General features: G+C 33.7%; 4 protein-coding genes across 4 annotated transcripts in view; 2 read left to right on the forward strand and 2 right to left on the reverse strand.

The window, feature by feature from the left end:
* The window catches only part of LOC114272687 (uncharacterized), an 8,744-nt gene extending 6,652 nt beyond the window's left edge, over positions 1-2,092 (reverse strand). The window contains exons 1-3 of the mRNA XM_082877754.1: positions 1,601-2,092; positions 1,025-1,060; positions 810-874 (exon numbers count right to left, since the gene is read on the reverse strand). Of these exons, the coding sequence (XP_082733880.1) occupies positions 810-874; positions 1,025-1,060; positions 1,601-1,859 (360 nt within the window). The 5' untranslated portion in view covers positions 1,860-2,092. The remainder of the gene's footprint in view (positions 1-809; positions 875-1,024; positions 1,061-1,600) is intronic.
* A 5,600-nt stretch (positions 2,093-7,692) lies between these two features.
* LOC114284201 (uncharacterized) lies at positions 7,693-19,384 on the forward strand. Its single transcript, XM_082880608.1, has 6 exons — positions 7,693-7,803; positions 13,181-13,323; positions 13,454-13,517; positions 15,551-15,680; positions 16,676-17,529; positions 19,044-19,384. The coding sequence occupies exons 1-5, from the start codon at positions 7,693-7,695 to the stop codon at positions 16,708-16,710; spliced, it is 483 nt and encodes a 160-aa protein (XP_082736734.1). The 3' UTR covers positions 16,711-17,529; positions 19,044-19,384.
* A 10,131-nt stretch (positions 19,385-29,515) lies between these two features.
* Positions 29,516-31,485, forward strand: LOC114261253 (uncharacterized). The gene has a single exon (XM_028201493.2). The coding sequence runs from the start codon at positions 29,516-29,518 to the stop codon at positions 31,028-31,030; it is 1,515 nt and encodes a 504-aa protein (XP_028057294.2). The 3' UTR covers positions 31,031-31,485.
* Positions 31,486-35,161: 3,676 nt separating this feature from the next.
* On the reverse strand, positions 35,162-49,351 carry LOC114261229 (3-isopropylmalate dehydratase large subunit, chloroplastic). The gene is made up of 15 exons (XM_028201470.2): positions 49,113-49,351; positions 48,883-49,017; positions 48,615-48,785; positions 46,016-46,168; positions 45,835-45,903; positions 45,616-45,732; positions 43,881-43,955; positions 43,622-43,699; positions 43,409-43,504; positions 42,882-42,931; positions 37,784-37,838; positions 37,435-37,566; positions 36,999-37,049; positions 36,745-36,903; positions 35,162-35,592 (listed from the first exon to the last, which is right to left on the reverse strand). The coding sequence occupies exons 1-15, from the start codon at positions 49,155-49,157 to the stop codon at positions 35,452-35,454; spliced, it is 1,527 nt and encodes a 508-aa protein (XP_028057271.1). The 5' UTR covers positions 49,158-49,351; the 3' UTR covers positions 35,162-35,451.
* Between the last annotated feature and the right edge of the window lie 22,738 nt (positions 49,352-72,089).

Raw genomic sequence — 72,089 nt, forward strand, 5'->3', positions numbered from 1 at the left:
TGATACATTTGGACCAACTATCAAACTATCAAACTTGTGAAGCATGCTATGTGCAATTGATGTATGCTGATTAAAATGAAGGAGACAGATTTAAGATTGCATATGCGAGGAAACATGTTTTTACTCTTCAAACAATGAATATCCAAGAAATATCATTTGTATGAAACGAGCACTATTAAGTTGATAATTTCACAACAGATAAGTGGCAGGAAAAGTCAAAATACATTGGAATATAGATGCTTTATCTCAATATGCTAATCATGACTATCCACCTAGGAGATGATACACCTAGGAGCTTTATTTTCAAACACATTGGAATATAGATGCTTTATTTTCAAACAATGAGCTAATCATGACTATCCACCTAGGAGATGATACAAAACAGCGACAAAAAATTCATACACAAAATCCATCCATGTATGCGTCCAGAAGTCTCCAAATCAAACTGTCACATTTGTAGCAATAATTTTGATGTAAAGAGACCACCATAATATCCCATGGAGTGAAAGTGTTTCTTAAATGGTTGCTTTTGTTCATTGGTTCCCCTCTCAGACATTTCCAAGGCATGAAATTCTAAATTGAATCTAATGTTTAGAGTACACTATTTGGTGTCCACTCCCTCACTATTAAATATTTCTATTTTCTTAACATAAAAATTAGTGGTTTTCCTAAAATAGCTTTTTTTTTTTCTGGGGCTAAGGTTAATGGTGATAGTTCCATCTATACACTACAGTCGCAATTATATAACAGCAAAATAGAACATATCATTTCCTTCAGGAATTCAATTATAATGTCAATGCCTAGCTTACCTCCACTGTCTCAATTTTGGCAAATATCTGAGTTTCATGAAGATTATGAGCTTGAAAGCTCTGAGCTGTTGAAAATAGAAAATGTGAAATTAGCTCTAGATATACATCTAATTAACAGAACAACATTGGAGTGGTTTGAAAACTCAAAAACATGGCAGTTTCTATGAATATTGCTAGCTCCAACAGAAATGAACACATCCTGTTAGTTCCTATACCAATTTTCAACCAAATCTGGAGCCCTTTAGTTGATCCTGTTAAAAAAAAAAAACATAAAGTAAAACTTTGTGGCTGGCAAGTTCATACTGCAAAGTTAGAAAAATAGATGGAGTGATAGAGAAGTGATTTAGAACAAGAGTACAGAGGAGAGTGGGATAGAGAATCTGGTTCCCTATCTTATTACTTCTTAGATGCAAAACATACATTTATTAGAAAGCCATCACCTTAATTTTAAGGCTGGTAAAAACTTTATGGAGAAATAAACTTTAAATCTCTCTGAGATATCGTGAGGTGTATTGTATGTTTTATTGTGCACTCAGATTTAAGCTTTTAACAGAAAGTGGCATAATAAGAAAATACAGACAGTGATTTAATCAAATTTTACTGAACAAGTTCCATTATAAATATGTGCAAGACCAAAAATATTAGCAAATTAACAACATGAATTTCTAAAAACAATCTGTAAAAAGGAAAATTTCAAGAAAATTAAAGACTTTAAGAAAGAAAACTTCTATGAAAAAGCTTGTTGAAGGCGAATTATGGTCCCAAAAAAGAACCAATAAAATTGCACATACCATTCTGAGTTGCAGAGCATGAGGATGCATAAGCTTTATCTGTGCAAAAGCAAGTAAATGAGCTTGAACCCGATTCATACCCACATTGCCCACCCGATGTGACACATTGACTGCACAGATCACTATTTGCAGACCACTGCAACCCAAAACCACTATCAAGAGCTGCCTTTAGACTTGTTGAAGAAGATGAATTACCCTCCAGAGCCTGAGCTGCAAATTGAAAGACTGGAACTATGACACTTGAAAAACAACTTATCATACTTTTGGAGAATAGTGTGCTTCTAGTCAGATAAAAATTTCTGTCATCAATCCCATTAACACTGCAGTTGAACTGCCTAGAACTGCCCAGTTGTAGAACTGGAATTTGGCTGCAGCCGAAAAACAGAGTCAGATTCTGCGCGTTGGAAGCCCGGATGACCACAGTAGTCAGGTCTGTTGCCTCCCCAGAAAGGATAATCAATGTTCTGCATGTTTGCACACTGGAAGGTTTTGCTGCAGTTTAGACATTGTTCGTCAGTGGCATGCACGGATAATGGAATATGGATTAAGATGAAGATCAATGTGATCATGAAGAACAGAGAGGAGGATGGAGATGGATGGAGATGGATGGAGATGCATTTTGACTTCAGAGAGAGAGAGAGAGAGAGAGAGAGAGATGCTTATCTAACAGAGAGAGAGAGAGATGAAGACTAATGAGTATTATAACAAAGTGAAATGGGACTGAAGTTTTTTTAAAGAAGGGAAAGAAAGTAGAAGTTTCACCATAAATAATCTAATATTATTAGCTATGACTTTAATTGCACTCAAATAAGAAAAATAAAATAAGATTGAAAATTTTGACAACAAAAGATTCTTAGCCAATTGATATGATTAGCTTTGCAACTGTTAAAGTGCTAGGTAAATTGTAGATGCATTTAACTGACACTTGAACATGTAGATATATTATAAAATTAAATAAACCAATGGTCGTCGCAACAAACTCCATCTTTTATGAATCTGATGAAACACCAATATTGTTGACTAGAGTTTATAAACCTGGTGATTATTTCAGTATTTGCATACTGCTGCTAGAAAAGAATAAAATTCCATGCCATTTCTAAAAGCAAATATATTTAATAATAAAATAAAATAAAATAAACCTATGTTTGTGGTCAGATGATGATGTTTTAGAAACTTCTGACACAATAATTAGCAGCACATCAATTCAAAGATGTAGCGGTATGGTATCCCACCAGAGAATGAGCTCCCAGAACCATAGAAGTAACCGATTCAATATACACACATCAACAATTCTGCTTTAACCATACATTTATGGAAAAACATCATCACTGAAAAGAAAATTTTCATATTCAGATGAGGATGTTGATATAACAAGGAGTGAAGAAGAGAAACCAAAAAAAAAAAGAAAAAAAAAAGGAATATTCCCTTATTTTCCCAATTTACCTTCTGAACACACAAGTAACATCAATGATCTGTTCTATGAAACAAACTCAACCATAGAAGGAATATTCTCTTACCTGCATTTTACTAGTGTAAATCTTTACAACTTTTCTATTTGTTTTAATAGGTGAGAATACCATTTTCATCCTTTCGACCAGTGAAACCAGATGATCCTTCATTAGATCCATTCCTTGTACACACCCTGACCATACATTTTGAGCCAAGAAGACAGGTCTTTCTTCTACATAAAACATTTTCCATTTCCTCTTGTTTTTGTATTTGTTTCAAATGAATTTCCTATTGCTGGAGAGTTTTGGGTCTTCATACATGTTCCCTAGCTCTCTCATTTTTTTTCTTGGTTTTACCATTGCTTCTTGAAAATCAAAATAATATATTTACCTTAAATTTTTCTTTCTTACTAGCTGCCCAGCTGGTGATATTAGTGGTAAAGTCCAAAGCTGGACTTAATAAACATGAACCCTAAGTTGGTTCAAACATATAACGTAATGATAACGTTATTGGATGTTAGTTTTTATGTGGTAGTGCAGATGTATGACATGCTGAGAGGATGCTAACAGGGAGCAGAACCCCAATTACATCCAAATACATGAAACAAACTCAATACACAACTTTTCTGACAACAAATACATGTTTTTGAATTCAAATGCATAGAAAAGCATTACCTCAATTCCACTCTGTAATCGATTTACTTGACTGAAGACACAATCGATTTACCTCAATCAGTCTTTACCATTACCTCAATTCCACCAACAAATATCGATTTACTTAAAGCATAGAGAAGCATAGAGAGAAAGAGAGAGAGAGAGGGAGAGAGGTACCGGAGAGCTCCCATGGGGGTTCGAAGCAGAGAGAGAAAGAGAAGACAGCAGCGTCAATGTAGAATTTGAGGAAGCACAATGTCGCGATTCACAATCGGAAACCCTACCTTGCGAGTGGGAGGATTGCGACTTGAAGACACTGAGAGAGAATGGGGGAGAGGCAGAAATCGAGGCCAGCGTCGGGAGCGAGCGCAAGAGGGAGGGTAGGAAAGAAGAACAGAGAGGGAGAGAGAGACAGAGAGGGAATGGGAGGAGACGAGTTAAACCAAATTACCCCAATCTGGGTTTGATTGATGCATCACCAGCGTGTGAAGTAGAAAATTACCCCAATCTGCAATTTCTTTTCTCAATTTCAATTCCCGCCCCACGTTTCAAATTTCCCCCCAAACTTTTGGCGACCAAACTCTCAAATTAGTCGCAAAAATAGGTTCTTTCGCCGACAAATTTTTTTAGTCGCCAAATCTCAATCAACAGCGACTAAAATATTAGTCGCTAAAAGTACTAATTTGGCGACTAATTCTTTTTGGTTGCTGAAAATAAGTTTTTCGCGACCAAATTTTTGGTCGCCAAAAAATATGTGATCTTCCGCGACCAAATTTGTAGTTGGTCGGCAAAAGTATACCACTTTCTGCGACCAACATATTTTTTGGTCGCCAAAATATAACCTTCTGCGACCAATAAAATTTGGTCGCCAAAATTAATGATCATTCGCGACTAATTAATATTTGGTCGCCAAATGTCATTTTTTTGCGACCAAAATTTTTTTGGTCGGCAAAAATGGTCGCCAAATGTGTAAATCCTTGTAGTGCTCGTGGCAATGACATTCTTAAATTATTATCAACAATAACGAACGTTTTACGATTTAGAACTTAGGATCATGAAATTATTAACTACAATGACTGTATTAGTTTGAGATAAATATATGAAAATAAACAAAACAAAACAAAACATGCATATAATTTTCTATTTGAATTCTGTACACAAATTTTGTTTGTATATGGCTTAAGAAATTATTAATGAGAAAGGAGTATGGAATAATCAGTTTGTTAGTTTATTAAATTTTAAGTTCTAACATTTCAAAATTTTAGTTTGAGTAAAGCTATATACCAATTTTTTTCACTGTTTTCAATTCACATCTTACATGATAAGATATTATTATTTTTTAGGGTAAATTACACTAACAGAGTTTGTGTCACTTTGGTCATTGACTTTTTAATTGTGATACATTTGACTCTAAATTTTAAATCTTAATCCAAATAAGAATAATTAAAAATATCATTGCTCAATTTTAAGAGCAAAGTCATCAATTTGATAAAATATAAACTAATTTGACAAAAATAAATGTCAAAATAATATTTTTTAATTTTTAAAAATTATTTCTACTCACCAAAGATAAAATTATATAAAATTGATAAATCTTTTACACATTTATTTATTTATTTTACCAAATTAATTTTATTACGTGTTTGGATGATGATCATGTAATGGGCGGTTATTTTTATTTTCATTAAATTAGTTTCTATTTTTCCAAAGGTCAAATATGGAGACAACTTCGATATCATTATTAAACCAATCCATTAAATCAAAAAATACAAAACTAAAAATATTTCATATATCATATCGATTACACGTTAAAAGCCTAACAACCATCTATTACATGGTTATCATCCAAATACATAATAAAAATTAATTTAGTAAAAATAAATAAATAAATAAATGCGTAAAAAATTTATCAATTTTACATAATTTTATTTTTGGTGGGTAGAAATAATTTTTAAAAATTAAAAAATATTTTTTTGACATTTATTTTTGTCAAATTAGTTTATGTTTTTATCAAATTCACGATTTTTCCTAGGAAATTGAGCAATGGTATATTCAATTGTCCTTATTTAAAACAAGATTCAAAATTCAGAATCAAATGTGTCACAATTAAAAGTTAGGGATCAAAATGACACAAGTCTCAAACTATAGGGAGTGTTAATGTAATTCGCCCTAATTTTTTTTTTATTTTTACATAATAATAATTTTCATTCAAGGAACTAACATCAAACATTGAAATAAGAGACAAAAAATAGATAACAAAATAGACAATATATTTTTTGTTGTAGTTCTATTTGAATAAAAGATTATGTAAAAGTAATGTTACATGTAAATGTATTAATGCTAAGTTTCAAGTCTTATAATTATCTATTATGTGACTAGTATTAGTAATTAATTATTTCAAATTACATAGTCTCGCCCTCCTTATGATTTCAAAGAACTCCTTTACTATATAATGTTAACTATTAATTATCTCTAAATTATACAAACTCATCTCTTCCATTTTAAAAAATAAAATAAAGTAGTAATCTCCTCTAAGTTATTAAAAAAATTATGTTGTACACCCTCTATGTCTATGAACATAAATATTTGGACAAAAGGTAAACAAAGAAACTAATTACTAGTGTCAATTTAAATTTCTAACCTACATAATAGAGATTGATCTTATAGTCCATATTTTTATAATTATTATTTTTTTTTCTATTAATATATACGTTCATTGGATCCGTCCCGTAAGGAGGTAATGGCCCATGCAAAAGTATGGGGGTGAATTTAAGGTGTGTGTCTAAGTCATCAATTCATCACAAGATGCATCTTAATACTCACATGAGAACTTGTGAGGTCAAAGCAACAAGATCCATGTGACCTCCTTTGTTAGGTAAACCCCAAAACCATTTATTTCTGTATTTTTTTTGGTTGTTTGCATCACAAGATACGTAAGCCCCCCAACCCCCCCCCCCCCCCCCCCCCCCCCAGCTCACCAACATATAAAGGTACCATTAACAACTTAACAAGACCAATAATAGAAATCTCTCTCTCTCTCACTCTCTCTCTCCATCTAAAAAGAGTTCACCAACGTATAAAGGTACCATTAACAACTTAACAAGACCAATACTAGAAATCTTGGCTTCGCTCATGTTGGGTTATAGTTAAGAGTGCATATGTGTGGCTGAATCTCAAACTTTGTTTGTTATGCCCCGAAGACTTGTCATGATCTTGTTGATTGGACTGTTTTAAATTTAAAATTTTTGAGATATTAATTTGTGATTATTAATTAATTTTAATCAGTAAATAGCAATCTTAATTAAACAATTAAAGACATATCGATACAATAATTTTAACGTAGAAAAATCACAATTGGAGTGCTTCCAATTGTGATAAAAAAATTACGGACCAAAGTTATAAAACAATCTATTAAAAAGACAAAAAAGAATTACACAAGTGTACTCTCAATTACCTAGCGAATCCACGCCTAAATTGAACCAACCCCAATGTGTCTATTCCACCACCGTTTTCACCTTGGAATTGTTTTGTCCAATGTTGAATCTATAACACCGATGTCGAATCCATGACTTTGAGCCATTCCAGAATCCACCAAAACTTCAGGCCCAAATTCTACAGAATTTACCGAAGAACAACTCTCTCTTTTTTGAATAAAACAAAATAAACAAACCCCTTTGATATAACCAACGCAATTCATGATATAAACTCTTACAAATATTAAAGGAAACAAGTAAAGAAGCTCCAGATGAAAAACCTTAATACCCAAGAAGAAGATCTGGAAGTCGTGCCCTAAATTCTGAATAAGGACCTACGCTTGAGCGCAAGAAAGTTCACTCGAGCGTAAAATCTCAACTCCCAATACTTTTGCAGGCGAGTGAAACTACTGAGAGGATTGCATCTTCGCTCGAGCGGTCACACAACTTTGACTGTATTTTTGCTTTTTGCTTTGAGGGTGCAACCCCTCGACTCCGCCGCTGCCCCGTGCTTGCCATGGAACGTTGCCCTCTGGATCCCCGCGAGCTGACTGGGCAGCTTGATTCTCGACATAGTCAGCAAAGTGACAAACGTGAAATAATTAACAACACAAATTCCTTTGCAAAGGTATAATTCAGGTTGGATTCGTATCTAAATATTTATAATCTCACTGAAATAAAAGATCGAATAAAATTATAACTGAAAAGAATTTTGTCAAACAGGTTTGCTAATAACAAAAACCTAACACTCTTAATGTTTCTATTATAGATCTTGTTAAGTTGTTAATGGTACCTTTATGACACTCATTAACTTCTAAAAAAATTGGATGGTTCATTAATGTTTGATTATTTAATTTAAAAATTACTCCTCATATAGGAAATTTATTTGAGGCTTACAAATATTTTATTTCTTTTAAGCAATTTTTGTCTGTATAATAATCTGAGTCACAGATCTTAAATCTCAACCGAAACAAGATTGGTTCAAGACAATTTGAGATTTAAAATAATAATTTTAAATAAGACTTACTATATTTTAAATATTATAGTATTTTTGTATTTAAATATTATTTTATCTTTCTGAGATGGAAAAATTTCTAATAGTTAAAATCTTATATTAAACTTTTGTTAATACATATTTTTTACTCACTACAAGAAAAAGCATTTTTGCCGACCACTTTTAGCTACTAAAACTAATTTAGTCGCCAAAAGTCACGGAATTGGCTACCAAAAATAATATTAGTCGGCAAAAGTCAACTTTTTAGCTACTAATTTTTTTTAGTAGGGGAATGTTGATTATTGGCTACTAAAAAAAATTTAGTAGCTAAAGATATTACAATTGGCGACTAAAACAATTTTTAGTAGCTAAACATATGACAATTGGCGACTAAATAAAAATTTAGTAGCCGTTGAGGTACCTTTCGGCTACTAAATTGTTTGGTAGCCGAATGAAAATAAAAAAATTAATTTTTAATCTTTCCCGACCAAACTTTTGGTCGCCAAATGTCAAGTTTCGGCGACAAAATGAGTTTTAGTCGCCAAAGACCTAGTTTTGGCTACTAAATATTTTGGTAGCCGAATGAAAATAAAAAAATTAATTTTTAATCTTTCCCGACCAAAATTTTGGTCGCCAAATGTTAAGTTTCGGCGACAAAATTTTTTTTAGTCGCCAAAGGCCTACTTTTTGCTACCAAATTTTTTGGTAGCCGAATGAAAATAAAAAAATTAATTTTTAATCTTTGCCGACCAAAATTTTGGTCGCCAAATGTTAAGTTTTGGCGACAAAATGAGTTTTAGTCGCCAAAGACCTACTTTTGGCTACTACATTTTTTGGTAGCCGAATGAAAATAAAAAAATTAACAAAATAGTTATTTTATTTTATTAATAACAATACCATTAGTCTCCACTTGAAAATTTGACTAAACAAAATAGTTATTTTATTTTATTTTTATTTTTATTTTTAGGTTGTACACCCACCATCCAAAATTATTAATATCTTATTTTATTTTTATTATCTAAAAATATTAATTTTTTAAAAAAATTAATTATTAAAATAATAAAAATTTCTTATTTTGTCCTTTTTTTAAATCCATTAATAATACAAACAGAACAATTATGACAATTGATATTTCTAAAAAAATATACTATCAAACAGGGCCGGCCCTGAGTTCGTCGGGGCCTAAGGCGAATTTCGGAAATTGGGGCCCTTTTATATTGAAAAAAAATTAATGAATAAAAACGATAAGTTACAATTTTTTTATTTGTTTGTAACCATAAAAAAATTTACTTACACATATAATCATTAAAATTATAAATAAAACAATTTAATAAAACAAAATTAGAACAAAAAAATTACGAAAAAATTATTCAATTAAAATTGATAAAGACCTAGGTAAAAAAATTTGAGCAAAATTATTTATTCCACTAAAATCTAATAGATAAATAAGGTAAAAATAAAAAATAAAAAAATAGGGCCATATATTGTATGTATTATTTTTCTTGAGCCCAAATACTTTTTTTTGTAATATATATTTTCATTTTAATAAATATGGACCAAACTACACTTATAAATAAATATGGAGTAAATCATACATGGACCCAAAAAAATATTTTGGGGCCCTTTAAATTGATCCTAAAACCAAAAAAAAAAAAATTGAGCCTATAATATTTTACCAAATTTAGGGGCCCTATTTTTGGGCCAAATTTAGGGGCCCTATGTTATATATGTTTATATGTTTTACCAAATTTAGGGGCCCAATTAAACTATTTATACTTTTTACATCATCATATTTCATTAACACTAATAAATTAAGAATAAATCAAAATTCACAAATAAAAGACAAAATATCCCAATTATTTATCATTTTAATAAATTTTTCAATATTATTACCAGTACTAATGAAATAATCATTTTACAGACACAAAACATATATTTAAAAAGTTTTTAAAAAATTTCATTATCAAAACGAGGGCTAAGTGTGTAAAAAAAATTCACAATTGACTTATGAGTAAATAAATCTGATTTGTAAAACTTATTTTTAAATTTATACTTTCTAAATATTTCTAAATTTTGTAATTTTTTTTTTCACAAACTGAGTCATAAAACTCCAATAAAGTAAAAAGTATAAACAATAAATAAAATTAAAAAATATTAATTTAACAAGCCTGATCTATTTTTCACATCTCTAAAAAAATTAGCAGCAAATATTTTCACAAAATTTTTATCTTAATTTGAAATTCCCTCTCAAATTGGGATTCCCCCCAAAATTTTGCCCTAACCCTTCTCCGTTTCTCATCTCACTCTCACACACAACTCCTTCTCATTCCTCACTACAAGAAAAGTGGGTATATGAGACGGAACTATTTGCGACGGCACACTTGCTCGCTCATCACTCTGTCTCTTTGTCGCTCATCACTTTGTCTCTTTCTCTATCTCTTTTCTCTATTCGTCTCTCACTCATATCTCTCTCTCACCACCCATCTTCTCTCCTACATTTGCCACTACTGCAAATGCCATTCAACTACTACCACTCTTATCTTTCTCTCTTTTACTCATCACTCTTCTTTCTCTGTCTATTTGTCTATCTGTCTACGTGTCTTTCGTTCATCTTTCTTCTCTCTATCTCTCTCATTTGTCTTCTTTCTATGTCTCTCTCGCTCATCTCTCTTCTCTCTATCTCGCTCATCTCTTTTCTCTCTCTGTTTCTCTCGTTCATCTCTCTTTTCTCTCTCTCTCTGTCTCTCTCACTCATCTCTCTTCTCTCTATCTCTCTATTTTTCTATTCTCTCTTTCGTTCATCTCTTTTCGCTATCTTTCTATATATCTCTCTCATCTCTTGTTTCTCTCTATTTTTCTATATGTCTCTCTCTATCTCTTTCTCTCTCTGTCTCTCTGTCTCTCTCTCTCTATATATATATATCTCTTTCTCTCTTTATCTCTCTCTCACTTATCACTCTTCTCTCTTTCTTTCTCTCTCTGTGTCTGTTTGTTTCTCTCACTCTTCTCTCTCTCTCTCACTTATCACTCTTCTATCTTTCTTTCTCTCTCTGTGTCTATTTTTTATTTTTCATTGACTACAGAAAATTAATTTTTATGTTAGTGGAAAATATTTTTCATTAAAATATATATTACCCCTATTTCTACAAAATAAAAAATAATAATATTATTTTTCACTAAAATAAAAATAAAACAAATAAATTTTCAATTTTAATAACTAAAAAAAAAAATTTAAAAAATTCATTAACCACAAAAAATATATATTTTAACAAAAAATAAATTTATTTAATTATTGTTTTTTATTTTTTTATTTTTCAGTCCCGCCCTTTTATTTTTTTCCATTCCCGCTCCCCCATTTATTTTTTTCCCATTCCCCCCGCCCCCCCCCGGCAAAAAAAAAAAAACCCTAATCTCACACAGTCTGTCTCTCACTCTCTCTCTAGTCTGAGCTCGTGAAACCCTCTCACCGATCTCTTCCTCGCCCTCTCACATGCATATACTTTTAAAAAGTACAATTAAACTATTTATACTTTTTACATCATCATATTTCAATAACACTAATAAATTAAGAATAAATCAAAATTCACAAATAAAAGACAAAATATCCCAATTATTTATCATTTTAATAAATTTTTCAATATTATTACTAGTACTAATGAAATAATCATTTTACAGACACAAAACATATATTTAAAAAGTTTTAAAAAAATTTCATTATCAAAACGAGGGCTAAGTGTGTAAAACAAATTCACTCATGACTTATGAGTAAATAAATCTGATTTGTAAGACTTATTTTTAAATTTATACTTTCTAAATATTTCTAAATTTTGTAATTTTTTTTTCACAAACTGAGTCATAAAACTCCAATAAAGTAAAAAGTATAAACAATAAATAAAATTAAAAAATATTAATTTAACAAGCCTGATATATTTTTCATTGACTCGAAAAAAATTAGCAGCAAATATTCGCTCTATTTCTCTCTCTTTTTGTCTATCTCTTGCTCATCTTTTGTTTCTCTCTCTTTTTCTATCTCTTCATCTCTCTCTCTCTCTCTCTTTCTCTCTCTATCTCTTTTTCTGTCTATCTTTATGTGTCTATCTGTCTGTTTATCTCTCTCTCCCATTGTGTTCACATTGCTCACTCTCTCCCTCATCTCTGTGTCTCTCTGTGTCTCTCACTCATCTATCTCTTCTTTCATCTCTTTTCTCATCTCTTTTCTCTCTCTGTCTCTTTCACTCATCTCTCTTCTCTTTATCTCTCTCGCTCATCTCTCTTCTCTTTATCTTTGTGTCTCTCTGTCTATCACTCTCTCCCTCATCTCTGTGTCTCTATGTCTATCACTCTCTGTCACCACCCATCTCTGCTATCACCTTCACCACTACTGCAAACACCATTCCACCACCACTATTACTTCTACTGTCGCTACTTCACCTCTACGACTACCATTACTACTACTATCGCCACTACTCTACTACCACCACTACTACTACTGCCACTACTACTACCATTACCTCTCTTCCACCATCGCCACTCCATCTCCTCTACCACTACCACAACTTCACCTCTTATCTACCACCTTCACTGTTGCAAATTAGTTTCTGGTTTTTAGTAACAAAAAAAAAAAAAAAATGAGCCGTAGAAAAATATTTTTTATTAAAATATTACCCTTGCTTCCTCAAAATAAAAAAAAAAATTCATTAAAATAAAAATGAAACAAATAAATTTTCAACCTTAGTAATTTAAAAAAATGAAAAATAAATTTATTTTAACCAAAAAAAATTTATTTTCCCGCTCTTTAATTCCCCCATTTCTTTTTATTTTTCGTTTTCCCGCTTTTTTAATTCCCTCCTTTCTTTCCCCCCTTTTGTTCCCCAACCCCTTTAACAAAAATATCCCCAATTTCAAAAATTCCCAAAATACTATCTCTCTCTCTATCGACTGCAAGCAGCGGCAAGGGGGGACGACGGCGACCAACGAGCGACGACGGTGAGCAGCGATTGACGACGGCTAGCAGCTGCAGCAGCAGTGGCGGTGCGGCATCTCAGATACCTTTGCCGATACCTTCGTCGTTGGGTCGTTCGCCGTGGGCGACATTGGGTGTCTTTCTCGCTACTTTGCGAGTGTTTTTTTTTTTTGTGCTTGTTCTTCTCTTTGGTAAGCCTTCTTCTCTTTTGTTGATTTTGTTGATTTTCGAAACCCGCATCAAAATTTGTTGATTTTCGTGTATATTTTGCAATTTTGATATCTGGGTCGTTCTTCGATTTGTGATGGGTTGGAGATACAGGTCTCGTTTGTTCCTGATTGCTGCTGTTGTAATCATTTGGGTCACCTCTACAGAAGTCACCCAGGTGGTCATACTTCTTTCTCTAATTTCATTTCTAGTTTAAGGTTTTAAAATTCTGTATTTGCAATGTATGTTCTGCATGTTTGTATGCATAGCTCATGTACCTTCATTTATATGGTGAAGTTTATACATTTGCCTAAGTTGATGAATTCTTGATTGTTTTTGAGGAATTGCCAATGAGATTTGGATTAAAAGCCTGAAATGTCAATTGGGATTCAAATAAAAAGTAAAAGATTCAATAACACTAGTTTGATTGTTAAAAAGCTTATTGCAACTATTCATTTTCGTGTGTACCCCCAGAAAAACTGGAGGAAAATAAAGCAAAATAGAAGTGAAAACTTAAATACTTTGGACTGTCTTGGTTTTTGGAAAAAAGTTGAAAATTAGGTCTCGGGCTATCATTTGCTTGCAAATTATTTACCTCCGTTTAGGTTTCTTGGCAACCAAACAGAGGATTAGTGTAAACTCAGAGGTTCTTGCTAACAGAAGTTTCACCCTTAAAAACATGTTTGCTTGGATCTAACTAGTGGAGGATGCTGATTTGTTCTGAAATTAAATTGTTAAAAATGTTGTTTGCTTGCATTTTCAACTTCCGTCATGTTGTAAGGTAATGAGATTTCCTTATTTTAGTTGCAAAAAAAGAAAGTCTTTTTTCAGTCAAATGGAGAAGGGAAAGATTTTATTCCATGTGGAAAAAATTGAATTATCTGGAACTAACATGAAAATAAGATGGAAAATCATTGGAAGTTGGAACTAAGAAAGAAATATGCATTGGAGGTTGGAGGCCTGAACAGAGTTTTGAATTTTTTTATTTTCCCAAGGCCCCTCAATAACCCTTCTCTAATTAGCCTATTGATATATGCCCAAGGCATGCACTTTAAGTACTGAAAAATCCTTCACTTTTCTTTTTTTTCCCTGATGAACTGTTGTTTTGTGGCATAAATATGCAAGAACTCATTAATTTAAAGTGGTGTTTCATGTGTCCTCAATTGACTGTAAAAGTATGCTTTATTTTTTTTCTCCATTTTTATTCATATGACTAATGAATTACTAATAAAAAAGGGCTTAACTGTTAAGGGAGTCTAATGCAATTATGTCAAAAGTGTACGGCTAATTGTATTTTCCCTAACTTAAGGGAGGTGAGGTGAGTGTAATTTGCCCTTAAATATTTGATCCATCAATGTTTTTATATTTTGTTCCTCGTAATTAATGTTTTATATTTGATCCATCAATTATGTAAAGAAGAAGAAAAAGAAGAATGGTCATGTTTTAATGTTTTATTTATAATGTTTTAATGGTCATTTTTTTCTTTTGGGAGCCATAAAATCAACTAGGATTTACACGTAGTTATGGGTCAGAATCCCTCAGAACTATCACATCTCATAGCCAATTCTGCTGCACAAATAGCACAAATCTGATAGCCTTGCCATAGGTTGTCAAGGGTTTTTCTTATAAGTGAGAGCCCTTTAGGTAGGGTTCATTTAAATTTATCATCAGTCTGACTCAGTGAGAGAGAGAGAGAGAGAGAGAGAGAGAGAGAGAGAGAGTGAGTTTCTATCAATAACATCCCTAGTGCTAGGAGTTTCGTGCTATTTGTTTTGACTTTTATCTTTTCGTGCTATTTGTTTATAAGTGGTGTCTTCACAAAATATTTACAAATTCATCAAAAAGTTTATAACTTTAATTATTGAAGTTGATAAAGTTACCACCGATTTGTATTTTTTTTAGAACATGCGCTGAAGTGCAATTTTCCCATTTTTTTCATCAAAAACAAGACTTAATTTTATGCTAAATATGTGTGAATATGTGAATTGTTGCTGAATGAAAGTCATTCCCCATCATTTGTGAAAACCATGAATTGACACTCAAATGCTTTCATGTTGGAGCTCTTTCATTTGGTCAAATAAAAGAAAACTACAAAAGCCCTTTGGCTTATATATTGCTATTGTTTCTAAATTAAATTGAATTTTGATTGTTTTCTAAAGAGTTGTATAATCTTTTATAACAATATTTGCATCTGTTTTTGTTTTCATTCAGGTCATTGAAAGGTCATTTGGCTTTGATACTGCTGTTGAGGAAGCTCAGCGAGCCATCAATGCTGCGCATGTTGAAGCTGAAAGTGTTGAGAATGGTGTTGGTGTAGTGAAGCTAATGGGCCGCTACAGTGGTAAGGTTGACTCCCATATGTTTCAGTGGTCATAACTGCATGGCTAAATTACATAGCTATACGTGCTAAGATGTAATCTAATTGGACATTTGTGTGGCAAAAGTGTGATTAATATATTGTTTAAAGTCAAATCAACACAACGATTAAGGCCCATTTTGGCAACATTGGTAAAATTTCAGTTTTTTGACTTTTTAACTTTTTTAGCCAAAAAAGTCATCTTTTTTACCAAAACAACCCAGATTTTTACCAGATTTTATCCAAAGTCATATATTTAAGTCTTAATATAAATTATAACGGACAATACTTTCAAATGGGAATTAGATTGCATGTCTCACATAAATGTATATGTACATATATAGATATTGTGACTCCACACATACATGACCCCTACAACTCTCATTCTTATCCCAATCACTCATAATGTGAGGCCAACACATACATAAGTAAACCCTACACACATTAAGGGCCAAAATCAAATTGGGGGTCATGAAACTCCCAAAAAAGGAAGTCCCAAACATTTCTCTATAACATATTTAGAACACTAACTACATATTTGGGGATTTAAATTTTACTCAGGTTTTATTTGGATAATAAATTTGAGTATAGATTTGGAAAGGGAAAAGAAAAATGTAGGTAAAATACAGTTATATCTCCTTAATATTTTACGTATCTTTTCGCTTTCTTTATAACATTTTACTTACATTTTCGTTTTTTATTCCAAATCTCTACCTAAATACATGTTCCAAACATAACCCTTAAACAACAAAACGGACAAGAGCAAGGCAAACCTGAAAGTTTGTGAGCTTGCTCTGGGGTAAGTATAGCTGAGAAGCCTCTGAAGCTTTTAGTGTAGTGATGAATTGCAACCTTTTGTGCTCCCTCAAAACTGCTCAAAATCCATTCAAACAGAACCATTGAGTGTTTTTTTAACAACTCATACCGAACCTCTTCTTCTTATTCTCCTTCGTCTTCCATTTTTATTTTTATTTTTTCAGTGTTTAATGTAGAAATCGCTAATATCAAAAGCTGAAACTTTGAATGAGTTGAGGAACATCACATGCCTTCCAATAACTGAAGTAAGGATGTCATGGTTAGCCGCGATCACCGACTCTGAGTTGGGGTGAGAGTGAAGCCCCATGTAAACTATGTAATGCTGCAAACAAAGCATTCCAAAATGAATCATTTCATTTCAAGTGTGGTTTCTTATCTCACAGAGGTATGTATGTATGTATCTGTGTGTTATATATGTGTCTTATCGTTTTTTTGTTATAAAGCAATGAAACAATCTCAAAAATTTTATTATCAAACACATCTTTGATTAAGAGGAGATTTGGATTTGAAGGTGCATAATTTCATAACGGTGGCAACATCACTCCTCTGAATTTCTGCAATCATAGTTGTTAAATCGGGATATGAATCAACTATCGTTTTTTTGAATTGTGTATTGTAAGATATTTTAACATCAATAAAAATAGTTTAAAAAATAAATAGAGTTCTAATAAATTCATCAATAAGTATAGAAACACAAATATCAAACGTAGAATGTGATACATGTCTTACATGGGGAGGGTCTTACATGAAGAGGGTCCCATATAATGTGAGACCCACCTCATGTGAGATATTTGTGTCACAATTTGTATTTGGTATTTATGTTCCTAATATTAATTTTTTTTATAAAATAAAAAAATTACAGGAATAAAGGTTCCTTGAAAGATAAAATGTAATATCCAGACTTTCCTTCATTTTTCTCAGATTTACTGGTGCAGGCTTCATTGCAATGTGTGCTACACTTGCCAGCTGAGATGTGGACTGTTGTTTGATTCCAGAATCACCCTTCTTTCTGGAAGTGGTAGTGGATGTAATAGATATTGGTGAACATGTTCTAAAACTCGTTAATTTTGTTGTTTGGGTAAGCTAGCTTCATTTGGTACTGTTAACTCTGTTGAATTGCATGCATTTAAATTCATGAATGTAATGAAACATTAGTGAATTTTTATCAGAAATGTTGGAAAAGGCAATAGCAACTCCTCCAACTGTTTCACCAATATGGTGTTCCCCATTACTTGAGGTATGTGTAGAATTAAAATTATGTCATAAAATTCTCTACTCAATTTTTTTAATGATCCCATTGAATGAAATTTCTAACTACGCTAGTTCTACTATATTTGAAGTCCTGTATAGCAGTAATTTGGGTATGTATAACTGTGTCATATATATGTGTGAAAATATATATATATATATATATGTATATAACTGAATTTCTTTGCTTCTCTTCTATAGCCATTGATATGAGCTTGTTAAGTTGAAAGGTATTGCCAAAACTGACGCTTCATGCTCCATTGTCTTTGAAGCCAGATGAACATGGCATTAGTGAATCGTCTTCACAGTTGCTGATAATATATTAGTGAATCGTCTTCACGCTTCATGCTCCATTGTCTACTCACTTATCTGTGCCGAGCTTCTTTATTTTTGAAAAACCTTGTTCTATGTTTTTCTTTGAAGGTACTGCTCATTTCCTTATTAGAAGAATAAAGAAGCATGTCCTAGACAAAACTACTCCTATACAGGACTTCATTTCCTTACTGCTCATTTTCTTTGAGTTCACTTTGTCATAAATAAATCAATAAATAAATAAATATATATATATATATATATTATCACTTTTAACTATACAAAACAAGAGGTGAGGTTGGGTTGGTGTCCATATTGCCAGTGAAGTAAAAAAGGAGACAAAACTACAAGCATGAGAGTTAGCTATCATTTACATCATTATCAGTCCCAATGTGACGTAAATCTAAATACACTTGGTTTCAATTACAAAATTTCTTGAAGCTTGTTCAATGCTTTTAATGTGATTCTGTCTTACCTTAGGAAGCAAACTGCAAATGCTAAATTGTTTGCCTTCTGAATAGAATATTTCTGGCCTTTACTATGTTCATCATTACCAGCTTGAATATTATGGGAGTGCAAATGTCGCTTGTATCTCCATTTTTATTTATGATTTTTGTGGGTTGTTGTTGTTGTAATGCTCTTCATTCATTAAACCCCTCAAACTGGGGTAAGTTGACTTTATCAAACTAATTTAGTGGATGTTGAACCTGTTTACTATTTTTATGCATAGAGATAGGCTTTGTTAATTTCATTATCCTCTGCTGCAATCTAGGCTTTCAGAACAAAGGAGAAAGAAACTCCAAGCAAAGGAGGCTGAATTGAGGAGGAGGGAGCAGGTACTTGTTTATACTAATTAAAATTGTAGCTTCCAAATATGTTTTACCTAGAATTGAATGGCTATTTTTTTAATTTTATTTTCATGGACACTTGGTATTAATCTTATTATTTTTTCATTTTATTTATATTATGCAGGATGTTTACATGTACTTCCGTGGCAGTGACAAAGCAGCAGAGATGAAGCGTGAGGCTGCAAAACGGACAATGATGGCTGCGTTGCCATGATTCAGAAAGATTCTTTGGTTTGATAATGCTGAGAGAAATCGAAACATTCACTATTTTTTTGCACTTGTGCTTAGTCTAGTATTTATAAGCCTTCATATAATCTTCTTAAAATATGTATGTAAAAGACAGATTCTGACAAACAAGTTTAAGTTAGGACATGTGGTACATATGTCCTTTTTGGAAATTAATTTGGTTAGTCCTGTATTATGTATGAAATGAAATTATTGACGTTGGATTAGACTTAGTTCGTATGGAATTTGTATTATATATAGAATTGGACGTTTATTTTTAATGTTTTGGATGGTTGGAACTAGAATGTGTGCACGTTGTTGAATGCTTGATAATATATTTAGCGTTGATGGGTTATATTGGGTTATATTGAATCCTGTGTTATGTACGTACAGGTTGTATTAAACATGGATGTAGGTTGTTTAGAATTTTTTTGGAAAAAAAAAAAAATTAGAAAATATTTGGCCACCAAATATTTTGGTAGCCAAATACATAGTTGGAATTATTTGGCTACTAATAATTTAGTAGCAAAAACATTTGGCGACTAAAACATTTGGTAGCAAAAAGTAATGAATAGTTGGTTAAAATTTTCATGTAGAACTTTTAGTGACTAAAAAATTAGTAGCCGAAATGTCACTATTGCCGACTAAGTAAGGATTCGTAGCCAAATGTTAACTTTCGGTGACTAATTCTTTTGTAGCAAAAAGTAACACATTCGCCAACCAAATGAATGTTAGTAGCCAAAAGTCACATTCGGCGACTAATACTTTAGTGGCAGAAACATACCTTTTCCCGACTAAACTAAGATTAGTAGCCAAATGTGTACACTTTCGGCGACCAAATAAATTTTAGTCGCCAATACTATCGCCGACAGGGTAAAGGCGACGAACTTAGCGACAAAAAATTTTGGTCGCTAAATGGTTTCGGCGACCAAATTTTGGACTTTTGGCGACCAATATTTTGGTAGCCAAAAGTGACATTTCTTGTAGTGACTTGATAAACAATTAATTAATCTTTCGTATAAAGTTCGTTAACAATTATAAGGTGCCTTCAATCGAAGAATGAGAAGTTTTCAAATTACGGTTATCCAGTGGAAGCTGCTCAAGAACTTCCACTGTTTCGAGTATGGAAGATTCAACATGTGTGCGGCCAGGGAAATTCGGTTGCTCATTGGGGGTGTTTGATAGGTTTTTTTGAGTCAACTTATAGCTTCTGGTTTTTAAAAAGTTATTTTGAACTGTTTAATTAAACTTATTTCAAACAGTTTCTGATTTTAACAACTTATTTTAAGTTAAAAAAGTTGATTCTGAAAAGCTACTCACCCCTTACTTTTGATTATTAGCTTCTGCTGTGGACATGTTAATTCACGATTATACTCTTAGATTTTTTTATTTTTTATTTTTTTAAAAATAGAAAAAGATCCAAATGGACTATAAAATATTATTATTATTATTTTATGAGAAACGTAGACAAATAGTGAATAATAAAAAATAAAAATTAATTGAAAAAGCTACTTCACAACATATTTAACAAATACTACTCAGCAACTTAAATTTATAATCCAACAGCTATATCAAACAGATTAATAGTTTCTGATTAAAGTCATAATCTATAATATGTTTTAACAGTTACACCAAATAGAACCATTGTCTAGTGAGAATGGCGGTGGACCTGGATGGCGTAGGGTTTGGATCGAGGAAGTCCCTGATTCTTTGATGTCTTAGGTTCTTAGTGATATTTTGGTTATTACATGTTAAATCATCAGTATTTTGCTATCTAAATTTTTTTTCTTCTTATAAGATCGTGTTGGTAGGATTTTATGAATTTATAATTTTGAAATTGTTATAAACAATTTTTTTTCTTTTCACAATCTTATGTAGAATAGATATAAAGTTATAAAATAATATAGAAACATTACCTCAACAACATAAGTTTATTCGTTTGATGATGATAAGATTTTTTTAATTTATTTTATTAATGTTTATATTAAACAAAGAGAGAGTTATGTGAGTTCAAACTTCTAATCTTTCTTTTTTAATCTTTCAATCTTTTAAAATCTTTTTTAACCTTATTGAGTATTGACTGTTGTAAAATGTGGTAGTGTTGATAAAGTGAAAATGAGAATTGATTGGGCCATTTTATCATTATTCCTTATATTGAAAAAAATAGTTTGGCTCAAAAAAGCTTTTAACTCGGGTTCAATTCTCCGTCGTCCTTCTGTGTGGCACCTTAAACGTTGCCTCAAGCAATGACTTAGAACCGGGGGTGGGGTCTGACCATCACCCCTTTTTCTTTGTAATCAAAAAATAAAAAAAATAGTTTGGCAAGATTATTTTTGTTTTTATTTTTATTTATTTCAATGCATTTAGTTAGCCAGTGTACCGATTTTAGACCTTATTTAATTGGTTTTTTTCTCCATTTACATTGGAAGTTCTTCCCAAAAAAAGATATTAAGGATTGATATGGAAAGTGATTTTTTAAATTTTTAATTAAAATTTAAAATGAAAAAATTAAAGTATTTGAGGATGATTTTTTGACTTTTGTATGAAAAAATGTGTAAAGTATATAGAGAAGGGAAGAAATATTTAACTTTTTTATAATTTTTTAACCTTTTAACTTTTTTTAGTTTTTTTTTAATATTATTTTTATAACTAAAATCTAATCTTTCTAAACTATCCCTAAAATTACATGGCCTTTTTTTTTTTTTTTTTTGAAACAGCCAAAAGGAATTTTATTGATAATGATCAAGCGTTGTTACATTGACAATCATCAATTAAAAGGAAGGAGCAAAGGGCACAAAAAAAAAAAAAAAAAAAAAAAAAAAAAATCAAACAGCAGAAGTTGGTAAAATTACATGGCCTTAAGTATAGGCAGGCAGGGTCAGCAGTTTGCTGAGTTAAACTAAAGTGAAAATTTCAATTTTGGCCTCATTTGGTAATAGATTTTTTTTTAAAAATTTTTTTATTGATTTTTTTGCAAAACAAAATAGGGGGATTTGGTCAAAACCCTCCATAATAAAATTTTAATGCATTAAGGACATTGAAAAGTCTAACAAATATCAGTATTATTAAAATATTAAACTTTAAAATAATATAACTTTTGATATAGATATCGATTTTCAATAAAATTAACATTTTAAGAATTCTTTTATTAAGATTTATCAAATAGGATCTATGTTGATTATGAAATTTTTTATAATAAAAAAATTTATTATCATTGAAATTGATGTAAACAGTAACAGTAACATACTCCTCTATTTGACAGTAACATGTTATTCTATTTGACAATTACTCTATTTGATAGTAGGGAAAATTATTGATAAATCTCATTTAGAAGTGTTTTAACCTAAGAAGTCCATGAAGAAATTTTTTAACCCATTTAGTCTCTTGTATGTATAGTTTTATTCCATAAAGTATTTTTCTTGATTTACACTTTTTTCTTGCACACTTATACCCTTAAATTTCATTTTGATACTCTTATAAATATTTTTTGAACGGTTAGCAATTTTATGATGTGAACATTCATATTTTAAAATTCACATTGGTAGGAATGTAAAATTGGCCTGTGGGTGGCCCGAAATCCGTCTACGAGCCAGGCGGGCCCGGCCCGTTTGACAATGTGAATATTCACATTGACATGTTAACGTTTACATTAATAGGAGTGTAAAATTGGCCCGCGTCCCGTGGCGGCGCGAAACCCGCCCGTGGCCCATGGACGGCCCGGGGCGGGCCCGGTCCGGGCCGTTGACAATGTGAATATTCACATTGACATATTAACATTCACATTGATAAGAGTATAAAATTGGCCAGTGTCCCGTGGGCGCCCAAAAGCCCACCCGCGGCCCAGGGCGGGCCCAACCCGGCCGGTTAACAACGTGAATATTCACATTGACATGTTAACATTCACATTGATAAGAGTGTAAAATTAGCCCGCGCCCCGTGGCTGTCCGAAACCCGCCCACGGCCCGTGGGCGGCCCGGGGCGGGCCCGTCCCGTTGACAATGTGAATATTCACATTGACATGTTAATATTCACATTGACAAGAGTATAAAATTGGCCCGCGCCCCGTAGCTGCCCAAAACCCGCCCACGGCCCGTAGGCAGCCTGGGCCCGGCCCGGCCCGGCCCGGCCTGTTGACAATGTGAATATTCACATTAACATGTTAACATTCACATTAATAAGAGTATAAAATTGTGCCCGAAACCCGCCCATAGCCCGTGGGCGGCCCGGGGCGGGCTCGGCCTGTTGACAATGTGAATATTCACATTGACATGTTAACATTCACATTGATAAGAGTATAAAATTGGCCCGCGGCCCATGGGCGGCCAAAAGCCCGCCCGCAGCCCGGAGCAGGCCCGGCCCATTGACAATGTGAATATTCACATTGACATGTTAACATTCATATTGATAAGAGTGTAAAATTGACCCGCAGCCCGTGGGCGGCCCGAAGCCCGACCGCAGCCCGAGGCGGGCTTGGCCCGACCCGTGACAATGTGAATATTCACATTGACATTGATAGGAGTGTAAAATTTGTTCGCTGCCCAAAGCTTGCCCGCGGCTTGGGGTAGGCTCGGCCCGGCCCATTGACAATGTAAATATTCACATTGACATGTTAACATGCACATTAATAGGAATGTAGAATTGGCCCGCTACCCGTGGACTACTCGAAGCCCGCCCACGGCTCGGGGCAGGCTCGTTTGGGTCCGGGCCCGAGCATGTCCGAGACCCTAGGTTAGGGCCTAGGCCATCACTTTGAAGCCCGGCCCAGCCTATCGGCCCGCTTAAGGCCTATTCAAGGCTAGGTCTGAGGCCCAGCCCGCCTGAGGCACAATGTTTTTTTTTGTGGAAAATAATAAAATTTTGGTAGAAAAAATTAAAAAGAATTAAAAAAAAATAGCCAGGCTCGCCCAAGCCCGGCCTAAGCTCGAGCCTAGGCCTAGGCCCACCACTCCTATCAATGTGAATGTTAATATGTCAATGTGAATATTCACATTGTCACAGGTCGGCCGGGCCCGCTCCGGGCAGCGGGCCGCCCACGGGCCGCGGGCCAATTTTACACTCCTATCAATGTGAATGTTAATATGTCAATGTGAATATTCACATTGTCATGGGCTGAGCCGGGCTCGCCTCGGGCCGCCCATGGGACGCGAGTCAATTTTACACACTTATCAATGTGAATGTGAACATGTCAATGTGAATATTCACATTATCAACGGGCCGGGCCCGCCCCGGCAACGGGCGGGCTTCGGGCCGCCCACAGGCCGCGAGCCAATTTTACAGTCCTATCAATGTGAATGTTAATATGTCAATGTGAATATTCACATTGTCATGGGCCGGACCAGGCTCGCCCCGGGCTGCCTACAGGCTGCGGGCTAATTTTACACTCCTATCAATGTGAATGTTAACATGTCAATGTGAATATTCACATTGTACATGGGCCGGGCCCCTAAACATTGACAATATGAACATTCACATTGACGGTGTGAACATTCACATTAGGGGTACTTTGGTAATTATATCACCCATAGGACTTATTGAAACATAAGAAAATAATATGAACTAAATAGAACATAAGTAGATGAAAAGGGTATTTTGGTCTTCTTATCTGAAATAAGACCTAATGGAATAGTCAAAAAGAATATGAATTGGATGGAACATAAGTAATTAAAGATGGATTTATAAAAAAAGCTCCCTTGATAGTAACATGTTACTACTCTATCTCATAGTAACATGTTACTTTGGTTTACAGTAACATGTTACTCTGGCAATATTATTCAAGAAAAAAAAAAGAAAATATTTTATTTTGTCCTTACTCAATTATGTATTTTCTCCATAGGGAGTTTTTGAAGAAAAATAAATTCTGTTATTTTCACCACACAAGAGTCTAATGAAAGAGTTTAGACTAAATTTCTAAAAAAAAAAAAAAAATTGTTGAGAAACAACTTTTTTCAATTGTATAGAAAAATATGAATGACTAGGGTATTAACTTATTTTTTTAATAATTTTTTAAAGTTATAATTTTTTAAACTAAAAAGCCAAGTTCATGGTAAAATTATTTCAATTCTTCTCGGACCTGGTTTGGAATATCTAAAAAAATCTAAAAACTTAAAAAATTATTTAAAAAATTTAAAAGTTATCACTATTTAAAAAAAATATTAAAAAATTAATTTTACACAAAATTAATTTTCAAACAACTTTGACATCCCACAGGCGGGGCTACTTTTTGGCAAAATTGCACTTATTTAGGTACACAAATAACATGGTGCTATTCGGTCGTGGAGTCCCATCACAGGTCACTTTTTAATAATCTGAATCATTTAATGTATAGAACTCGTCGAGTATTATATGCCTGTAAAAAATCATGTTGATCGAATATCGCTAACTATATGATCAAATCAGTTAAAATTTATAAAATGAATGATGTTATAATTAACGATTGAAAAAAAATTAATCTGATCAAATAATTATTAATACCCGATCAACGTAGTTTTTTATGAATATATAATAATTGACGAGTTCCTCGCTATGACCACCCCCTGAAAGAGGCCTAGACTTTGTTACCCTGCAGCCAGGTTTGCCTGAAGATTCAAGACCAGTATTTAGAACTCTTTGAATTACTCCAATTGAGATTTTGAAATAGACAAGTTTGTCTTTCTGCACACCCTTATTTAATCCTATCGTACAGTCTATTCTATCCCAATCTTTTCTTATACATTAATTTATATAATTTTTTAATACATATTTTTTTCATAAAAATTAAAATATTATCCCAAACAACTATTTTTTTTCTCAACTTTTTAATCTAAAAAGTCAAAAAAAAAAAAATATTTATTTAAAACACTCCAAACAATTCATAAGTTATATATCAACAACGTACTATTACTTTTGTTTCATTATAACTTTACATAAAATTGAACTGAAACTTTTACTTCGCTTTATGCAGGTAAATTTTCTTATTTCTCTATTTAAAACCCAAAATTTTATCATTCTAATTCAAGAAATCTATGAAAGAATTTTTTAACTTATTTAATCCCATATATTTATACTTTTATTTTATAAAGTTATTTTTCTTGATTTACACTATTTTCTTAGATTCTTGTACCATTATATTTAATATTGATATTTAATGTTAGGGGAGGAGAAAGAAGGGAAAGAACTAAGGCATAAAAAATTTCATACACAAATTAAATAATATCGATGCTATTATTTTATATTATTAAATAATATGAATATATTTTTAATTGACAACACATTAAAAATAATGTGAACATTCTCTCTTATCTGATGTGAACGTTTACAACAGTGATGTGAATATTCACAACATGTGAACATTCTCTCTCATCTAATATAGTGTTGTGAACATTTATATTCGTATATTTTAGTATGAATATTCACAAAATGCAATTGACAACACAATGACAATAATTCATTTCAAATTAATGTGAATATAATGATGTGAATATTCACATCATGTAATTGACAACATAATAACAAAAATTCATTTCAAATTAATATGAATATAATGACAGTGAATATTGACATTCACGTCATCTAATGTGAACATTTACGTCATCATGTACAGTCACGTTTATATTTAAATGAAAATTGAGACTTGTAGTTGTGTAATTTGATACAATGCTGATGTGAACCTCAACATCATATTTATCACAACGTCTATAAACATTTACATTCACGTCATTTAATGTAAATATTCACATTCATGTCATCTACGTGAACATTCACATCATCACGTATAATCAACATTTGGATGTGTGGAAACTACTAAAACATAACAACAATCAACATTAAATATCAATATTAATGGGGGCAGGAGAGATTGAAGGTGCTTTGGTCTTCTTACTTCAAATATGATCTAATGAAATAGTAAAAAAAATATGAATCGGATAAAATAATATTCTTAAAAAGAGAATTTATCAAAAAAAAAAAAAAAAAAAAAACTCTCATTTTATAAAGATGAAGATGAGACTCAAAATTAATCTCAGGCTAAAACAGGTCTTTATCACTTGAGCACTCAAAGTACGTGAACCTTTTTTCTAAGGTCTTTTAGGCTTGCTTTGGCAACAATATAAAACAGTCAAAAATAAAAAAAAATTAAAAAAATCACTCTGTGCACTTTTGGAAAGCTGATAAAAAATTAATTTCTAGTCTTTTATCAATTTTGGATCATATTACCTCTCACATAATTTATTCACAAAAAGACAAAATAAGCTAAAAAAATTAAAAAATTAACTTTTTACCAACTTTCTAAAACACCCCTCTATACTTTTTTTTACGCGTTTTAACTAAAACACTTTCTCACAACAACCCTAAAGGCAACGGTACCTCGAATATTTTTTCTTTGGCCCACCCAACATTAGGCTAACACAATATTGGCCCGCGGCCCAACACACCTCATATTACACAATATTTGCCCAAACCTCGTATAATTTATAATTTTAAAATTTTTATCGTATCGCTGTGGATAAACTGTGTTTATTTTTTCACAAAAAAATATTATAAAACAATTATATTAAAATTAAAATAAACACCATACCGAATATGAAAAAAAAAAGAAAAAAAAAAGCGCCAAATAACCAAACAAAAACTGAAAACAAGAATGAAACATCTTTAATTAGCTCATTCTTAGAATATGTTAAAATTAAAATATGTAAAAAAATATTACTAATTATCGTCGACTACAACAATGTTGTCACAAAATTGTTTTAACAATTCCATCACAAAATGCCCATGTGAGATATTTTAATCAAAGACAAAATAAACCTATAATTTTTGTAATTTATATCTTGGGTCAATTTAATTATTATAATTCTAATTGTATCTTACTCTTGAATTTTTTATACAATGTCATTTTAGTTTAATTGATAACGTCCTTTAAAAATTAGGCCGAAATCAAGGGGTAAAATAGTTCATTCACTCTCTACAAAGTAATTGAGAGATTGACTTTTAATTTGGAAATAGTCCATTCCCTTTTTAATGGACTTATTTACCATTTGTTTTTGTCTAATTTCTTAATAGATGCTATCAATTAGATTAGAAAAATTTAACCAAAATCCCTCCACCCTCCATTAGACCCTTATTTGATGAAAAGGACAATCTAATTTATTTTGTTTAATAATTCCTCTACGGAGAAAACACATAATTGAGTAAGGACAAATAAAATATTTTTTTTTTATATTTTTTTTCCTTGAACAATATTATCAAACATGTTACTGTTACTGTTTACATCAATTTCGACGGTAATAATTTTTATTTTTATTTATTTATTTATTTTAAGAATTTCATAGTCAATATGAATTTTGTTTGATAGATTTTATGAGAAAATTCTAAAGATACTATTTTTATTAAAAACTGACATTTATATCAAAAGTTATATTACTTTAAAGTTCAATATTTTGATAATAATAGTATGTATTGAATTTTTCAATTTTTTTTTTTTGTGCTTGCCCTAAATGTATTAAAGTTTTATTATGATGCGGCTTTGACTAAATCCTCTATTAAATTAAATTGAAAAAATACAAAAAGTTAAAGGAAATATTGATATAATTAGAATTTTTTTGAACCAAATTGATATAAAAACTAAATTACGAAAATCACAATGTAATTTACCATTCAATCCAAATGCCTCGTTTGCAACATGTTGTTTTAAAGTTTATTTATTTATTTATTTATGTATTTTTTATTTAATATTTATTTTCTTTTACATTTTAAATCTCCTAAAAGCCTTTTTTTTTTTTTAGACTGGGAATCTCCTGAAAGTTAAAAAAATAAAAAAAATTAATATCATAAAACGGTTATAAAAAATAACTAAAAAAAAACATAGGCTTGAAATGAAGCCCTAATCTAAACATGGGTTTGGCAAACGTTAGAGATTAATTTATTATTTTAAACCTGAAATTTAGGCTAATAAGTCTTATACATACCAAAACCCAATGTCTAAAAAAAAAAAAAAAAACACAAAATACTATCAAAACATCCTTAAATTAGACAAGATTAGCCAACTCAGCATGTATCAAAGACCAGTAAAAAAAAAATGATATATTAACTGTCTTCTCCTTTGTATTCGCTGGTCAATCTTTAATGTCCTATGGAGGGGACTCTCTCCCTCTCCCCATTTCCCTCCTCATCTCCCTCACGTTGATGCCCTCCCCCCTCCCTCGTCGTCCCATTCTCGGACGGCGGCGGGCGGCTCACCCCCTTCACAACCACCACCACCATCAGCAATATCAAATTTGATATTAACAAAAACGTCGTTGTCACTAATCATCGTCACCGTCACCATCACGATCAACAATATCAAATCAAGCATTATCAAAAAGGAGGTTGTTGTGATTGTTACTACCACTAGCGTGAACAATGTCTCGTATAATAAAGCCATTCCAACTTCTAGAATTAAATATCATATCCGGTCAGGACTTGGAACTGGTGTCAAAGAACATGCGAACATATGCAACCGCATGGGTACACCCAAAGCGCAAGCTCTCGACGAGCGTGGACACACAAGGCAACAACAACCCCACGTGGAACGATAAGTTTGTGTTCCGTGTCGATGACGAGTTCCTCCGCCGCGACACCTCGGCGGTTATGATCGAGATCTATGCTGTTCATTGGTTCCGAGACACCCTCGTGGGCACGGTACGTGTCCTCGTAGATAATCTTATTCCGTCTGCATCTCGGCCCACCCACCACCACCATCACCACGTCGGGATGCGCTTTGCCGCCCTCCAGGTCCGTCGTCCATCTGGTCGTCCCCAAGGGATACTCAACATTGGCGTGACTGTCCTTGATAGTTCCATGCGTAGCATGCCGTTATATACCCAGCTTTCTGCATCAGCAGTTGGATACCGTGATTTGATGGAAGATGACTCGCACAATCAAGGTAATAATAATAATAATAATAATCATACCAGTACTAATGTACCCGTGATCAAACCTATATTGCGTCGTTCACGAAGCGAACGTAGCGAACGCATTACCTTTGATGATTTGTCAACGACCAATGGGTCCATTGTTGGGGTCCCAGAAAAGAAGGGAAAGGCTAGTTCATTGCTCAGTGCTTCGGAGCTCTCCACCAAGAGCAAGAAAGGGAAGGCAAGTTCAGTGATTAGTGGGGCAGAATTCAAAGAGCAACCGAAAGAGAAAGGCAAGAAAGGGAAAGCAAGTTCACTAATCAATGGTTCAATTGTGAGCAAGGACTCGTTCAAACCAAAGGCCAAAAATGAAAAAGAAAAGCGTCCTAGTTTAGATTCACCCAAAGATAAGGTACCCAATGAGAAGGTTAGTGACCCAATTACAACTAATAAGCAAAATGTAGATAAATCTCCAACAAAGAATAGTGGGTTAGGGGTTGGATCAACAACCACCAAAGAGAAACCTATTTCCAAGTTTGAGTTTGGGGGACCAAAAGGATCATCTATAGTGAATGGCAAGTACATATATAAAGGAGCACCACACAAAGCTCATTCTTTCTGGTCCGACTCAGAGGTCGGCCCGTCACCATCAGAAGTAGCTGCGGCGGTGGCAAGGGAAAGGGAATGGGAAAGGTACCCTTTAGATGACAATGAGAGCTCGGTGTTGGATGGATGGAGCATAGATGAAAGTGTGGAAGGGCTAAGATCAAAGCTCGAAAGGTGGCGGACGGAGCTCCCTCCTTTGTATGACCGAGGAGGGTTCGGAGGAAGTAGTTACAGATCGACCAGTCAACACATACGTCGGCACACTGACGATGGTAGTAGTGGATTGTTCTCTTGCTTTGGCAACATATATGGGTATGAGTGCCAATGCATTTGTGGGAAGCCTCCCGAGGGAAAGAGAAGCCTTAGCGGCCGATTTCAAAGCCCATCAGCTAGTGCCGGTAGGTCCTTTCTTTGAACTGTGAGTGCATGGAACAGAAGACAATGGAACAACCACAATCTCATTCGCCAAGTGTCTTTGTTTTCAAATTCTTTAGTTCTGTGTTTATTTGTAAATTCTTCTGTTCTCCTGTTCTCTTGTTTCAAAACTCATTTGATTATGAGTATTTTTAGTCACGGGAACAGAAAAATCCTGATGACTTGATTGGCTTTGATCAGGTGAGTAGAAAATGGTCAATAACTTGTCATGCACACCCAAGTTTGGGGTGGTGTCAAGTCTTCATTTTCTTTTCTTTTTTTTAAATTCTTTTTTTCTTTTTTTTTTTTGTCGTTTTATTATGAACATATGTTTCATTTATCTTCCAGAGCATGAAAAGTCTAATAAGAAAAATGTCATAAAAAAATATATATATAGCTAGTAATTGTAGAATCTTAGAACTTTATTTACTTCCTCATTGTTTATTGGATGTAAAGTTTTGATGGACTGAAGTGGCCCTAATTATTTGTAATGGTTTCTTGGTTGTGACATTGGTGGATTGTTTGCATTGAATAGATGAATTCCATTGGACTAGAGTATTGTTGTTACGACCAAAATCCGTCCCTAAGGGTTTAGTATCGTAATTGACCAGTAATCCGTGATTACTGAACGTTTGAATGATAGTAAAAACAGTAATACAATATAAAAGGGGCTGGCGGAAGCCAAACAGTAATAACAAGGTGTCCAATGAGCTGTGAAAGTTTGAATGGAAAAGGACTTTTATGGACTAATCCAAATTCATAACCATAAACATATATACATAACAGATACACATAACATGCATGTTAGGGATCCAATCCCTTCACCATAACTGTACAATCAAGTCTTAAACATTCGATACATAACAGAGACAAAAGAGTGAATCTGAAACACCCCCAAAACAGCCTTGGTTCGAGCAGACTCGGAACCTCGAAGTGAGGCACAACGGTTGGCTGGACAAAACATGAGCTTAACTCGACGTTTCTAGCTTTGGTTCGGTGCCTAGCCACCTATATATATATATATATATATATAAACAGTGAGTTAAAGCCCAGTGAATAACAAATGCGTAAAAGGGTTAAGAATGAATGTCCTTTCAGTAATTAAAATAGTCAATTGCATCTGTAGATCAGTTATTCAATCAGTGACTCATACTTCATGCCATGTCAATCATTTAGAAATCATAGCAGTCATACGTGGTACATCCAATAGCAGAACAGTACAGTAGGTCTTAATAGACCAAACAGTCAATTGATGGCCATCAAAATAGTAAACAATAGTAGTTCTAAACATTGGAACCGACAGAGATCTTTGTAACAGTAGCAGTAGCAGTAACAGTAACAGTCAATTGCTATGGATGCCACGGGTACAGTTCATAAAATAGGACAAACATTTATTCAGTAAACAATGTCGTTTCAGAAACAGTACAGTCAATTGTTCTAAACATAGTTGTACAACATTGTTACTCACAGATTACTGGGCTATAGGCAGGCTAATCAGCGTCCTCGGGTGTCAACCCTACACAGTTGCAGAACGAACGTACACTAAATTACATACTCGGGATTAATAACTTAGCCCCTAACTTGATTTGGTGTGGTTCTAAAACATTATCCTCATTATGATGCCTTAAACATGGCCTAGGAATGCTTAGGATGGAATGAGGATGCAAAAATGTACTTAACAATATTTTTCAAAACTTGCTGAAAATAGGGGTCTCGCTCGAGCGTGGTTTTCTTCGCTCGAGCGAGCTTACCGAATGAGAGAGGTCACTCGAGCGTAGACTCCCTCGCTCGAGCGATCTGCAAAAATGTGAAAAGTATTGATTGTTGAAATTCTCCGCTCGATGCTCGCTCGAGCGTGAGACACAGTTCCTCGTTCGAGCGTAAGTCTCGTCGCTCGAGCGTGCGTCTGCACACGCAAAAACCTGAGAGCTTGCAATTTACGCTCGAGTCAGCATTCCATCGCTCGAGTGGAATTCTGAAAACAAAGGTGGTCGCTCGAGGGTGGAATCCTTCGCTCGAGCGAGGAAGCCAAATTCTGGGTTTTCCAGATTTGCTTCCCAAGCTCAAATCATGGATCAAATATTTCAAAACTCATCCTTTTGGGCCAATTTTCTGGAAAACACTTAGAAACTCATAATACAACATGATTTAAAGATCATTTCATAAAATCAAAGCCCAAAAGTATACCAACTGAACACAAATTCAACCCAAAACTCAAGAACATGATGTAATTAAGCCATGCATGCATTTATTTGGAAGGTCAGATGAGAAAAGAAAAAGAAGAAAAGAAAAGAAAATTGTGATTTCTCATTCAAGTATAAAAATAAAAGAAATAATTATATTTTCTCATCATATTATTTGAAGAAATAACTAAAAAAAGTCAACGAAAATAACGAGTTACTATCATTTCTTCATTATAGATTGAGATCTTCTGAAAACTTGATGCATAATAGATAAGAATAAAGGGAGATTTATGTGTAAGTTCTAATAGGTAGACTTGTCCAATAGGTCTTATAATAATTAATGACATTTTTTATTAAACATTATTAAAAAACGTCATTAATTGATAATTTTCAGTGACAGTTTGAAAATTGTCACAAAAAGTCACTAATAATAATTTTTATTGACAGTTTAAAAAAATCGTCACAAAAAGTCACTAATTTTCAACTTTAGTGATAGTTTAAAAAATTTGTCATAGAAAAATGTCACTAATGGTAAGGTTTAACGACAATTTATAAAATTGTGACAAAAAAAAAAAATCATTAATTGTCAATTTTTAGCGATATGCAAAAAATCGTTACAAAAAAATTATTTTTAGCGACAATTTTACTATAACTTATTTTTAATAGAACTTGATGGGAATTAAATCCAACTATTAGGGCCTATTGATAGTTTAGCCAAGTTTAGTTTGCATAATTCTTTTTTGTTTTTCGGTTGATGTTTTCAAAACTTCATAAACAATTCTCAGGAAAAATAAGCAATGTATTTGGTTTCAATTTTCCAAATTTAATGTTTTGAAGATTGGGTTTTTTTTTTTTTTTTTTTTAGTGAATATTTTTAAAATTTTAAGTAATGTTTTTTCAAAAACTTTTTAGATGCACCTTACTTAGATGTATCTAAATTGAAAAATATTTGTGAAAAAATATTTTAAAAAATTAATGAATACACAAAAATACAAAAAATATATTAAATTTTCTTTTCTTTTTTTAATTTTATATTTTTGGTATTTAGTGATTTTTTTTTCAAAAAAAATTCACAAATATTATACTTTTTAAGTATATTTATGTTAAGTGTGTCCAAAAATTTTAAAAATTACTTAAAATATTAAAAAAATTTAATAAAAACAAAAGAAATACGCAAAAAATGAAAAAAATAATATTTTCTAAAAAGTGAATTCTAAAAATAGACACCGAACAGAGTGAATGGCTTTTTTGGCAGCTGGTAGAAGGATTAAAGTACATAAAATGGTTCAATTTTTGAAGCTGTTTGAACAATGCTGTGTGGATGGGTTTTTTATTTTTATTTTATGAAAAATGTTTTTTTTTTTTTTTTTTTTAATAAATTTTAAAAAGAGCATTTCAGTTCTTGCAAATTTAAGCAAGAAGGCCTTTTGGAAGTTGGAAAAACCTCTTTATTTTCTTTGCAAAAGGACTTTTTGTAAAGATGGTCCCTACAATTAATTCTCAACAGCTGCGTTTTCTTAGATTGTAAAAAGGATGGGGCATAGAATGAATGTTCTATAATGTGCAGCGGATGAACAAAGATTTTTGTTGTGTTTTATAACTTTTATTGGGTGTTATGTTTGTGCTTTAAGTTTATAAAAAATTAAATGTTATGTCAAAAGATTTTTTGGAATGGACTTTATTTTTATGATTTTTAAAATATTAAACGATATTTTATAAAATTTTAAAATTCTAAAAATATTTAGGTTATGTAGAAAACTTTGCCCAGATTAAAATTTTACTTTATCTTCAACAACTTGCAACTTGCGCCTGGTGTGCCTAGGTTCCAAGAGACCTTAATGCCGGGATGCACAAGCTTTTAAAAACAGACTCAGATAGCTTAATTTCTTTCTGCTAACCTCTGACATAACAAAAGCAATACACAGCAACCTAACAAGCAGATCAAAAACTACACAAACAGTGTATGCCTCGAGCATTTTATTAAAACAAACATTTTCTCTTCAATGTCGCAGCATATATAGTTTCACCACCACCAAGCATTTTGTATCTTCATTAACTAGTAAGATCAGATACTACTACCATCTCTCACAAAGATCATACATTAAAAGCTTCTACAAAATCAAAACATACAAGAAGTTCAGAGTAGAAGATAAACTGAACCTGACATTTTGCTTTAGCACCTCAATAAAAGGTCTTTCAGTGGGGCACAGAGGAATCACCGCAAGGGACGTTTAATGGCTTACTGCAAAAACTCTCTTGGATCTGTGACAAAGCCAGTCAAAGCAGAGGCTGCTGCTGTATATGGAGAAGCTAGATAAATTTGGCCTTCTTTGTGCCCCATTCGACCAGGGAAGTTTCTGTTTGTTGTTGATACACAGACCTGCAATCACGAGCCACTCTCAGGAGTTATAAAGGCGTATATTTGCCATACAAGTATGTTGTATATATCAGTATTGGAATAAAATGGATTATAGGAAAGATAATTTCCCTCTACAAACAATAGCAACTTTCTAAAATGAAATACAACCAGCCAGCTGTATAGTTGCTGGTGGGAATTAAAGCAACCCAGCATGTAGCCTTCTTCTTTGATATTAGTCTAACAAGAATACTTTATGGCCAAGGAGGCGGGATAGTACTAAATAATCTAGGGATAAACTAATCCTATGTTTGGTAGTACAAAACTGGCCCTGAACAACTAATCTCGTGGGACCTTTTATCCCGCATATGAGGGATTATCTTGTCCCAGAAGAAGGCCAACTTATCTTGGTACCAGATCCTCCTGCAATATTCATAACTATATAGCCTGATGCGATTGGTTATGAGGTCCAGGCAGAAAGCAAACCAAATTTTACAGAAGGTGATTAGCAGCCAAGTGGGACACTGGTAAAACATTTAAAATCCATTTGCTTCTCTCTCTTTATTCTTTTTTCTTTTTTTTTCTTCTCTTTTTTTGTGTGTTTCAGAAAGTGCGACAAGTTCACGCTGTTAAAAGAGGTCATTGTGACTGATATAAAGTTCAAATGGTCATTAGCAATTTGGTCAAAATGTGATGCGCAAAGACAGTCCATCCAGCTCATTCACTGAACTGAAAAGCAACAATCAAGAAATTTGAATGGATGACATTTCTTATCATTTCAAAAAGAAAAAGAAAAAAAACATACATATATATTTTATCACCTAGATGGCACAGATACTTCCAAGGAGGAGTCATATTCATGTAACCATATCAACTATTGATACTTGTTAAAACTCAAAAATAATGAAGTGGGTTCAAATGGGTAACAGCCCAGATTCAGAGCTGCTATGGGTATCTAGGGTCGTATTCACCATCAAAATAACCTAACAAAGATAGGTTCCAGAACAATATTTTTCTTTATTTCTTTTTATTCATTTATTTTGGAGGTAACAAGTCAGGAAGCAATGAATGTTGGGGGTGAGAACTGTAGGCAAGTCATATAATTCACTTTATAAAGCTACGATTTTTTCCATGATCAGTCAATTTATGTTCCAATAGAAAATAGGTATAACTTGCCTGAGGTTCATTCATGCGTGCATAAGTGTCTCTAGGGCCACCCAAACAAGCACCACAACTAGGACTTGCAGGTGTATCACAACCGGCTTCCTCAAATATCTGGGAACAGGTCTTGCCACCAGATCCTGGAACCGGAAGACTATATACGTCCATCCACACCTGAAAATTTGATCATACGAAAATACCATATTTTAAATGCTCTTCTTGAACATAGTCAAAAACTATTCAGCACTAGAAAGCCTAATGTTACCAACCTTTTGGGTAGCAGGGACAAGGAAAGTGGGAACTTTGACCTTCTTGCCTCCCTGCACGTAATACAATTAGCCCAATAGCTCCAAAAAAAGAAAAGAAAAAGCCACATGTAAACATAAAATTGTGGACAAAAAATAAAAAAGATAAAAAAAATTTAAAGAGCATGTAAATAAACAGTCAGAAAATGTAAAATAGGCTTACCACACCTACAAATGATTTATCATACATAATGTTATCTAGATTCTCCCCATTTAACTTAGAAAAATACCGTTTGCTTAGAATTCTCAGAGAAGAAACACTGGTAGTTTAAATTTAATTGCTGTCCGTACCCAGGAAAGTAAATATATTAGAGAAGTGAAGTCCAGATGCTTGTCAGCACAAAACAAACAAAATTCTGATGACAGGCAAAATAAGCAATATAGACATTCGATGTATTACCGAAGCTAGGAAAACTTTAGCTGCAGCAAGAAAATCTTCAGTTTTTCCACCAGTACAAGATCCAATATAGACTCTGTCAATTTTCACATCTTTGCATTCCCTTGCTAAAGCACGATTATCAGGAGAATGAGGCTACAAAATTATACAGAATAAATTACTCACTACAATGAATGGAAATACCAATATTTCAAAAATTATAATTTTCCCTGCAATTGAATTCCTTAAAAAGCAATCAATATACTTTGGTTTTTTGCTTAATTCTCATAAAAAATAAGAGAAGAAAAGAGAAATGCTTAATGGCTCCTTTTCTTCCTTATTTTGTCTAAGAAACTAGAGGTCTATAACTCACCTTCGCCACTAATGGCTCCAGCTTTGAGATATCAAATCTATATTCTGAAAGAAATCTAGAAGACACAAAATTAACTCATCAACAGAAATTACCTATTAAAGCAAAACAACAAATAAATTAATATAAGAGAGTTCTTGAAAAAAAGATAAGATGCATATATTGATTTTGCAAGTATGCATTTTAAATAGATTACGAATATTGATGACACGGTATTAAGTTTTTTCAAATCTACACAAGTACTCCCCAAGTTTATTAAGTAAATCTATTATCGCAAAAAAGAAATTTTTAACTCTTACGATAAATTTTTAACTTCAACAACACTAGAAAAAAACAAATTCTAAAGATGATTGTCAGGTGACCAGTTACCCCAAGAATTTTAAGCTGTACGAGAGAATGCAACTGAATATTTACATCCTCAACATGCCCCATCATGCGTATAATTAGGGTACAGGGAGCTAAAAACACATGCACTTTTGTCTATTCTGATGCCAGTTTAATAACCACCTCATCCAAAACCTTAAGAGTTGTTAGGGGTCGGATCAAACTTGTATATCAAGCTCTCACACATGCTGCATATCAACAAACATCTATGGTCTTTTTGTTTGTGTTCCCTGTATAAACTTTGTTACAAGCAAAAACCTGCTCAAGAAAATCCAAGCATCCCTGCTGCCAATGTCAAACTTTTGCCATATGAAGTCTGAGGCATCATTTAATAACTACCCATCAAAATTTTACAGTCCTATTCATTATGAAGTCTGGGGTGACGATTGGTTCAATGGTAAAACCTTGGCCTAATAACCTTGAGGTTATGGGTTCAAGTTTCGGGGCAATCATTTTGTGCACTATGCCAAAGGTTAGGTGTGTACCCAATCTTTCCCCTCCCAAACACACACTAATGTGTAGTAATTGGGTGTTGTTTATTTATTATCAAAGCAATTAAGATTGCTTCAGCCAAAAAATAAAAAAGGAATTGGTGTTGCATAAGCCAAAGATCATAGTATATAATTGTTTGTATAATTAGGTTTTCCTGTGTCTAAATATAGTTCAGCTTAAAGGAGCACACCAAGCAGGACCCCACCCTCATGGATAAACAGAACCTGGAACTTGTGTATAACAATAGAAGTTCATGATAGGAAATCAAGCTGACAGGAATGAACTATGGCTTCTGAACAATGGATATCCAATTAATGGATATATTTGCCCCAAAAACACATTTAAATGGGATATAGAGAAGTTCAAATTGGATTGCTAGGGTTTGGATAGTTGTGCTAGAATCAGAAGACAGCTCTGTAGAATGTCCAACTACTAGAGCTTTTTATACAACAGAGGTGGTAAAGCTGTTTAAACTTTGAAGTACAACCACAAAGTATACATGACAAATACTATGATGACCATAACTATATTTCTTTGTTTATGTTCTTACACTAACAATTCAGAGAAAGGGTGTTGGATTAAGGGTGTTTACGGCGATGACTTTACTGGGTTTGAAAAAGAGTTTAGAAAGGGAACCACCATTCAGTTATTCAGACATTCTAGGAACATTCATATTATCATTCACGGAGCAAAAGAAAGTTTCTTGAAGGTTTTTTTATGGCAAAGATACAATGACATTCTTGTTCTTGCGATTGTTCACAGAGATTGTTTGCAGAAACTTAGAAATGGACACCTTAGCAAACACATACAATGCTAAACTAGCAAGTAGGCTTTGCCAGTTCATTCCCCATGGAAGGAAATAACATTTCTAGGGATCTAAAAAGAAGAAGGGAAAAAAAAAAAAACACTGACCAAAAAGCACCTAACTTTCAGATAGGTTTGTTATATTTCTCTGACAGGATGATCAACTCTCTTCCTATTAGATTACGTCTACGTGAAAAAACCCAAGTAGGGTTAGTAAATATCTCAAGAAAAAGGTTATTAACATTAGTGCTTATGCTCAAGTTCCAAATGGCTAAGCCCAGGGGTGGATTTTTGCCATTGAATGCAATGGAGAAGGAAGTAAACTGATCAATATCTCAGGGATGTTTAGTGATTCTCTCAAGTGATGTACTTTGTAAGAATTTATGTATTTATTGATTGTTGTTGTAGATGTATTGTATTATTGATATTACAAGGATTCCTATTATATAGGAGAGGATTTGGGTAGTAGGTGAGGAGTAGGTGAGGGTACATTGGTGGTAGGTGTAGTAGGTGTGGTAGTAGGTGGTGGTAGGTGTAGGTACATTTTAACAGCCCCCCGCAAACTCAAGGAGGATAGGAACTAACCAACTTGAGTTTGGAGAGAGTTACAAAACAAGAAAATACATAATAATAAAAGAGGATAAGAGACACTGTATGGTCGTGTCAGACCATTGGTGAAGACACTGGATGGTGGTGTCATAACGTTGTAGAGGACACTGTATGGGGGTGTCATAACCATGTAGAAGACAGTTTATGGGGTCATGTCGGACCGTTGTAGCAGACACTGTGTAGTCGTGTCAGACCGATGTAGAAGACAGTTTATGGGGTCATGTCGGACCGATGTAGAAGACAGTTTACGGGGTCATGTCGGACCGTTGTAACAGATACTGTTGTGACAGTTGTTGTGACAGTTTACGGAGTCTTGCTGGACCCTTGTAGAAACTAACCGGAATCAATGTCGGGACAGTTTACAGAGTCTTGTCGGACCCTTGTAGAAACTAACCGGAATCTATGTCGGGACAGTTTACAGAGTCTTGTCGGACCCTTAAAAAGTCGCACCCTCAAAAGGTGTGCCCAAATTTTTTTTTTTTTTTTAAAAGGCGTGCCATCAAAAGGCGTGCCCAATCCATAAAAAGGCGTGCCATCAAAAGGCGTGCCCAATTCATCAAAAGGTGTGCCGGACATGATGGCGAGGCACGTGAGTGTCTTGGTTGGCGCGCCCGTTTGTCGTCTGGCGTGGCGCGCGATACGCGTGGCTGCCTTGGTTATTTAACCTAGACGAAGGCTGAGGCTGAGGCTGAGACAAGAAACTGAGAGAAACCTCTGAAAATTTGCATTCTGAAAGACTCGGTAAACACTCTGTAACCCAGAAAAAAATGGCTTCGTCTTCCCGTAGTCTGCTCACTCTCTTTCCCGACCTCAACGAGTCAACAAGAGAGATAACTGGTGCGGTGGCACTGGAACCTCAACCAAGCGCCCCGGAGTTTGCTCCGTTGAACTTTCCGATGCGGTCTGTGGAGCAAAGAATGGCAGTGCAAACGGATGTGGAGGCCAATCAGTATACATTGAAGTCATGTGTGGAAACCATGGCTGCGGTTACAAATTTGTCAAACCGGCTGCAGAGTAGGACAAATGAGGTGCAGCATTTAAATGCCCAGCTGGCTCTGCTCCAACGCATGTATAAGGATGCGCGAGTAGAGATCAGTGTGCTAAAGGCAGAAAACAAGGAGCTGAAGCGGAAGGCCACCGTGATGTTCCGATTCGGAGGGCCACCATATGCTGCAGTGGAGGAGCAGGGAGGAGGCAACTTGCTTGGTGGTCTAGGAAGCACGGAGGCAACACCGTCAAGGGCCGCGCAGGACGGAGGCAAGAAGAAGAGACCGGCGGCAGAGTAGATAAGAAAAAATCCCGCCTGTGGATGTGTTGTTTGTTTTGTTTTGTTTTGTTTTGTTTTTTTTTTTTTTTTTTTTATGTAAAAAATGTGATCGGGGTTGATCCCTGAGATGAATAAAATATGGTTTGTTGTGCAAATTTGTAAATTATTATTTATTTATTTTTTATTTTTATTTTTTGAATGGAAAAATTATGTGTCAAAATAATATATTATAACAAACATATATATATAGTAAAATAAAAGAAAGTGCGCTGGATTATGGCTCCAGGCCTCTTTTCTTTTCTTTTTTTTTTTTATGAAAAGAAGGGAATCGAAAAATAAAATAAATAAAGAAATAAGGGGATGGTGATGAAATGATGAAGAAAAAGAATAAAGGTGGGGAACAGACTGTTCGACAAGTTAATGGGTCTAAAAAAAATATATATAATAATAATAATAATAATAATAATAATTATAATAATAAAAAGAATGGGACAAAGTGGGAGTGTGTGTGGAGAATTATTATTTTAAAGGATGAGGTATGGGCAGCAATTCTCACGACAGCTCAAATTTCTCTAGTCTTGAAGGGTCCATGTGGACTATGTACTTTCTGGGTTTGTTCCCCCCCACTAATCTTGATAATAATGAAGAAGGCAAGAAGCAGAGAAAGGCTTGTTTGGAACTGGGTTGGTGCCGAGAGTGAGAAGATGCGGACGTGGAAATTCTGGCGGCCGAGTAATCAGAGGCGGAGAACCTGAGGGCATCGCTTTGACTGAATAGCATGGATGCCGATCCTCCCAGCGGATCTGCGCCGCCGACGTATCGGGGGGAGCCGCGCAAGGAAGAGTCTGCCGACAAGAAACTATCGCCCACGGATCTTAATGAATACACGCAAGAAGCTTGGCAGTCAGATGCCTGAATCAGATCTCCAGATTCTTATGGAAGCTGGTGATGTGGATAAGGATGAACATTTGGATTACGGGGAGTTTGTTGCTATTTCTTGGCTGATGAAGTCGAGACCAACAATGAAGAAGTCATTAATGCCATCATGCAGGATGTGGACACCGACAAGGATGGACGTATAAGTCATGAAGAGTTTGCATCAATGATGAAGGGCGGGACGGATTGGAGAAAAGCATCAAGGCAGTATTCAAGAGAGACGGTTAGTGTGTAGAGGTCCGGCGGGCGGCCAAGGCGAGGCTGCCGCCCGCCGGGGAAGCAAAATTACTAGCTTCTTTAACCTTGCTCTGATACCATGTAAGAATTTATGTATTTATTGATTGTTGTTGTAGATGTATTGTATTATTGATATTACAAGGATTCCTATTATATAGGAGAGGATTTGGGTAGTAGGTGAGGAGTAGGTGAGGGTACATTGGTGGTAGGTGTAGTAGGTGTGGTAGTAGGTGGTGGTAGGTGTAGGTACATTTTAACATACTTATATTTCACAAAACCAAATAAATATAAAGAAGATATACAAACAGCAAATGTAATTTATTTTTAGCATCAGAAATAATGGACTTAGGGAAAGGATTCATCTCTCACTACCTTGCTTGCTCATCGCTGTAAACAGCTTCATAGGGGATAGATGTCTTATCCTGTAAACAAATGACACAACTATTAAGTCTTGACAATGCCAGCTAGCCAGGTAAAATTACCCTTGTCCCAAAATTGCTGACCATGTTGGAAAAGAATTTTTCACAATGGTTTAGAAAATCAGATCCAATGCACACACCTATGATTATAATTTGGTATTCCATTTTTTCAAATAAAAGCGAGCCATATTCAATTAGTGTTTTTTGTCTATAACATGTCATTTAGATTTTAAAAGTAGCTAGCAAAAAACTCAATTATAGGAAGTCATCAACATCTGAACATGGAAAATAAGTTCAGCATATCAAAAAAACGAAAAGAAAATTAGGACTATAATTTTGGGACAAATGAATAAGTATATAGAATAACCACTTTTTGGGAAACTAGCTATAACCAAAAAGCCTAGGCAGACAATATAGTTGTTGTGAGAGAGAGAGAGAGAGAGAGAGAGAGGAGGGAAGGGGGAAGATTTATTCATTAACCTCAAGATATTTATATGTAGTACTGTCAGCAGGGACAACACCATTCTTTCCCCCAGCTTCAACAACCATGTTGCATAATGTCATCCTTTCTTCCATCTAAGCAGTATAGATCAATGAAAAAATTATCACATGATTGAAATAGTTAGTAAACAACTTCATAAGGAGATACAGAGTGGTTTTACACACTTGCATTGAAAGATTAAATGAACTTACAGTTAAACTTTCAACAGTAGAGCCAACAAACTCCATCGCTTTATAAGTTGCACCGGACATAGATATCTCACCAATAATCTGCAATGTCAAAATCCATTAAATGAAACAACAAATATTAGAGGCTCTGACAAATGATTACAACCTGAAAAATCCCAAACAACCAATTGAAGCCAACTTACAAACATGCATAACTTATTTAGTACGAGAAGAAATGATGCCCAGAAAAAGAAATATACACCGAACACCTGACAAAACTTACCTGCAAAATCAAATCTTTTGCAAGCAGATAATCTGGCATTTCGCCATCCATCACAAATCTTAGAGTTGGAGGCACCTGAAATTTGAACATGTAAGCAGATTGCAAGTAATTGGAGCAGGCAAGCATGAAAAGATATAACTAGAGCAACGTGACAAGTAAGGGAAACAATAGAAAGTAATAGGTAGACATGTGCCACTAAAGAAACTTGACTAAACACATGCAGCAGAACAAAAATTGGCAAAGGATGGTGCAGCAAATTATAATTTTACTGGCTCTATATTTGTTAAAAAATAACCAAAGTGTTTGGTTTCAGTTTTCTAAAAATTGAGTTTTTTGTTTTTCGCGTTTTTTTGTTTTTAGTGAATATTTTCAAAATTTTAAGCAATTTTTTTACTTTTTTAGATGCACCTTACCTAGATGTATCTAAATAGTAAAATATTTAAAAAAATTAATAAATACACAAAAATACGAAAAATGTATTGAATTTTCGTAATTTTTTTATATTTATGGTATTTAGTATTTTTTTTAAAAAAAATTTCACAAATATTATACTTTTTAAGTGTATTTATGTTAGATGTGTCTAAAAATTTAAAAAAATTGCTTAAAATATTAAAAAAATTCAGTGAAAACAAAAAAAATATGGAAAATGAAAAAAGTAGAATTTTCTGAAAACTGAAACCGATCAGTTTTCTCTGTTAGTATTTTAAGATTCCAGATTTTGTAATATTAGCACTGTAAAACATGCAAACATTATTTTGGTTTCCACAAGATTGTGACAATTATCTAAAACAGGCTCTACTACAAACCTTGTTATTGTCATTTCAGAAATTAGTTCAGACTACAAATATATTGAAATCCATTAAACCAGTTATTATATATATATATGTATATATATATATTAATTACTAGCAATAAGGCGCATGGTTTACTACAAGATGTTGAAGCTGAGAGCCTCAATATGGAAAAAAGAAGGCAGGAGGAACTCACAGGTTTTCCCGGAAAACAAAAACCAAGCTGTAGTTTCAATATACAGCTTAAATAACTCTTCCATTAAAGATCTATTTTTCTTGAACATTCAAATCTCTTCTGGAGAATTCATGCCCAAACATAGAATTAAAAGGGAATGGAACAAGCACATAAATTAATTTACCACCCCCATCCACACACGCACATAAATTAATTAATCAGGGGGAAAAACCCTCTCATCCACGCACCTAAGAATAAGCAAAACAGCCAAGCACACGTATAAATTCCAAAGTTTACCAAGCAATCATCCAATCATTTTATGCACAATATATGACAACAAATCTGTGCAGAATGTGTAAGTCCAGGTTCTAGACAGAAAGAATTGTTTGAAGGTATTATCACTTCACATATGTCAAAACTTGTTGGGAAAAGAATGTGTACTGTTGGATGCAAAGTAAGGAAAACATGAAAGTTTGAAGGCATTATCACATCACTTATGTCAAAATTTGTTGGGAAAAGAATGTGTATTGTTGGATGCAAAGTAAAGAAAACATGAAAATATGATAAGTGGCATCTAACTCGCAGCATAAGTGGCATCCAGATTACAATATTAGTAAGAGATTCACAATATCTAAGAGTAAGAAGGAAGTCTTCCTAACTGCAATTTACATGAACAAAAAATTTAGGGAAAGAAACAAATTGTACAAAATAAACAACCAACTAAAACATCGGACAATGGAAAGAAAAAAAAAAAAAAGCATTTACAAACCTTAAGCAAAAGTTTTCCAGTGCCTAACACAAAACCTGCATCAGTATTGCCAATTCCTGTAGCGAACTGGCCAAATGCTCCAGCAGTACATGTGTGGGAGTCTGTTCCTAGAAGGACCTGAAATTAGGGTGCAACAATTACTGTTGACATATAAGCACAGAAAATTGAATACTTCTTAATAATCTAACATGTATTTAAAAGAGAGAGGGAAAAAAGCACCTCTCCAGGCCTGCAATGACCTTCTTGGGCAAGAGCAATGTGGCATACACCTTTATAATCTGGGTTAGCCTGTAAAATCATTAGACAAATTTTATTCCCCATTTACAAAGATATGCAATACACAAAAAACTTTTTGCAAGATATTATAGAAGTTCACATAAAAAAAGGACAAAAATTGTACCTTGAAATCCCCAAGATCTTTAATATCATAGAAGTACTTGATATTTTGTTCCATGCAAAAATCCCTTAAAATATCAACATTACGATTTGCTCGTTCGTCAGTCGTGAATATGTAGTGGTCAGGTATGATCACAAGCTTCTCACGGTCCCAAACCTACAACGTTGAAAGAGATGAGCAGCTACATATATATTTTGACATTTACAAAGATTGTTTTCTTTTAAGGAAAAGTGCGGCAAAAAGGACTGAAACCTAAACAGCAAAAACTCTAAAACACAAGGCAAGCTACGGTGGATGTAAACATCAAAGATAATGGCATGCGTGTAATAAATTATGTTTCATTTTGAAACAGCTAAATAACAACAAAACAATTATGAAAAGCAGTCAATATTGTTAGGTATTTTATGCTTGGCAATCCCGTTGGACAAAACTCCATTCAATTGTAATTGCATCCGCTCTTTTGTTTTTGCGAGAATGAGAGTGTTTAGATGCGAATTCAACCCAATTTATAGTTTGTGCTTGAGCAGAGCAGTTTGTGCTGAAGGAGAGGTATGTGCGCTCCAACAGAGAAAGTTGCGATTGAGTAAAGAAGCCGTTTGTACCGAAGTAGAGAAATGCGTGCTCGAGCAGAGAAATGTTCGCTTGAGCGCATAAATGTGTGCTCAAGTAGTCAAGACATGCTTGCAGCTTCTCAGAGCCTTAGAGAAAAATCCTACAATATCAAAAAGTTCGCTCGAGTGACCAAATGTGCGCTCGAGCAGTCGAAGGCGGTTTCAGTTACTTAAATGTGCATTTTTTTATCTCTAAGGTGAGACTCTCAAATATTCATCATGACGTGTGAAAACCAGAGAAAGAGAGTTCTCTAGCGTGATCTATATGTGTACCTTGATGAATTGAGAGTGATCTATGGTTCAACAAGCTTTACATTGAAGATCATCAAGGGATTTATCATTCAAATACACTTTCCTAGAGAGATGTTTATTGGTGGATTCCGAAGAACTTGATTTATGAAGCTTTGGTGTATTCCGAAGTGGCTCATTGTCGTGGATTCGAATTTGGCGTTATGGATTCAATGTTGGGTGAAACAATTCCGATATGAAGATGGTGTTGGAAAAGGCACAACAGTTGGGTTCAATTTGGGTGTGGATTTGCTAGATGATTGAGGGTTCTCTTGTGTAATTTCATTGTCTTCTTAGTGGATTATTTTGTGGCATTGACCCATGGTTCTTTGTCACAATTGGAGGAGTTCAATTGTAGCCTTTTCACGTAAAATCGTTGTGTCGTTTTATTGTTGTTTGATAGTAGATCTAATTCAATTCTCTCTTTAATTGGATTAGATCTATGATTGTTTGATTGTAAATTGTTGTTCATTGTTGAAATTGAAATCTAATTACAAATCACAATCTCAGAGGATTTCAGATTTTTTAAATATAGGCCTCGTTTGGGAAATTGGCTATTTTAGTTTTTAATTATTTTAGTAGGCTAAAATACTTGTGTTTGGGAAGAGAGTTGGACTTTTTTGTAATTGGATATGATGCTTGTGAGAGAAAAAGTGAAATGATTATGGGTTTGATATGATATTTTGTCTTATTGGCTTTTTAGCCTATTTTGTCTTTTTTGTAAACTATGCCAAAGGTTAGGTGTGTTACAATCTTTTCTCTCCCAAACACATTAATGTATACTAATTGAGCGTTGTTTCCTAGTTATTAATAAAAGGGTCTTGCTAACAAGTGCCCATAGGGCATAAGTAAAAGACAATATTAGTAGAACACAATACACTTTTCACTAACTTCAATGCACTTTTATTGAAATTAATATATTTTTTAAACATTTTTACATATTTTCAAGAGACCTTTTACATACTTGCCAGCATTAAACAATGGCCATGACGCACTTGTTAGCATTTAACTTAATAAAATTCAAAGGATTATTCCATTTTCGAAGTGATTAGCATTTTTGAAATCAACAACAATATGAATTCAATAATTGTTATGGATCCCACAACACAATGTTCCACAATTTTCTCCAACTATGTATTAATTTAAGCTCAATACAAGGTTAAAGTATAAAACTTTGATGGGTACTGAATCGCCTCATCATGTGTAATGAAGAATTCTAGATGAAATAATAAGAATAATTTTTTTTTCCTGTTTTAGTAATTCATTTTGCTTTTTGTTTAATGAAATGTCATTCTAGGGTTTCAATGGATGACCTCAAAATCTGTGTTTCAGTTTGGTGATTGAACTGTTGCATTTCATAAATCACAACTTATCTTAATTAAATAAGGCAAATACTAACAAGTGCACTGGGGCATTGTCTAATACTAGGATTGATGTAAAATGTGCTTTGAAAACAGGTGAAAATACTAAAAGAGTTATGAAATTAGTGAAACTTGGTCTGAAATAGATGCAAAGTGTTGATTTTTTCTTCTTTTTCTTAAGCCCAGGGCAGCAAGACCCTTTGAATAATACAGCTTAATTCAAAGTATACAAATCATTCAAATGCCTAGTAACAATTACCAAATGAACTAAGAATAGTAACCTTCAAGCACTTAATTGGTTTCCAAAAAAAAAAACATAGTGAGGTAATACAAATTCTACACCTTTGCATTCTGGCCAAACTCTTTCTTGAAGATTCCAATCGAGCCAGGTCCACAAACATCATGAGTCATCAAGACATCAACATTGACCCAGACATTCTCACCTGGGCTGAGATGGGGTTTCTCAGAAGACCTAGCCAAGATCTTCTCAGTCATTGTCATTGCTGTCTTGACCTAAAAAAATAAAATAAAACCCACCATTAAGATACACAAGATTGACAAACCCATCTTGCAAAAACATCAATCTAACAACAAATGAACAAAACCCTACTGAACCAGTGGTGGCGGGTTTGCGTTCAGATTGCTGAGGTGCCATGACGGACACAATTTTCCTGGAAACACTTTTCGTGGCATTTCGCATGGAAAATGAGGATTGTGAAGAGAAAGCAGAAAGACCCACATCTTCCTGAACATCAATAAAGAAAAAAGAGAGAATCACAGATGGGTCAGTGAGATTTTGTTGAGAAAATTTTGAGATATTTGGAGAGGTATTGAGAGTACCTTCTTGATGAAAGGTGTGGAGCAAGCTATAGCAGAGGAAGCCATTGTATCGTGTATCTGAAGAAAATCGAGGTTTGACGCCTGGTTTTCCTGGGAAATTTTGGGGGCGGAGCGCTGTAAGTGGCCTGGAGGCTGGTCTCAATCTGCAGATGTGGTTGAGGATTCGTTTGGGATGGGTTGACTCTTTGGCGCTGGGTTAAAAAGTTTCGGTTGAGAAAGAATTAGGCTAATTTGGGGAAGACTAAATAAGTGTAGTTTTTGACTTTTATTGAATTATGTGTAAAAAAAGTAGAGAGGAGATGCTGATTGATGTGACTCAAAAAAGATAAAAAGATAAAAAGTATGGACTAAAATAGTCTAGCCAAACTTGGCCTTATTTTTTTTTTGGTGAAAAAATATAATAATTATGATTGAACGTGCTATTTTATGTTATTGAATTAAAAAATTTATTACACCTTTTTGTTATTAAAATAGTCTCATTAAAATAGTCTCAAATCTAACCTAACCCTTCTTTCCAAACGAAGCTAGAAAATGTTTCCCAGGCGACACCATTTCGATTAAAAATTTAAAAAATGCTATGAGTCTTAAATTTTTTACTAAATGAATGACTAAATATCTCATATAAGTATGAGGTTCATAAAAAATGTAAACCCTACCTTTATGTGAGATATTTAATTATTCATTTGATCAAAAATTTAATATCTTTATCATTATCCATTAAATTTATAGAGTATTTGGATAGTTATATAAGTATATTATTTATTTATTTATTTATTTATTTTTGAGTCATCATTTTTATTTTTTTTATATATCTTCTTCTAAATTTTTTTAATCTAAATTTTTTTTAAATATATTTATTTAGAGTATTCTAAACAACTCTCTAGTCTAACAAAAATGTTTGGTAAATCCTTTTTATCGATAAAAGTCTATAACAAAGTGTTTTTGTAGAAAATTTTTGAAATTTTTTTTGTAGGAATATAAGTGTTGGACAATCTTCAATGTATTCAAAGAAAGAATTAAAAAAAGGAGAGAGACTATTTGATTACAAAACATCAAAACAGTATATATAAAAAAAATAAAACAACAGTTTCTTATTTTGTTACAAAAACAAAATCAGAATCAGAAAAAGAAAAAATTAATAAAATAGAAAAGTAAACTAATTATTTACCTTATTATTTTCTTGAACAAAATTTTGATCAAGTCCAGTGTTTAACACTGTGTCCTTAAGACAGATTCGTTCACTCCACAGTGCTTTCAAATTGTGGACGTCTATCTCTTAGGATAAAATGATTAACAACGAATAGTAGCAGCACTACAAACTATTCGCATAACAAACACACTTTGTGTTTACACTATTTCTTACAAGAAAAATAATGCAGCAAAATGCAGAAGTTGAAAGCAGCAGAGAAAAACGAAAATTTTGTACAAAATCCAAATGAGAGACTACCTATTTATATATGGAATATTGGCTTTTCAAAACAGGTAGAAAACCTATTCGGATAGGGATGAATATGTATAAGACCTGTTCGGTTTGAATTAAACATATACAAAATCTGTATGGTTTGAATTGAACAGATATGGGTTTGAACTAAACATATATGAACTTATTCAGACAGGTATGGAATCTGTACAAAAAGGTTTGAAGAGGTGCAAGCCAAAATTTGAATTTTTTCAAAGAAATTTGAATTCAAATGGTAGAATTTATTTTCCAAATAAAAAAAAATTCGAATGTTTTTAACCCAAAAAGAATTAATATTGAGCCGGACAAACCTAACCCAACCTCACACCACTTATCTGTGCCCCAGCCTAACCCGCCCGGACGGACGACGGCGGCGGCCCGCGCATGTGTTTTTGTTTTGGGTCAAATGGGTCTAGCCTACTTTGCCCATAACCTTACCCTTTCATAAAACTTGGGTACCTCTTAGGGCCTTCCTCAAGTTGTAAACCTAAGCCTTATAAAGTCACACAAAATTTGTCCACCAAAGCAATATGGGACAAACCTTAACTTTAACATTCATAGAAATTTCACCAAACACACCATTTTCATGGAGCTCATTTTGGCATCAATTTCTTATTCATTCGATAATGGTTTTGAGCAACCTAATATACGATGTGAATCGTTACGTGACAAAGAACCCGTTGCCACATGGACCCATCAACTTTAACACATAGGTCCCACTTCAAAATTAGACCAAAGTTTGAAAAAAATCTATTTTTTCCCAAACCATTTCTTACAATCCCTCATATGAATGAAATCTGATGACAACGGGAATGCAACAATATGCAGAATTTGTTGAAATAATATAAATCGAAAATATCTTGCATTAAGATAGGTAGTTTTTGGCCTTAAATCTTCCCTAGTGAAAATCTATCGGACTTACTAGCTAACCAATGGACGCGATACCTTGAATTGTTCAGCCGTTTGTGTAAGCCAAGACAAGAGATTTCACACAAAACATCTTCTGACACATCGTGGTTCTTACGGTTGTGTTTATTTTGGCTTTGAACGTTCCTGGTTGTTCACGAGTGCTTTAGAAAATTTAGCCTCTTTATTCTTATAGAACCAATCCCAATTCGACACTCATATATATGATTCTTATTGTGAGTATCTCTTATACTCGTCTTGATTTTTATGCATAAATCAAGATATAAGTAATCATTAAAAGCAAAGCTTACCCTTAATCCCCTGCATACAACACATGTTGCAGATATCACACGTACCATAAGAATGGATAGGGAATTTTAATCCCCTCTGGCGAGCCACACATAACTTAGTTGTCCATTTGAACTTAGTTCTTGGGATCTCTAGTCATTTAAGTTGGGTTACCATTATGATGACACTTATGTAATAGGCTTTATTCATATCCCCTTCGATAGACTATACGCTTGCTCTTTTGCCAAACCTTTTATTAACAAATTTGTAATATTCTCTTTAGATTTTATATAATCTATTGAGATTATTCTACTTGAGAGCAATTGCCTTACGGTATTATGTCGACGACGAATATGTCATGACTTACCATTATACATATGACTCTGTGCCCCGCTTATTGCAGATTAACTATCACAATGAATGCAAATAACTGGCACGGGTTTTGGCTACATTGGAATGTCTTCTAAAAAGTGGCGAAACCATTTTTCTTTTTCTCCTGCTTTGTCTAAAGCAATGAACTTAGATTTCATCGTGGATCGTGTGATGCATGTTTGTTTCATGGATTTCCAAAAAACAGTAGTGCCTCCTAGAGTAAAGATATATCCACTAGTGGATTTTGAATCTTTAGTATTCGATATCCAATTTGCATCACAATAACCTTCGAGTACTGCTGGATATCGAGTAAAGTTTAAGCCATGATCACGGGTAAATCTTAGATATCAAAGAACTCGAATAATCGCTTTCCAATGGTTTTCTTTATGGTGTACCTACTCAATTTACTGACAACATAAGCTATATGAGGACGCGTGCAATTCATTAGGTACATTTGGCTTCCAATGATTTGAGAGTATTTTAACTGAGATACCGCATCAACTTTATTTTTCGATAAATAAATACTGATGTCTACTAGTGTTCTTGTTACATTCACATCATCCTTGATATATTTACCAAGAATTTTCTCCATATAATGAGATTGTGATAATGCATATCCATTAAATGTTTTAGTAATTTTAATTCTTGATATAACATCTATGACTCTCATATCTTTCATATCAAATCTTTTGTTTAGTATTTACTTGATTGATTTGATCATGTTTTGACTGCTTTCAATGATAAGCATGTCATCCACATAAAGACAAATTATGACATATCTGTCATGACCCAAGCCTGCCCTTGTAGGTTTAGTGTCGTAACCGGCTAGTAATCTTGGGATTACCAAAGGCCTCTGAACAAATTAAACCAAATACAGAGGCTAGCAGAAATAAATACAAGCATATAACATCCATAGAGCTGTACAGACATACATGAGACAAAAAATTTAGAACCTATATTTACATAAGTAGACATCTTAGCCACGTCATTATCCATACATACAGACAACAAAAGTCCAGATTAAGCTTAACAAAGAAATACAAAAAGATCTTAAACATTGTTTACAAAAACTTGGCCAATTCTCAAAAGGGAACCTCCTCTGGAAGCATAGTGGCTGGCAGACAGACAAAACTCCAGGCAATAGCTTAGCCCTGATCACGTGCCTGATCACCTACATATATAAATAATACGGTGAGCTGGAGCCCAGTGAATAATAACAAAGTAAAGGTTTTCATGAATGATGTCTATAACAGATTCAGAATTCAGATTCATATTCAGAAACATATACATATTCATATTCATGTTCATAGTGCATATAATTCTCATGATCATACGTGGTACATCCATTAGCATTAACAGATTCGATGACCCATAAGGGACGACCATAAAGGCATTCTGATGACTCATCTGTATGGAGACGTTTTTGATGACCCATAAAGGGACGACCATAAGGCATTCTGATGACCCATAAAAAGGACTTAATGACCCATACAGGGACCTGATGACCCATAAAGGGACACTAAATATCATATATTGCTATGGATGCCACGAGTACATTTCGAAAACTTGGACAATCATTCATTTATACAAAACATAGCATTTTAGAAAACTAATCATTTCATATTATTAGAAAATAATAAAAGTTAAGCAAAATTTTACAAAGTTATTACTCACAGTTGGTTCCAGAAGCAGACATATCAAATAGCTTATGGCGCGTGACCTATACAACATAATAGATATACATATTAAAACACACATTCGGATAGTACTTAACTTATTTCGTCTTGTTCTTAGTGTGCTTCTAAGTCTTATCCTCAATATTGAGTTTTAATTAGGGCTTAAGAATGCCTAAGATGCAATGGGGATGCCAAAATGTGATTCAAAATACTTGGTCAAATTTACTGAAAACAGGGTCTTCACTCGAGCGAAGGTTGAAAAATAAGGCTGGTCGCTCGAGTGCAACTTCCTTTACTCGAGCGGTTTGCAAACTCTACAAAAGTATTGGTTGCATGATTTTTCCGCTCGACAGTCACTCAAGCGTAAGATTGGGGTCTCCGTTAGAGCGTAACTTTGGTCGCTCGAGCGGTCTGCAAAATTTGTAAGCTTTTGGGAGCATGAATTTTACGCTCGAGCCAACTTTTGATTGCTCGAGCAGGAGTGTAAAACAAAAAGTGGTCGCTCGAGCGCAGTGTAACCCCCCCAAAAAAATTGGGCTGGGTATATCTATTTATACAACAAACCCATCTAATAGACAAACACACACACGTGCACACACACACACACACACACATGTATATATATAGCTAACTATTCCATATATCCCTTTTTATTTAATGCTAAATGCCAAATACATGTTGTTCATATCTCAATGACCTAGTTCCAATCCCAAGCATGCATCTTACAACAAGTATGAAATGGAAGCCAAACAGATAATAAGTGCCCTACAGACTTACAAATTTATCCAAGAACATTCTTGGTTACACAAAATGGAGTTTCAACTCAACACAAATACAACCCTGGGCTTACATTCAATAAATAACCATAAAACAAAAATGGAGCCTTAGCTCTAAGTCCTTCCAAGTCAGTGCATTGGCGGAGGTATAACACCTGTACCTGAAATGATTTCCCTTATAGGGTGAGCCACAGCCTAGTAGAGATATACTACACAACATATGGACCATGACAAGACTAAAGAGGAGTATGCTCATGCCCTGCTCATGATAAAACAGTTTATCTCTCTTTTTATAAAGCATGTAATGTTGATATGCAACAACAGATATAAAACCATTTCCATTTTAAACCATATTTGTTACATGAATACATGCTTTGTGAATCTCTAGGTGAGTATTTGCAAGTAGGCCCTAATGCACTACCACTGTCATTTTTACTAGTAAACTGGAAGGCTTGACACCTAACCGCACAGTTCTACACCCCCTACCCAGATTCACCAAGTATTCATCTTTTTGCAAACATACACATTTCCAAATATTTCTAAAAAACAGATACATTTCCAATGAAATGAATGTAATACAATGTCCAATGCAACAAATGAGGAATGTGGTTCAATTTACCTAAGTCTCATGCATTTTTACAACACTCATGGCTATCCTCCACCGATAGCCCAAAACAGATATTTAAACAATTAAATTTTAAAAATTTCGATAAATGTAATCTATTCCACACCTCATCAAATATGAACAACTACACTAGTTTTCATATCACAATCACGTCCAGTAACCTCTCAAGGTCCATTTCTAATCGTGTCGGTTTTATTCTAACAGATACATTAAGGAAAATAACACCGTTAATGCCCAAGAAGACATTATTTTCTTTCCAAACTCATTCTCCAAGCATTATTCAACTATGACATCCTATTTTGATCAAAAGCCCCAAAAGTTAAACATAATTCCTTTGTGTTTTTTAAAAAATTCTCTTTTGGTCGCAAACTGGTAAAAATTTCAAAACCGATTGAGTCGAAGTCCATTTTTGTTCAAATTTAAAACATAGCTCTTTCATAACCTTACAAACATATTCCAAGTTTATACTTTCGCAATTTGGGTATCAACTATTTATTTTTCTCAAAATTTTTCTTTTAAGCAAATAAATCACAAATTTTCCAAAAATTCTAATTAAATTATATACAACTTTAAACTCCATATAATCAAGTAAAAATGCATAAAGAAGTACATGAAAATCCCTACCTCAAGCCAAGAAGCTTTCAAAATTTTTGGCAACAGAAATTAAATCTGTTCGGAGCCAAATGACGCCTTTTTCGCCCTCTACGTTTTGATCCAAAGCACTAGGGGTCAAAAATGACTTACACTAGATCAAACTCATGAAAAACAAACTTAGAACCCCCTTTTTTCTTCTTTCCTTACGGCAAGAATTCTAAAAACTCCCAAAAGTAAGTAAAAAATCTATTTGGTCACTTTTATATATATATATATATATATTTTTTTTAACTAAACAAATATCTAACCATATATATACACCTATATATATATCAATTAAAATACATTTCAACATCTTTAATGGCAAAAATAGATATAATATTTTCTCACTACAAAATATATTTCGTTTAATGGTACATACCATAAATATTCACAACTCTTTTATGGTAATCAAATAATAATAATAAAACTACAATAATATTACATGGTTACTAATGGGTCACGATTCAATCAATTGGATCCAAAATGAATAGAGTTTAATAATTTAAAATAAATCCCCAACTGAAATTAAAGTATAAATTCAATTTGATTCAACTCGTTACACGCAAGTTTTGTCGCTCGAATGGAGGTGTTATGGAATTTCCAGATTGCCTTTCAAGATGCAATACTCAATTTCAAAGCTTTAAAATACATCCTTTTGGGCTCAAGACTTGAGGAAACACATGTAAACTTGTAAAACATGATGATGTCGTAAAATCAAAGCCCAAAAGCTTGCCAATTGTACAAAACAAAACTCAAATCTTTAACAACATAACGTGCATGTAAGTTCTTAACTTCAAAGCTTTCAAAACATGAGCTATTGAGGTAAATTGGTATGAAACTGCGTGAATTCACAACACAAAGGAAAAATGAACACATACATGTGGGAATTCTTTGAAATTAAACTCAAAACTTCATGAATTATGCATGCATGTAATCAATTCAATCCTATTCATGGCATTTTTAGCTTCTTTTCTTCAATGACATGCAAATGAGCTAAAAAATGAGATGAATCCAACTTCCACATGCCATATCTACAAGAATTAGAGATGAAAGTTTTATCTAGTGTTGAATTCAAGTGTTGTCTTAGCTTGATTCTCCAAATCTCTAACAATTCCCCTCAAATTCCTCTTCCTCTCACTAGAATTGTTGAATTCCCTCTCACACTCTCTTTATTCTCAACCAAATGTGTTGTCTAAATAAGTTCAAGACATGAATTAGGCTTATATAGGGTATAATTAGCTTAGCCTAATTAAGTTTACTAATCTTACTCAATTTGAATTGATTGAAATTATTTATTCTACTTTTTTGACTTCGAATTGAATTTCAATTGAACCCACCATAAATTTCTATAAATGCTAAATAACACACAAACCAAGTCAATTTCATGATCGGACGGACTTCAATTCGCAGAACAAATCAAAAATACAAACAGATATTTCTATGATAGACAGATATAAACACAAATAATGCAATGCATATGTAATTAATTCAGGATTTCATCTTAATTACTCGTTAGGAATTCTTAATCATGGTTTAGTAGTTAATCACCAGTCAGGGTTGTTACAATATCCTTGGTTAGTGTTTTTAACATAGACGCATTTGTCACATTCGTTTGTTTTAAACTCATTAGTAAGTATAGCATGATCAAATTTTTCATGCCATTGCTTAGGAACTTGTTTTAATCCATAGAGGGATTTTACAAGCTAACAAACTTTCTTTTGTTGCCCTGGCACTACAACCCCTTTGGATTGCTCCATATAGATCTTTTCATTTAGATTACCATTTTAAAAAAGCTGTCTTAACATTCATTTGATATATCTCTAAATTATACAACGTTGCTCTAGCAATAAGCATGCCGATGGATATTATTCTTGTCACAGGGGAATATGTGTCGAAATAGTTCAGACTTTTCTTTTGTCTGTAACCTTTTACCACAGGTCTTGCTTTATACTTGTCTATTGAACCATTTGTTTTCATTTTTCTCTTGAATATCTATTTATGTCCAAAAGGTTTAGAACGGGTAGAAGATCCACCAATTTCCAAGTATGATTTTGCATAATGGATTCAATTTCATTATTAATAGCCTATTTCCATAAAAGTGTTTTAGGACCTGACATTGCTTCCTTAAAGCACTGAGGCTCATTTTCTAACAGGTATGTCAGAAAATCTAGACCAAATGATTTTAATGTTCGCGCTCTCTTACTTCGTCTTGGTTCATCATAAGTTAAATCCTGTTGGTCGAGACCATTACTGGTCTCTTGTATTTGATTGTCATTAGTCTCTTGACTTTGTATACAATCATAAGTTCTTTTTTGTGACCTTAATTCTTGTCATTTCTTGTAAGGAAAAACATGTTCAAAAAACACAGCATTCCTTGATTCTATAATAGTGTTCACATGTATATAAGGTATTTCTAATTTATAAGTCAGAAACCGATATGTACTACTATTATGCGTATAACCAATAAACACACAATCCACTATTTTTGGTCCTATCTTAGTCTTTTTCGGAACAAGAACTTCTACCTTTGCCGAACACCCTCACACTTTTAAGTATTTGTAGGAAGGTGGTTGACATTTCCACAATTCATAAGGAGTGTTATTTGTTTTCTTGTGGGGTATTCTGTTAAGAACATAATTAGCAGACAATATTGCTTCCCCCATAAGTTCTACAGTAAGCCTGAACTTAGTAATATGGCATTTATCATTTCATTAAGGGTTCTATTCTTCCTTTCAGTAATTCCATTTTGCTGTGAAGAATAGGTGCTGTAGTTTGGTGAGTAATGCCATGTTGTGCACAAAATTCATTTAAAGGTGCATCATATTCACCATTCCTATCACTTCTAACCATTTTAATGGTTTTACCAAGTTGATTTTCTACTTCAGTTTTGTAGAGTTTAAACATTTCCAAGGCTTCATCTTTACTTCTAAATAAATATACATAACAATATCTTGTACAATCATCGATAAATGTTATGAAATATATTTGCCTCCTCTAGTTTGAACAAATTTAAGATCACACACATCAGTATGAATTAATTCTAGAGGTTCGGTTTTTCTTTCAACTGATTTAAATGGAGCCTTAGTTAGTTTTGGTTCTACATATATCTCATATTTGTGATCAGGATCAATTTTAACCTTTGGTATATAATTTAAACCAATTAGTCTACGTAAACGTGTCCTAATCTACTATGCCATAAATTTGACTCAAAAATATAAGCAAAAGATGTGTTATTCTTATTAATAGCAGATTTTGGTACACCAATCATTACATTCAACTTGAAGAGACCATCACTCATGTATCCCTTATCCACATACATACCACTCTTTGTTAATACAAATTTATCAGATTCAAATACAAGTCTAAAACCATTTTTACTTAACAAAGAGCCAAAAACTAAATTCTTCTAGATGTCTGGTACATATAGCATGTTGTTGAGTGTAAGTTCTTCCCCTGATGTCATCTTCAAGACAACTTTCCCTTGTCCAGCCACAGCAGAAGTAGATGAATTTTTCATGAATAGTTGTTCACCATTTGCAGCCTCATTATAAGTAGTGAACATCTTTCTGTCTGCGCAAATGTGTCGAGTTGCCCCGGGGTCAACCCGCTACTCTTTGGGATTTCCAACCAAATTAGCCTCAGACACCATAGCAGAGAGATTGATGTTTTTTAACCTGTCAGAGATGTAATCTAGTTTTATCACATGGGCTTGATTGGTAGTCTTCTTGCTTATACTTTCGTGATCCTTCTTAGGGCGGCGACAATCAGGGGCACGATGTCCGTTCTTGCCACAGTTATAGCATTTTCCTTTGAATTTTTTATTGCCATTGTTGTCGCCTTATTTAGGACTATCTCCAGCAAATTTCCTCTTCTTATTATGTGGTTTGGGCACTTGTTCCACTACATTAGCCTTGGACTCAATGAGATTTTTACCATTTCTCTTTTTAGCCTTACGATTATCTTTCTCAATTCTCAGTCTTACAATCAGTTCATCTCTTTACGTTTATGTTTTAAATAATTTTTGAAATCTTTCCAAGTCAGTGGTAATTTTTCCACTAACGCAGCGACTTGGAAAGACTCACTAAGAGACATACCTTCAGCATGAATATCATGCAAAATTAATTGAAAACTGTGAATATCATGCAAAATTAATTGAAAATTGTGAACTTGAGAAATTACCGTTTGGGAGTCTACCATAATAAAATCCAGAAATTTACTGACAACAAATTTCTTTGTGTTGTGTTGGCATCCTCTGTCTTGTATTTTTTTTCCAAAGAATCCCACAATTCTTTTTCTATTTTCAGAGGACTTTAAACATTATACAACATATTGTCCAGGCCATTAAGGATGTAGTTTCTGCATAGAAAATTAGAATGTTTCCAGGCGTCTACAGCGGCAACAACTTGCCGATTGCTTTTATCATCTTTAAGCACTGGAGCCTCTTCACGGAGAAACCGGGCAAGATTCAGAGTTGTAAGATAGAACATCATTTCCTACTGTTGTCTCTTAAACTCGGTGTCATTAAATTTTTCCCGTTTTTCTCCATAACTCATTGGAACTTGAACATAGTTTTGGGTAAGGACCTGAGTCGTTATAACAATTAAATTTGGAGTACTACTTTCAGTAGCTGTAGACACCGCATTTTTGACCGCTCGCAAGGCTTGAGCGGTTTTCCCGGTACACTCTATGATGAAAGTGGTGTTGTGTGTGGTTCGAGGTCTCAACGAAGGGGCTATATTTAAGCTCCAAAACAATCCCAAACCTCCCATATACACATTTTTTGTACCTCAGAAATCCTTTTTTACACATTGTGTCACCTTGTGTTGAGTCTGAGGCAGAGAGACAAAAGATCACATTGAAGCCCAACCGTGCCTCATTGGGAGCTGACCGTGGCTATTGATGGTCGGCCATGCCTTAGTAGTGAGAAACACTGTTCTGGGTGGGAGCCCGCCAGCTGCCAACTTTTGAAGATATTTATGACCTCTCTTGCTCAAATTCTATAAAAACGAAGTTGTATCTCTGTTTTGAGGGTTGAAGAATTTCTAAAAAGCTTATACACCTTATTGAGAGCTCCTTCTTCTTGTGCAAGCAACCTTTGAGCAAGTCTACCACCTTGAACCTATATCCATACACCATATACACCTTAGCCTTAGAACCTTGGTTGAGCCTTGAGCATCATAATTCAAGCTTGAGAGTATATTTGGACTTAGTTTGATTCACAACAAAGAGCTTATCTTTGTTGAGTGGTATAAGCTTACTATCTCTTTTCTTGCTCTCTTTGCTATCTCTTGCTATCTAGTTCTTGTATTTTGTATTGTTTTGATCTTCTTTCAAGTGTCTAAGCTTGGGTTTGGAGAGCTACCAAAGGGTAGAGAGAGTTAACACTCTTTCTTACACCTTCACCTATAGTTTGAACCCTTATTTTTATACCTTTTTCTTTGCTTTCAAAATTGATTTTCAGAGTTTAAAAGAGGCTAAAAATCATACTTTATGGTTTCAAAAGTGGAGGGGTTAGCCACTTTTCCTTGTTCTTGCTTGCTAGCCTTGTTGTCTTTACTTATTGTTTAGCTTTTTAGGCTCTTTTCATGCACTTTGAGCCACTGTTTTTTTTTACCTATTAGAGGCTGTTTTAGGGCTATCCTAAGTTGTTTAACTAATTCATGCTTTGATTAATTGGCTTGTTGTCTCATATGTTCGCATACATAGCTTGTTGCATGTTGTTTTAGCTTTTCTTTAATTAATTTCCATGTTAAGAACCTCATTTTAACAAGCAATCTATCATCAATTTCTTTAATTTGAGAGTTGTTTCAATCGGTTGATGGTTGTTCAAAACATGAGCTAGAGATCTATGCCTAATGGCTTAATCTCTACGGAGATTCATCGGCAATGGCATAGTTTCTTTTTCATGTTGAGAATCACTTCTCGTTTGACACACCTTTCATTTAGTGGACGTAATCATCACATTGGACTTAATGAACTAAAGAATGGAAAGGTCTAAAAATTGCTAAAATGAACCAATCTACTTAAAGAAAATGAATTATATTGCTTGGATTCAGCAGGACGTTATGCCGAGTCTATTGTGTCAAGAGTCGTCACATGTCAATTCATGGTGTTTTGACGACCCTTGAAGCGTCTTTACTTCCCCCTTTTGAGCTCATTCCATGATAAATGGGAGGGATGGTTGTTATTCATTGCATTCATTGAATTTTGTCCAAATTCTGGCCGAAATTATCAAGCAAACAAATTGCTCATTGATGGTTTTGGAAACTATTCCAAACCTTCTTTTGAGGCTTTCCCATGACAGAGGAGTGTGAGAGGGACAAACAAAGTTCAGAAAACTCTATCTACACTGTTTTCACCTCAGAGCACAAAAACAGGATTTTGCATAAAATTAAGGCACGACTGGCCTTATTTAGGCCCGGCCGGGCTTCAATTGGGGTCGGCCGACCATCAATGTTTAGTCAGCAGTATGTTTTGCAGAAAACAGAGGGCAGTGGCTGAAGGTGAAACATAGCAGGCCTAGGCAGACATAGCAGTTCTTGGACATTGTGCATGCAACCCTTGTGCATCCTTACTTACATCAATGCCGTAAATTAATGCTCCGAGTATTGTTGTAGTTAATTATTATTGTTACAATTAGTCTTGTTGTAATTATCATTATTATTTATTTGTAATTGTTATAGCTAGTTAACTTAGATAACTAGTTTATTTCTTATTATTATCCTTGTTATAATAGAGTAGCTAGCTAGTTAATTCTTTACTTAATTCATTCGGCTTTGTAATAGTTAGTTTATTCGGACTCTCGGACATTGATTCGCACCCTCTTGCGCGAGGGCAAACATGTAATAAGTTGTATGTCTTCCAACCCTACGTCTTTCTCCCTTTTACTTACTGGCTTACGATGGTTAGTATAGAACATCATTTTTCAAATTAGCATTCTTATGATTTTCATCTATTGTCTTGCATGCATTCAAGGTTTGGCTCATCATACTAACCCAATGTCAATGTTCGAATTTATTGCTTGAATACATGATTCATCACATGTCTTGAATGGAATCATATGCCATGTTCATAGCGGAGCCTATTAATTGCATACTTATATGTGTCACATTAGTCATATTGTATTAGTTAGGAGCATGCATATTTTCTAATTATTTTTCTTTGTTTTGGCTCGGAGTACTAGGTGAGCAATTTTGAGTTTTAGCATCATGCATCAAATGTTTGTGTTGCCATGCCAAGCATATTTCTATGAAGCTAATTGCTTAAATGATATATCTATTTGAATGCCTGTGGAAGGAGACTAATTGCCAAAATTAGGACAAATTGATTAATGTACAAACTCACATTTTCAAGTGATGAGTATCCAAAAACAATTTTCAAATAAACATGAAATCAAAGTGTTCCAATCTTCGCAAATTAGTCTATACTTATGTGCGTCACATAGTAAATGTTAGTCTAAAAACCAGAACAAGAGCATATAATGTAAATAAGAATCACATCATGATTAGTAGAGGCCGATCTTTGATTGGGCGAGTGGGGTGTTGAATTCATGATCTTCCCCTCTCGTACTTAAGCTCTTGAGCCGAGACACTTTGTGATAACAGATGAGTGGCCTTTGACATGAGTCTCAGGTTTGCTAAATTTTTCAAAAATATTTAGGTGGCGACTCTGTAATCTGGCAAAGAAGTCCATTTTTGGCATTTGATTCAAACATCGATTTTTCAAGAGAATTGCCGGATTTGGACTTTTTTTGTGTTTTTACTATTTTACATTGCACTTATAAAATCAGATTCAGAATCACAGGAGTCTGAATTGTAGGGATAGTCGTATCCGAAAGGAGCACAAAAAGTAAGCTACAACAGCCATAATATCTGATTACAGTAAATCAGAAAAAACCAAAACCAAAACACAAATTAATTTTCTAGTTACTCAAACCAGAAAATAAGTTATAACACAAAATAATTTTGCTTTTTTAGTTACTAAAATAAAATACAACACAATAATTTTCATGTCAAAAAAATCAAAAAAATATTTTATTAGATTCAAATAAAACAAATTTTATTGATACAATGAAGACATAGAAATAGTCTGTCTTAAGATTGTTGGACAATTTTGAATGTATTCAAAGAAAGAATTAAAGAAAGGAGAGAGACTGTTTGATTACAAAAATCAAAATAGTATACGAAAAAAAACAAATAAAACAACAGTTTCTTATTTTGTTACAAAAACAAAATCAGAATTTGAAAAAGATAAAATTAATAAAACAGAAAAGTAAACTAATTACTTACCTTATTATTTTCGCGAACAAAATTTTGATCAAGTCCAGTGTTTAACACTGTGTTCTTAAGACAGATTCATTCTCTCCACGGTACTTTTAGATTGTGGACGTCTATTTTCTAAGATAAAATGATCAACAACAAACAGTAACAGCACTACAAACTATTCGCATAATGAACACACTTTGTGTTTACACTCTTTCTCACAGGAAAAATAATGCAGCAAAATGTAGAGGTTGAAAGCACCAGAGAAGAACAAATATTTTGTATAAAATCCAAATAAGGGACTGTCTATTTATAGATGAAATAATGGCTTTTCAGAACAGGTAGAAAACCTGTTCGGATAGGGTTGAACAAGTGCAAGACCTATTTGGTTTGAATTAAATAGATACAAAACTTGTATGGTTTGAATTGAATAGGTATTGGTTTGAACCGAACAGATATGAACTTGTTCAGACAGGTATGGAATCTGTAAAAAAAGGTTTAAAGAGGTGCAAGCCAAAATTTGAATTTTTCCAAAGAAATTTGTATTCAAATGGTTAGAATTTATTTTCCAAATAAAAAAAAATTCAAATGTTTTTGGCCCAAAAAGAATTAGTATTGGGCTGGACGAGCCCAACTCAACCTTACACCACGCACTCGCACCCAACCCCAACCCAATCCAGCCTGCCCGCCCGACTAGACGAACAGCGGCGGCGGCGGCGGCGGCATGCACGTGTGTGTTTGTTTTGGGTTCAATGGGTCTAGCCCACTTTGCCCATAACCTCACCATTTCACAAAACTTGGGGTACCTCTTGGGGGCCTCCCCAAGTTGTAAACCCAAGCCTTTTAAACCCATACAAAGTTTGCCCAGCAAAGTAATGTGGGATAAACCTTAACTTCAACCTTTATAGAAATTTCACCAAACACACCATTTTCATGGAGGTCACTTTGGTATCGATTTCCTATTCACCCGATAATGGTTTTGACCAACCAAACATACGATGTGAATAGTTACGCATCAAAGAACGCATTGCCACATGGACCCGCTGACTTTGGCACATCAGTCCCACCTAAAATTTAGACTAAAGTTTGGAAATAATCTATTTTTTTCCAAACCATTTCTTACAATAACATGACTGTTAGTCTAACAGGTAAGTGCTCGTAGACCGATCAAATTCGTTAAAACTGATCGACGTCATTTAGGGAAAGTCTACAATGTGCACCTTCTAAAAAAGCATATAATATGTACTTATTGTATGCTCCATATCACGTCACCTCATAAAAAATGACTTGCTAAACCGGTTATTCAATAGGTTATATGAAGAATCATAACTTTTTTCAAATGTCTTAACAATATTACAATAAATCATAACAATGTCATAATATACACCATAGTGTCATAACAAAGACACTATGAATCATAACAATATGACAACGACTCATAACAAATGTAGTTATTTTCAACAAATTATCATAATATGTTTTTATTATGATTCACCATGACCAATCATAACTTTTGGTAGTACAAATCATAACTTTTACTAATGAATCATAACAATATTAAGTATCCCATGATTTATACTTTTTTAAAAGGAAAGATAAAAGAATCTTCTTCATCTTTTGTTAAAATCTATCATCTCTCACAAAAATTTAAAAGGAAAGATTAAAAGAATTCTAAAACTAATCTCAATTTTTTAATTTTTTAATTTAAAAAAATTAAGAATTACAAGTGTGATAAAGTTATTGGTTCACATACTCCATTAAATTTAAAATTCTGAAAATATTTATATAGAAAGTAAAAAATAAAGTTATAATCATAAATAAATCATATGAAATTTGACAAGTCTTAATATATAGGTAAGTTTAACATTAAATTTTATTCATATATAATTCAAAACTTTCCATTATATCTATATCTATATACATATATCTATATAATTAATACAATTCAAAGTTTATTAATTTAAATTTATGCATTGGGTCATCTAAATTATATCTAATTTAAAATTTTAAAATACTATCATGTAATTGTCATGTCTTCTGTAATTGTGTAGATCAAAATAATTCAACATTTTAAAGTATTTGACAATTAGATGTCAAGTCATTGGTGATTGTAATGCCCTCAAAATAATACATAATACCTATCATTCAGACATGCAGTAATATAAGAAAATCAACACCTTTCCATTCATCAGAGTAGTTCTTACAACAGTATTACATGTTAACAACAAAAGGAAATGCCCTACGGGCTTACAGCTTTCCAAGTCAACACTTGGTTACACAAAAGAAGAGTACTAGCTCTATACAAAATAAGCCCTTGGCTTGATATACATGTAATACAGACAAAATAATCAAAAAAAGTCTTTAACTCCCATAACCATCCAAGTTATGTCCTTGGAGGTGGCATGCTACCTGTACCTGAAAATAATGTCCCATATAGGGTGAGCCAACGCCCAGTAGAGATATGCTAAACACAATATGAGCAGTAACTAAGACATTAGCAATTGATAAATGTTTAACTCCCATAAATCAATTCATAAACCATTTCCATTACATGACCACTATGTCTATGTTTCATTTCATTTTCTATTTCTTATCCAATTTCCAAATTCATACCCGTGGCTCAGAACCTGACCACACACTCTAAACGAAATAATAATTCATATTAAACATTTCCCAGTTCGCAATAGATAAGCATACAAGCTGTATCAACATCTCATCAGGTAAGCATATAAGCTACATCATCATCTCAACGGATAAGCATACAAGCTGTATCCACACTTCAACAGATAAGCATATGAGCTATATCAACACACTAACTGACAAGCATATGAGTTGTATCAGTGGAGTCCATCCCCTATCTCCTTCCAAACAACATCCGGTTTAGAGGTCCATCCCCTATCTTCCCCTAAACCGTGGAGTACATCCCCTATCTCCTCCCATAAACACAACGTATATACACATAGGTCATATACACAATCAATCAATACATAACGTTAATGTATTCTATCAACCGTCATACTCTATGACACATCCACTTGATTAGTTTTAGTTTGCCTAATCATCATGCATTGTCTACAACAATCAAAACTACCCTCCACCGGTAGCCCAAAGTAGTTATTTCTAAACAGATAATAAAAGCTCCAACAGATAAAATATCAATGTTTTCAAGAGTGAATGATTAATAAATCCAACTCTACCATTCTACAATATAGTGAGCCAATTTCATTATTTCCAACTCAATTCCAAATAACAACAATTTTTCCAAATTAATTATACCAATTAATTTATACAACAGATTAGGGTTTTCTACCCCATTTCCCAATATAGACCCAAGAGTCCAACTATCAACAACCAACAACAATATCATTATTTTGAAACCCAAAATACACATTTTAGAATCAAAATAACAAGCCCCCTTTTATACATTTTGAAACCCTAGATCTCAAAATCAAACCATTTAACAAAGTGCCCAAAAATCTAAGTCAAAACCCATAAGAGTGAGTAAGAATCCCTACCTCAAAAGATGAAACCCAACGAAGGAGATCACGAAAATGAAGATGCTCCAAATTACAAATTTCTCGGATCAAAAGATAGCTCTCGACGATCAACAACTTTTTTGTAAAGGCCAAAGGTGAGGAAACAACTTCTACTAGATCAATACTTAGAGAGAAGTGGAGGTTTTAGAGAGAGAAGCTCTCAAATGGCGTTTTTGAAAAGTAAGAGAGAGAGTGACGATGTAAAAAGTGACTTAAAAATGCCCAACTACCTTCTGATATACGACAGGTCCGCTCGAGCGGAAAACACAATGCTTGAGCGCTAAGAACAAAATACTGAGTTCGCTTGAGCGTAAGAAGGCCCGCTCGAGCTCCAAGACACAAGAATAAAGTACATTCGCTCGAGCGTGAAAACCAGTCCGCTCGAGCATAGATTTTTCCCTCCCAGAACTTTCACCAAAAAAGTACTACCCGCTCGAGCGCTAACAAGCCCGCTCGAGCACGACCCGTTCGAGCGCAGGAAATCTGCTTGAGCGTAGAAATCACACCTGCAGAAGTTTTGCAGAGCACGAAAATACTGGGAGTGTGCAATCTCCGCTCGAGCGCTATACGACCCGCTCGAGCGGAACGACCAAAAACCTGGCAACAAGAAATTAGACCAAGGCTCAACCCACCTGCTCGAAACATGCCCAACACATCCTAAAACTCAATCAAATGGAATTAAAGGATGACAACAAGGTAGACACAACTATCAACTCCACGGAACCGAGTCCGGAATACAACTAAACAGTAAAGGGAATACCGGAATTGCTATAGTGATTATTACTGAAAAATCTAAAAAACCTTTGAAATATTGATTCGTGATTATATTTCAATTTTAATTAGTGAATATTAATCTCAATCAAACAATCAATAACAAATCAGTACAATGATTTAACGTGAAAAAAATCACAATTAGAGCACCTTCAATTGTGATAAAAAAATCACGAGTTAAAGTCACAAAACAATCTACTAAGAAGATAAAAATGAATTATACATGAGAACTCTCAATTACCTAGCAAATCTACGCTTGAATTGAACAAAACTCAATGTGCCTTTTCCACCACCGTCTTCACCTCAGAATTGCTTTGCCCAAATTTGAATCTACAATGCCGATGTCAATTCCACAACGATGAGCCAGTCTGAGATTCACCAAAACTTTAGGCGCAAGTTTTCCAGAATCCACCGAAGAACACCTCTCTCTTTTGTGAATGAAATAATAAAAATAAACCCCTTGATGATGTCAATGTGAAACTCGTAGATTCATTGATCACTTTCAAATCATCAAGAAAATCAATATATAAACACCATTAAATATAAAAAACATTGGTAGCTCTCATTTCTGAGAATTTGGACTGGTTCAATATTAAAAACAGCAAACAACGCACTTTAAATTAAACAGAGTCGCAAATACCACTTGAGCGCATACTTTACCATTTGACTGGTGTGAGTAAAAGGAAATGCAAATATATAGGCCAACCGCTCGAGTGTAACATCTACCGTTCGAGCGGTGAAACATCTTTCCTAGAAGTTTAGAGCATAAGTAGAGATATTAGATGAATCACATCACTACTCGAGCGCACGAAAGACCGCTCAAGTGGTCAAACTACTTTAACTTCTTTTTGGCTTCGGGGGTGTTGTCTTTCGATCCCACTTCGGCGCTGCCTCGGACATGCCAGAGGGCGTTGCCTCCAAGGCCCCTACGAGTTGACTGGATCCCCGTATATAGTCAGTAATGTAGCAAACAAAGAATACTTAAGATATGTAATGTCAGCACAAATTTCTCTACATAGGCACAATTTGAATTGGATTCGTATTTAAACACTCACAATCTCACTAAAATAAAAAAGCAAATAAAATTACAACAAACAAGAATTTTATCAAACGGAATTTTGAATTACAAAAATTTAACAATTAAGAACATGAGAAAGGAGTGTGAATTCTGACAATTTTGATTGGTTCTGTATGCATTTCTTAATTTTTCTTCACGCACGTGAGATTAAATATATATAATTCAACAATTTAAAGTATTTGACAATTAGATGTCATGTCATTGGTAATTATCAAAGAACATGTGAGAGAAGTGTAAATTCTGGCAATTTTAAATGATTCTATTTACCCTTCTTAATTTTTTCTCCTGGCACTTGAGAGTATAATTTGCAAGGGACATTGGATACATTCATTTTAAGCTTAATCGAGAGAGGAGAGTAGATGGGAAGAGAAATTCAAAGTGTAATTAGTGTGACATCTCAAATTACTCAAAATTCACAAAATATAATGCATAAAAATACATTATATACGTAGGAATCTCAGTTTATTTATCGGAATGCATATAGTGTGCACCTCATAACGAGTATAGATCATATGCATCTTATCATAAATTAGTGTAATTTTATCATAAAATTTTGTAATATCAATCACAAAGTGCGTAATCTCATCACAAATTAATGTAATAAAATATTTAAAATTTTGTGGTTGATGTTATAAAAATTTGTGACTTGATTATGGCATTTTTTTGTTATGTCAATTTGCAATAAAATAATGCATTTTGTAATTAATATTATGAAATTTTATGATAAAATTATGCTAATTTATTATAGGGTGCATATGATATACACTCCTAAGAAATTGCACACCATAGAGTTTTCCTTTATTTTACTTTTATTATTTTTTAGATGGTTATTTTACTTTTAAAATGACAATAGATTGATAAAATTTTCTTTTAAAATGCAAGTGTTTGAGTGAAATATATCCTAGATATTTGACATTTTTAAAAAAAAAATACTATACATATCTCGGTTTTATGTACTCATTATATATATATACACACGCTAGTAGAGTATGCCAGTACAAGGCACAGACTATTTAAACATAATTGTAACGCCCTAAAATATATTACATTTTATGAGTACAACAATCAACGTTCATTATGGGAAATGATGCAATTTCTTAACCTTTACATCATTAATCAATAAGGTTTGTACAAAATAGTCACACATGTGAATTATACATTCAACGATATCAAATACATGAATCTATAGCATGTAAGACATCAAATTCAAAGTAAATAAAATGTCCTCAAGGGCTTACAAATTTCAAGGCTTAAGCTCGATTACACAAAAATGGTTTCATGAACCCATACATATATAGCCCTTGGCTAGCAAAATGAACCACAACAAAATAAGAGTCATTTATTCTCCACAAAATACGTTCACGCCCTTACCTCGGCGGGATCACCACATCTTTTCCTACACCAAAATCCCATAGGGGTGAGCTTATAACCCAATAGAGAATTCTTAACAAAGTATATACATTTATGCAAGGTTCCCGATATGAAATGCACATGTCATGTTATGCCTTTTAAAAGAAGATTACATTTACATCTTTTGAAAAACCACCATGCTCAATGATAATTTGAAATCCCAACAATTCAGAAATTTATAATTTTATTCAATGGGGCGGTAAATATGACTTAGGTAATCCCTAGGTTGGTGTCTGCAAGTAGGCATAACTAGCACTACCAATACCCTACTTTACCGGTTGCCAACTGGAAGGGAAGTGGTACCTCCTTCGCACGTGTTTTTGGTCTTTCACCACAGACACTCAGGCTAACTTAATCAATTTCATCTACATCTCCTATCTAGACTTACCAACGTATTTACCCCAAAACATTTCAATAGTTACATTTCACCACATTTCTTTCCCAATGCAAAATTTTTCAAATCCCAACTCAAAATTTGTAATGCAATAATAGAAATGCCAATGCAATATATATATCAAGGCAAAATAATAATTTTCCATTGATAATATTTCCCACACAATTTATCAAATTCGATCACAAATTCCCATTCTCCTTTCCAATGCGATGTCATCAATTATCATATATGAATGTATATGTATATGTACACATATCCAAGTGTAGCAACCACTCCATATTTCATGTGTTCTCAACAATTTGCCATTTCATAACTACATATGTATATGTACTTAACAATAAATTCAAACAAGGTCCCCAAATCCTCATATATCAAGAAAATTGCCATTTTGCAAACAATAATATGAAATTTCTACTCATTCCTTCATTTAACACAAGAAAATCCACAGATTCTCAACATTTTCCAAATCCCCAATTTCTAGGTTTTTCACCAAAACTTGACACTCCTTTATCTCTTAGTAAAATCTCACCAAAAACATCATCCTTAAGTCAATGTGATTCAACTACTCAATTTTTTTTCAAAAAGAAGCAAGAGATGAATTCCTTTTGCAAAACCACCAATTTCTAGAGCCAAAAACTAATTTTCAAAACAATTAAAGTGGAAATCTTGTAATCAACTAAAACTTGCAAATATATATATATAACTCTAAGAAGAGTCTCTACCTCAAGTTCTTGAAGAGAAAAGAGGTGAAATCCCCAAAAATCAATGGTGATGAATCTTGATCTTCAC

This window comes from Camellia sinensis, chromosome 7, assembly GCF_055761805.1.
Source record: "Camellia sinensis isolate YWXY chromosome 7, ASM5576180v1, whole genome shotgun sequence".
NCBI lineage: Eukaryota > Viridiplantae > Streptophyta > Magnoliopsida > Ericales > Theaceae > Camellia > Camellia sinensis.

Bases quoted from the DNA above. Each gene is read 5' to 3' on its own strand.
- LOC114261253 (XM_028201493.2), top strand. From the start codon at position 29,516: ATGTCTCGTATAATAAAGCCATTCCAACTTCTAGAATTAAATATCATA.
- LOC114261229 (XM_028201470.2), bottom strand. From the start codon at position 49,157: ATGGCTTCCTCTGCTATAGCTTGCTCCACACCTTTCATCAAGAAG. The intron at 48,786-48,882 runs GTAGGGTTTTGT...TTATTTTTTTAG, and splicing joins AACCCGCCACCACTGGTTCA to GTCAAGACAGCAATGACAAT. The intron at 37,839-42,881 runs GTAGTGAGAGAT...TGTGTCTTCTAG, and splicing joins TACAGCGATGAGCAAGCAAG to ATTTCTTTCAGAATATAGAT.
- LOC114284201 (XM_082880608.1), top strand. From the start codon at position 7,693: ATGGAACGTTGCCCTCTGGATCCCCGCGAGCTGACTGGGCAGCTTGAT. The intron at 7,804-13,180 runs GTATAATTCAGG...GACGACGGCTAG, and splicing joins ACACAAATTCCTTTGCAAAG to CAGCTGCAGCAGCAGTGGCG. The intron at 13,518-15,550 runs GTGGTCATACTT...GTTTTCATTCAG, and splicing joins CCTCTACAGAAGTCACCCAG to GTCATTGAAAGGTCATTTGG.